The 72,089-nt window shown below is 39.9% G+C and overlaps 3 protein-coding genes across 3 annotated transcripts; all 3 read left to right on the top strand.

Moving 5' to 3' along the window:
- The first annotated feature begins 25,193 nt into the window (after window positions 1–25,193).
- On the top strand, window positions 25,194–26,126 carry LOC127670903 (olfactory receptor 8). The gene has a single exon (XM_052165489.1). It carries the CDS (start codon window positions 25,194–25,196, stop codon window positions 26,124–26,126), a length of 933 nt encoding a protein of 310 aa, XP_052021449.1.
- Window positions 26,127–50,288: 24,162 nt separating this feature from the next.
- On the top strand, window positions 50,289–51,218 carry LOC127670823 (olfactory receptor 1078). Its single transcript, XM_052165361.1, has one exon. The coding sequence runs from the start codon at window positions 50,289–50,291 to the stop codon at window positions 51,216–51,218; it is 930 nt and encodes a 309-aa protein (XP_052021321.1).
- A 12,416-nt stretch (window positions 51,219–63,634) lies between these two features.
- Window positions 63,635–64,564, top strand: LOC127670810 (olfactory receptor 1078-like). Its single transcript, XM_052165342.1, has one exon. The coding sequence runs from the start codon at window positions 63,635–63,637 to the stop codon at window positions 64,562–64,564; it is 930 nt and encodes a 309-aa protein (XP_052021302.1).
- Window positions 64,565–72,089: the final 7,525 nt, after the last annotated feature.

Below are 72,089 nucleotides of genomic sequence, written 5' to 3'. Positions count from 1 at the left end.
TAACCGCATAAACTCTTGACTTGACCAATACATGGAATGACTAAGTGTAACTTTTTTATTATGGGAGAGGAGGTGGAGGCAGCCTCTTCAGGTTTCATTCCCCCTGCTATGCATCGTAGCTATGTTGATTGTCATTGAGTCCTCGGAGCTTCCACTATCCTAGGTCTCTGGCATTTCCTAGATATTCCTACCTCTCCCAAGTCCTGGCAGCTGCAGATTTCCATTCATTTTCCTGGCTCTTTCAACACTTGAACCTGACAACCTTCTTCTCTTCATCCCTTCTCCCACCCAGTTCTCCTACTCTCTCTGTATTCTATGACTGTTTTATTCCCCCATTTAAAGGGAGATTAAAGCAACCTCACTTGGGCCTACCTTCTGGTTTAGCTTGTTTGGGTTTGTGGAATCTTTTACTTTATGTCTTATACCCACTTGTAAGTGAGTATATACCATGCATGTCCTTTTGGGTCTGGGTTACTTCACTTAGGATATTCTACCCATTTGTCTGCCAGATTCATGATTCTCTTGATTCTAATAGCTGAATAGTATGTTGTGTAATTCAACCACATTTTCTGTGTCAATTCTTTGGTTGCTCTGCCTTTCTGCTTCTTCAGTACTTTCCCTCCCTCAACCATAGGGGCCCTTGAGTTCAGTCAAATGGTTGGGTGTAAATATCTGCTTCTGTCTCAGTCAGCTGTTGGTAGGGCCTCTCAGAGGATAGGCATGCCAGACTCCTGTCTGTAAGCACATCATAGCATAGTAGTGTCAGGCCTTGGTGTGCTCCCCACCCCCATATGATGGATTCCACGTTGGGCCTGTCATTGGATCTCCTTTCCTTCAGTTTCTTCATTTTTTGGTCCCTGCAGTTCTTTTAGACAAGAACAATTGTGGGTCAGGAATATTGACTGTAGATTAATAACCCTATCTTTCACTTGAGGTCCTGTCTATCAATTGGAGATGGATACTTGAGTTCCCTTTCCCCAATGCTGGGCATTTTGGCTAAGGTCACCTACAATCAGTCCTGAGACAGTCTCCTCCTGGGACTCTGGTACTTTTTAGATGGTTTTCTCACATCCCACTCTCTGAGGCTGCTTATTTCCATTCATTTTCTTGGTCCTCCGTGCTTCTCTCTGTCCCCCCCCCCCATATTTGATCCTGTTACTTTTTCTCCTTCCCTGTCCCACTCAGATTCCTCCCTCTCTCTGCCTCCCATAGTAATTATTTCCTTCCCCTTCTAAGTGGTGTTGAAGCCTCCTCACTTGGACATTTCTTCTTGTTACACTTCTTAAGATCTGTAGGTTGTATCCTAGGTATTCTATACTTTTTGGCTAATATCAACTTATCAGAAAGTACATACTATGTGCTTCTCTTTGCATCTGAGTTACCTCACTCAGGATGATATTTTCTAGTTCCATTCATTTGCTTGCAAAATTCCTGATGTCCTCAATTTACTGGCTGAATTGTATTCCATTGTGTAAATGAACCACATTTTCTGTATTTATTCTTCAGTGAAGGGACATCTGAGTTGTTTTCAGCTTCTGGCTATCACAAATAAGGCTGCTATGAATATGGTAGGGCATGTGTCCTTGTGCTAGGGTGGGGCATCTTTTGGGTATAGACTCAAGAGTAGCATAGCTGGCTATCACTGGCTATCGCTGGCCAGCCAGGCTGCATGCAGTGGAGTTGCAGAGCTTTTTGCCATACTGAAGCCACATAAGACCTCTCCCTCCTGCCAGCCAGTCAGGAGAGGCACTCCACCATCTTGGCCCCTGGACGCCAGAGAGATCTAACAGACAGAGCTAGCTAGCAGACATAGCCCGAGGCTAACTTCCCCTTTGGTCTAAGCCTGTCAGGCTTTTGCCTACACCCAAGCCCTGGGCAGCTCGATGGGCCATCTGTACTCCAACCCAGCCAGGGGGTCATTTGCCCTGCAGACTGCCCTGCACTTGCAGGGGGGCGTCTTGCTATCTTGGCTCCTGGCCACCAGAGAGATCTAATGGATAGAGCCAGCTATGCAGACATAACCTGAGGCTAACATTGCTTGGGTCTAAGCCTGTCAGGCTTTTGCCTGCACCCAGTCCTGGGGCAGCTCGGTGGGTTGTCTGTGTTCCAACCCAGTTGCGGGGGGGGGGGTCATTTGCCCTGCAGACTGCCCAGCTCTTGCAGGGGCACACCTTGCATCCTGGCTGCCGGACACCAGAGAGATCTAACAGACAGAGCCAGCCAGCAGACATAGCCCGAGGTTAACATCACTTGGGCCTAAGCCTGTCAGGCTTTTACCTGGACTCAGGGCCTGGGCAGCTTGGCAGACCATTTATGCACCAACCTGGTTGGGGAATCTTTTGCCCTGCAGAGGGATCAGCACTTGGGAAAGGTCCCCGCAGCATCCACCATCTTTGCTCCCTTAAGGAGCAGGCAGACAGCACCAGGTTCACAGAGACAACACTGAGTATAGCATTGCTTGGGGCAGGACACACTAGGGGTCCAAAGGCACCCAAGAAGAGGGCAACACATCAGCAATCTGTGCCAGGGGAAACCCAGTCATCCAGAGGCGCTGAAATAGACTTACAGGCTCACAGAAGGTTCAAACACCAGCCAGTGAAAACAAGACAAACTAACACCAGAGATAACAAGATGGCAAAAGGCAAATGTAGGAACATTACTAACAAATCTAGGCAATATAGCAGCATCTGAACCCAATTCACCAATAACAGCAAGTCTTGGATACCCCAACACACCAGAAAAAGCAGATTTGGATTTAAAATCACTGGTCATGATGCTGCTAGAGGAACACAAAAAGGACATAAATAAATTTCTTAAAGAAATGCAGAGAAACATGAATAAGTTAGAAGCCCTTACAATGGAAACACAAAAATCACTTAAAGAAATTCAGGAGAATATGGGTCAACAGATAGAAGTCAATAAAGAGGAAATGCAAAAATCACTTAAAGAAATGCAGAAGAAATTGAGTCAACAGGCAGAAGTCATGAAAGAGGAAACACAAAAATCTCTTAAAGAATTACAGGAAAATATAAACAAACAAGTGAAGGAACTGGACAAAACCATCTAGGTTCTAAAAACAGAAGTAGAAACAACTAAGAATTCGCAAAGGGAGACAACTTTGGAGATAGAAAACCTTGGGAAGAAATGAGGGCCATAGATGCAAATATCAGCAACAGAATACAAGAACCTGAAGAATGAATCTCAGATGCCAAAGATACTATAGAAACCATTGACTCAACAGTCAAAGAAAATGCAAAGTTCAAAAAGCTTGTAACCCAAAACATCCAGGAAATCCACTACACAAAGAGAGGACCAAACCTAAGGATTATAGGTAGAGATGAGAGTGAAGATTTACAACTGAAGGGGCCAGCAAATACCTTCAATAAAATTATGGAAGGAAACTTCCCTAACCTAAAGAAAGAGATGGCCATGAATATACAAGAAGCCTACAGAACTCCAAACAGACTGGACCAGAACAGAAATACCTCCTGTCACATAATAATCAAAACCCCAAATGTACTAAACAAAGAAAGAATATTAAAGGCAGTAAGAGAAAAAGGCCAAGTAACATATAAAGGAAGACCTATCAGAATCACACCAGACTTCTCACTTGAGACCATGAAAGCTAGAAGATCCTGGGCAGATCTTATGCAGACTCTAAGAGAACACAAATATCAGCCAAGACTACTATACCCAGCAAAACTCTCAATCACCATAGATGGAGAAACCAAGATATTCCATGACAAAACCAAATTTACACAATATCTTTCCACAAACCCAGCCCTACAAAGGATAATAGGTGGAAAACGCCAATACAAGGAAGGAAACTACACCAGGGAAAAAGCAAGATAGTAACCTTCTTTCATCAAACCCAAAAGAAGATAACCACTCAAATATAAAAATAACGTCAAAAATTACAGGAAATAATAATCACTATTCCTTAATATCTCTTAACATCAACAGACTCAATTCCCCAGTAAAAAGACATAGACTAACAGACTGGATACGTAAACAGGACCCTACATTTTGCTGCATACAGGAAACACACCTCAGTTTCAAAGACAAAAACTACCTTAGAGTAAAAGGCTGGAAGACAATTTTACAAGCAAATGGTCTCAGGAAAAGAGCCAGAGTAGCCATTCTAATATCAGATAAAATTGTCTTTCAACCTAAAGTCATCAAAAGAGACACAGAAGGACACTTCTTGCTGGTCAAAGGAAAAATCCACCAAGAAGAACTCTCAATTCTGAACATCTATGTTTCTAATGTAAGGGCACACTCATTCATAAAAGAAACTTTACTAAAACTCAAAGCACACATTGCACCTAACACAATGATTGTGGGTGACTTCAACACTCCACTCTCCTCAATGGACCGATCAGGAAAACAGAAACTAAACAGGGACACAGTGAAACTAACTGAAGCTTTGGACCAATTGGATTTAACACACACACACACACACACACACACACACACACAAACATATATGTGTATATATATATATATATATATATATATATATATATATATATATATATATATATATATATATGAGATTGCATTCCATGTGTATTCTTTTGTGATTGGGTTACCTCACTTAGGATGATATTTTCCAGTTCCAACCATTTGCCTAAGAATTTCATAAATTCATTGTTTTTAATTGCTGAGTAGTATTCCATTGTGTAAATATACCACATTTTCTGTATCCATTCCTCCATTGAGGGACATCTGGGTTCTTTCCAGCTTCTGGCTATTATAAATAAGACTGCTATGAACATAGTAGAGCATGTGTCCATATATATATATATATATATATATATATATATATATATATATATAACATTTCATCCTTAAGCAAAAGAATATACCTTTTTCTCAGCACCATGTAATTGGTCGCAAGACAGATCTCAGCAAATATAAGAAGATCGAACTAATCCCAAGCCTCCGATCAGATCACTATGGAGTAAGAGTGGTCTTTTTTCTGACTGGTGTGAGGTGAAATCTCAGGGTTGTTTTGATTTGCATTTCTCTAATGATTAATGATGTTGAACATTTCTTAAGGTGTTTCTCAGCTCTCCGAAGTTCTTCATGTGAAAATTCTTTGTTTAGCTCCATACCCCACTTTTTAATGGGGTTATTTGGATCTCTGGGTTCTACCTTCTTGAGTTCTTTGTATATATTAGATATTAGCCCTCTGTCGGATTTAGGGTTGGTGAAGATTCTTTCCCAGTCTGTTGGTTGATGTTTTGTCCTTTTGACGGTATCCTTTGCCTTACAGAAACTTTGTAGTTTTATGAGGTCCCATTTGTCAATTCTTGATCTTAGAGCATAAGCTATTGGTGTTCTATTCAGGAACTTTTCCCCTGTGCCCATGTCCTCAAGGGTCTTCCCCAGTTTTTTTTTCAATTAGTTTCAGTGTGTCAGGTTTTATGTGGAGGTCCTTGATCCATTTGGAGTTGAGCTTGGTACAAGGAGATAAGAATGGATCGATGCGCATTCTTCTGCATGCTGACCTCCAATTGAACCAGCACCATTTGTCGAAAAGACTATCTTTTTTCCACTGGATGCTTTCAGCCCCTGTGTGGAAGACCAAGTGACCATAGGTGTGTTGGTTCATTTCTGGGTCTTCAATCCTATTCCATTGATCTGCTTGCCTGATATTGTACCAATACCATGCAGTTTTTATCACTATTGCTCTGCAGTAGAGTTTAAAGTCTGGGATATTGAATCCCCCTGAAGTTCTTTTACTGTTGAGAATAGTTTTAGCTATCCTGGGTTTTTTGTTATTCCAGATGAATTTGAGAATTGCTCTTTCTAGCTCTATGAAGAACTGGGTTGGGATTTTTATGGGAATAGCATTGAATCTGTAGATTGCCTTTGGCAAGATGGCCATTTTAACTATATTAATCCTGCCAATCCACGAGCATGGAAGGTTTTTTTTTTAAATTTATTGATATATTTATTTACATTTCAAATGATTGGGACTTTTGGGGAGTGGGGGTCCAGAAAAAAGAGTGGTCTTTTTAAAAAATTTTTCTTTATTCTTTGTTTACATTCTGAATGTTTTCCCCTTTCCTGGTTCCCCTCTCCCCATCGGTCTCATAAGCCCTCTTTCCTCTGCCCATTTCCCAAACACCCACCTCCCATTTCTCTGTCCTGGTATTCCCCTACAATGCTGCATCAACTCTTTTCAGAACCAGGGCCCTCTCTTTCCCTCTTCTTGGGTATCATTTGATATGCTGTAAAACTAATTGAAGCTTTGGACCAATTGGATTTGACTGATATTTATAGAACATTTCACCCTAAAGCAAAAGAATATACCTTTTTCTCAGAACCTCATGGTACCTTCTCCAAAATCGACCATATAATTGGACACAAGGCAGACCTCAACAAATATAAGATGATCGAACTAATCCCATGCCTCCTATCAGATCACTATGGTGTAAGAGTGATTTTCAATAGCAACAAAAACAACAGAAAGCCCACATACACATGGAGGCTGAATAATACTCTACTCAGTGACACCTTGACCAAAGAAGAAATAAAGAAAGAAATCAGAGACTTTTTAGAATTTAATGAAAATCAAGGCACAACCTACCCAAATCTTTGGGACACAATGAAAGCAGTGCTAAGAGGTAAACTCATAGCCCTGAGTGCCTCCAAAAAGAAAATGGAGAGAGCATACACTAGCAGCTTAATGACACACCTGAAAGTCCTGGAACAAAAAGAAGCCAATTCACCCAGGAGGAGTAGAAGGCAGGAAATCATCAAACTCAGGGCTGAAATCAATCAATTGGAAACAAAGCGAACCATACAAAGAATTAACGAATCCAGGAGCTGGTTCTTTGAGAAAATCAACAAGATAGATAAACCCTTAGCCAGACTGACCAAAGGGCACAGAGAAAGTATCCAAATTAACAAACTTAGAAATGAAAAGGGAGATATAACAACAGAAGCTGAGGAAATCCAAAGAATCATCAGATCCTACTACAAGAGCCTGTACTCAACACAACTGGAGAATCTGGAGGAAATGGACAATTTCCTTGACAGATACCAAATACCAAAATTAAATTGGGACCAAATAGATCATCTAAACAGTCCCATAACGCCTAAAGAAATAAAAGGAGTCAAAGAAAGTCTTCCAACCAAAAAAAGCACAGGACCAGATGGTTTCAATGCAGAATTCTATCAGACCTTCAAAGAAGAGTTAACACCAATACTCTTCAAACTATTCTGAACAGAACACCAATAGCGTATGCTCTAAGATCAAGAATTGACAAATGGGACCTCATAAAATTACAAAGTTTCTGTACGGCAAAGGACACCATCAAAAGGACAAATCGGCAACCAACAAATTGGGAAAAGATCACCAATCCTACATCAGATAGAGGGCTAATATCCAATATATATATATAAAGAACTTAAGAAGTTAGACTCCAGAAAACCAAACAACCCTATTAAAAATGAGGTACAGAGTTAAACAGGGAATTTCTCACCTGAAGAACTTCGGATGGCAGAGAAGCATCTTAAAAAATGCTCAACTTCATTAGTCATTAGGGAAATGCAAATCAAAACAACCCTGAGATTTCACCTTACACTAGTCAGAATGGCTAAGTTAAAAAATTCAGGAGACAGCAGGTGTTGGAGAGGATGTGGAGAAAGAGGAACACTCCTCCACTGCTGGTGGGGTTGCAAATTGGTACAACCACTCTGGAAATCAGTCTGGCGGTTCCTCCGAAAACTGGGCACCTCACTTCCAGAAGATCCTGCTATACCACTCCTGGGCATATACCCAGAGGATTCCCCACCATGTAATAAGGATACATGCTCTACTATGTTCATAGCAGCCCACTCAAAAGGTGACTCATGGTATGCACTCACTAATAAGTGGATATTAACCTAGAAAACTGGAATACCCCAAACATAATCCATACATCAAATGAGGTACAAGAAGAAAGGAGAAGTGGCCCCTTGTTCTAGAAAGACTCAGTGAAGAAGTATAGGGCAAAACCAGAACGGGAAAGTGGGAAGGGGTGGGTGGGAGGACAGGGGGAGAAAAGGGGGCTTATGGGACTTTCGGGGAGTGGGGGGCTAGAAAAGGGGAAATCATAAAAAATATATCGAATAAAAAAAGACAAAAAAAAGACAAAAAAAATAAATAAATCTTTAAAAATAAGTTGAGGTTTAAAAGGGTATGCAGTCAAAGTCCATACATACTTGACTTAAAAAAATTACCGGACGGTCATATGATGAAATTTTACAATAAATGCTTTTGAATTCTGAAAAAAAAAAAAAGAAGAAAGGAGGAGTGGCCCCTTGTTCTGGAAAGACTCAGTGAAGCATTATAGGGCAAAACCAGAACAGGGAAGTGGGAAGGGTTGGGTGGGAGAACAGGGGGAGGGATCGGGGCTGATGGGACTTTTGGGGAGTGGGGGTCTAGAAAAGGGGAAATCATTTGAAATGTAAATAAAAAATATATCGAATAAAAAAAAGGAAAAAAAAAAAGAAACGGGAGAGAGCATATACTAGCAGCTGAATGACACATCTGAAAGCTCTGAAAAAAAAGAAGCTAATTCACCCAGGAGGAGTAGAAGACAGGAAATCATCAAACTCAGGGCTGAAATCAATCAAGTGGAAACAAAGAGAACCATACAAAGAATCAACAAAACCAGGAGCTGGTTCTCTGAGAAAATCAACAAGATAGATAAACCCTTAGCCAGACTAAGCAAAGGGCACAGAGGCAGTATAAAAATTAACAAAATTAAAAATGAAAAGGGGGATATCACAACAGAAACACAAAATTCAAAAATATCATCAGATTGTACTACAAAAGCCTATACTCAACACAAGTGGAGAATCTGGAGGAAATGGACAATTTACTAGAGAGATAAGAAATACCAAAATTAAGTCAGGATCAAATAGATCATCGAAACAGTCACATAACCCCTAAAGAAATAGAAGGGGTCATAGAAAGTCTTCCAACCAAAAAAAAAGCACAGGACCAGATGGTTTTAGTGCAGAATTCTATTAGACCTTCAAAGAAGACCTAACACCAATACTCTTCAAACTATTCCACAAAATAGAAACAGAAGGAACACTGCCCAACTCGTTCTCTGAAGCCACAATTACGCTGATACCAAAACCACACAAAGATCCAACAAAGAAAGAGAACTTCAGGCCAATTTCCCTTATGAACATCGATGCAAAAATACTCAATAAAATTCTTGCCCACCGAATCGAAGAACATATCAAAATGATCATTCACCATGATCAAGTAGGCTTCATCCCAGGGATGCAGGGATGGTTCAATATACAGAAATCCATCAATGTAATCCACTACATAAACAAACTCAAAGAAAAAAACCACATGGTCTTTTCATTGGATGCTGAAAAATCTTTTGACAAATTTCAGCATCCTTTCATGCTAAAAGTCTTGGAAAGAACATGAATTCAACTCCCATACCTAAACATAGTAAAAGCAATATACGGCAAACCGGTAGCCAACATAAAACTAAATGGAGAGAATATTGAAGTAATCCCACTAAAATCATGGACTAGACAAGGCTGCCCCCTCTCTCCATATCTTTTTAATAGAGTACTTGAAGTACTAGCTAGAGCAATTAGACAACATAAGGAGGTCAAAGGGATACAAATTGGAAAGGAAGAAGTCAAACTATCACTATTGGCAGATGATATGATAGTATACTTAGGTGACCAAAAACAAAACAAAACAAAACAAAAAAACACCAGAGAACTCCTACAGCTGATAAACAACTTCAGCAAAATGGCTGGTTATAAAATCAACTCAAGCAAATCAGTAGCCTTCCTATACTCAAAGGATAAGCAGGCTGAGAAAGAAATTAGGGAAATGACACCATTCACAAAAGCCACAAAGAATATAATGTATCTTGGTGTGACTCTAACCAAACAAGTGAAAGATCTGTATGACAAGAACTTCAGGTCTCTGAAGAATGACATTATAAAAGACCTCAGAAAATGGAAAAATCTTCCATGCTTATGGATTGGCAGGATTAATATAGTTAAAATGACCATCTTGCCAAAAGCAATATACAGATTCAACACAATTACAACCAAAATCCAAACTCACTTCTTCATAGAGATAGAAAGAGCAATTCTCAAATTCATCTGGAATAACAAAAAACCCAGGATAGCTAAAACTATTCTCAACAGTAAAAGAACTTCTGAGGGAATCAGTATCCCAGACCTCAAGCAATACTACAGAGCAATAGTCTTAAAAACTGAATGGTGTTGGTACAGTAACAGTCAGGTGGATCAGTGGAATAGGATTGAAGACCCAGAAATGAACCCACACACTATGGTCACTTGATCTTCGACCAAGGAACTGAAAACACCCAGTGGAAAAAAGATAGCCTTTCAACAAATGGTGCTGGTTCAATTGGAGGTCAGTATGCAGAAGAATGCGAAGTGATCCATTCTTATCTCCTTGTACTAAGCTCAACTCCAAGTGGATCAAGGACCTCCACATAAATCCAGACACACTGAAACTAATAGAAAAGAAACTAGGGAAGACCCTTGACGACATCAGTACAGGGGAAAGTTCCTGAACTGAACACCAATAGCTTATGCTCTAAGATAAAGAATTGACAAATGGGGCCTCATAAAATTACAAAGTTTCTGTAAGGCAAAGGACACCATCAAAAGGACAAATCAGCAACCAACAAATTGGGAAAACATCACCAACCCTACATCTGACAGAGGGCCAATATCCAATATATACAAAGAACTCAAAAAATTAGACCCCAGAAAACCAAATAACCCTATTAAAAATGGGGTACAGAGCTAAACAAAAAAATTTCACTTGAAGAACTTTGGATGGCTGAGAACCGCCTTCAAAAATGTTCAACATCATTAGTCATTAGGGAAATGCAAATCAAAACAACCCTGAGATTTCACCTCACACCAGTCAGAATGACTAAGATTAAAAACTTAGGAGACAGCAGGGTGTTGGAGATGAAGTGGAGAAAGAGGATCACTCATCCACAGCTGGTGGGGTTGCAAGCTAGTACAACCACTCTGGAAATCAATCTGGCAGGTCCTCAGAAAACTGGGCACGATGCTTCTGGAGGACCCTGCTATACCACTCCTGGGTATATACCTAGAGGATTCTCCAGCATGTAATTTAGATACATACTCCACTATGTTCATAACAGCCCTATTTATAATAGCCAGAAGCTGGAAAGAACCCAGATGTCCCTCAATGGAGGAATGGATACAAATATGTGGTATATATACACAATGGGGTACTATTCAGCCATTAGAAACAATGAATTCATGAAATTCTTAGACAAATTGATGGGGCTGGAGAACATCATACTAAGTGAGGTAACCCAAGCCTCAAAAGATCACTCATGGAATGCACTCACTGATATGCAGATATTAGCGTAGAAACTTGAAATATCCAAGACATAATCCACACATCAAATGATGTCCAAGAAGAACGGAGGAGTGGCCCCTGGTTCTGGAAAGGCTCAGTGCAGCAGTGTAGGGCAATACTAGAAGTGGGAAGTGGGAAGTAAGAAGGGGTGGATGGGGGGACAGGGGGAGGGAAGAGGGCTTATGGGATTTTTGAGGAGTTGGGGATCCAGGAAAGGGCAAATCATTTGAAATGTAAATAAAAAAAATCGAATAAAAAAAAAGAGTAGCATATCTGGGTCTTCAGGAAGAACTATTTCCAATTTTCTGAGGAGCCCCCAAACTGATGTCCAGAGTGTTTGTACCAGCATGCAATCCCACCAGCAATGGAAGAGTGTTCCTCTTTATCCACATCCTGGCCACCACCTGCTGTCACCCGAGTTTTTGATTTTAGTCATTCTAACTGGTGTGAGGTAGACTCTCAGGGTTGTTTTGATTTGCATTTCTCTGATAAATAAGGATGTTGAACATTTTTTATGTGCTTTTCAGGAATTTGATATTCCTCACTTGAAATTTTTTTAATTTATTGATATATTTATTTACATTTCAAATGATTTCCAATTTTCTGGACCCCCACTCCCCGAAAGTCCCATCAGTCCCCTTCCCTCCCCCTGTTTTCCCACCCAATCCTTCCCACTTCCCTGTTCTGATTTTGTTTTATACTGCTTCACTGAGTCTTTCCAGAACAAGGCGCCACTCCTCCGTTCTTCTTGTACCTCATTTGATGTGTGGGTTATGTTTTGGGTATTCCAGTTTTCTAGGTTAATATCCACTTATTAGTGAGTGCATACCATGATTCATCTTTTGAGTCTGGGTTACCTCACTTAGTATGATGTTCTCCAGCTCCATCCATTTGCTTAAGAATTTCATGAATTCATTGTTCCTAATGGCTGAATAGTACTCCATTGTGTAGATATACCACATTTTTTGCATCCACTCTTCTGTATATACCTGGGTTCTTTCCAACTTCTGGCAATTATAAATAGGGCTGCTATGAACATAGTAGAACATGTATCCTTATTACATGCTCGGAATCTTTTGGGTATATGCCCAGGAGTGGTATAGCAGGATCTTCTGGAAGTGAGGTGCCCAGTTTTCAGAGGAACCACCAGACTGATTTCCAGAGTGGTTGTAACCCCAATTTGCAACCCCACCAGCAGTGGAGGAGTGTTCCTCTTTCTCCACATTCTCGCCAACACCTGCTGTCTCCTGAATTTTTTAACTTAGCCATTCTGACTGGTGTAAGGTGAAATCTCAGGGTTGTTTTGATTTGCATTTCCCTAATGACTAATGAAGTTGAGCATTTTTAAAGATGTTTCTCTGCCATCCGAAATTCTTCAGGTGAGAATTCTTTGTTTAAGTCTGTACCCCATTTTTTTAATAGGGTTGTTTGGTTTTCTGGAGTCTAACTTGTTGAGTTCTTTATATATATTGGATATTAGCCCTCTATCTGATGTAGGATTGGTGAAGATCTTTTCCCAATTTGTTGGTTGCCGATTTGTCCATTTGATGGTGTCCTTTGCCTTACAGAAACTTTGTAATTTTATGAAGTCCCATTTGTCAATTCTTGATCTTAGAGCATATGCTATTGGTGTTCTGTTCAGAAACTTTCTCCCTGTACCGATGTCCTCAAGGGCCTTTCCCAGTTTCTTTTCTATTAGCTTCAGAGTATCTGGCTTTATGTGGAGGTCCTTGATCCATTTGGATTTGAGCTTAGTACAAGGAGACAAGGATGGATCAATTCGCATTCTTCTGCATGCTGACTTCCAGTTGAACTAGCACCATTTGTTGAAAAGGCTATCTTTTTTCCATTGGATGTTTTCAGCCTCTTTGTCGAGGATCAAGTGGCCATAGGTGTGTGGGTTCATTTCTGGATCTTCAATCCTGTTCCATTGATCTGCCTGCCTGTCACTGTACCAATACCATGCAGTTTTTAATACTATTGCTCTGTAGTATTGCTTGAGGTCAGGGATACTGATTCCCCCAGAATTTCTTTTGTTGCTGAGAATAGTTTTAGCTATCCTGGGTTTTTTGTTATTCCAGATGAATTTGATAATTGCTCTAACTCTGTGAAGAATTGAGTTGGGATTTTGATGGGTATTGCATTGAATCTGTATATTGCTTTTGGCAAAATGGCCATTTTAACTATATTGATCCTGCCGATCCATGAGCATGGGAGGTTTTCCCATTTTTTGAGGTCTTCTTCCATTTCCTTCTTCAGGGTCTTGAAGTTCTTGTCATACAGATCTTTCACATGTTTGGTAAGAGTCACCCCAAGATACTTTATACTGTTTGTGGCTATTGTGAAGGGGGTCATTTCCCTAATTTCTTTCTCAGCCTGCTTATCCTTTGAGTATAGGAAAGCCACTGATTTGCTTGAGTTGATTTTATAACCTGCCACTTTGCTGAAGTTGTTTATCAGCTGTAGGAGTTCTCTAGTGGAGTTTTTTGGGTCACTTAGGTAGACTATCATGTCATCTGCAAATAATGATAGTTTGACTTCTTCCTTTCCAATTTGTATCCCTTTGACCTCCTTATGTTATCGAATTGCCCGAGCTAGTACCTCAAGTACAATATTGAAAAGATAAGGAGAAAGGGGGCAGGCCTGTCTAGTCCCTGATTTTAGTGGGGTTGCTTCAAGTTTCTCTCCATTTAGTTTGATGCTGGCTACTGGCTTGCTGTGTATTGCTTTAACGATGTTTAGGTATGGGCCTTGAATTCCTGTTCTTTCCAAGACTTTAAGCATGAAAGGATGCTGAGTTTTGTCAAATGCTTTTTCAGCATCCAATGAAATGACCATGTGTTTTTTTTGCTTTGAGTTTGTTTATGTAGTGGATTGCATTGATGGATTTCCATATATTGAACCAACCCTGCATCCCTGGGATAAAGCCTACTTGATCATGGTGGATGATTGTTTTGATGTGTTCTTGGATTTGATCTTCCTGCCTCTCTGTACACCAATACCATATATCTTTATCACTATTGCTCTGCAGTATACCTTGAGGTCTGAGATGGCGATTTTGTCAGAATTTTTTTTTACTGTTGAGAATAGCTTTTGCTATCCTGTGTTTTTTGTTATTTCAAATGAATTTGCAAATTTCTCTTTCTCTCTCTCTCTCTTTTTTTTGTAGTTCTGGGTGTGGGGCCTGTTGGTATTCCTTTTTTTTTATTTGATGTATTCTTTATTTACATTTCAAATGATTTCCCCTTTTCTCGGTCCCCACTCTCCACAAGTCCCATAAGCCCTCTTCCCTTCCCCTGTTCCTCTATCTACCCCTTCCCACTTCCCTGTTCTGGTATTCCCCTATACTGTTGCACTGAGTCTTTACAGAACCAGGAGCCACTCCTCCATTCTTTTTGGACATCATTTAATATGTGGATTATGTCTTGGGTATTCCAAGTTTCTAGGCTAATATCCACTTATCAGTGAGTGCATACCATGATTGATCTTTTGAGACTGGGTTACCTCACTTAGTATGATGTTCTCTAGCTCCATCCCTTTGTCTAAGAATTTTATGAATTCATTGTTTTTAATAGCTGAATAGTACTCCATTGTGTAAATATACCACATTATTTGTATCCATTCCTCCGTTGAGGGACACCTGGGTTCTTTCCAGCTCTGGCTACTACAAATAGGGCTGCTATGAACATAGTGGAGCATGTGTCCTTATTGCATGTCGGGGAATCCTCTGGGTATATTCCCAAGAATGGTATAGCAGGGTCCTCCAGAAGTGTCATGCCCAGTTTTTTGAGGAGGGCTGAGAAACATCTTATGGCAAATTTCTCTTTCTAACTGTATGAAGAATTAATTTGGAATTTTGATGGAGATTGCATTGAATCTGTAGATTGCGTTTAGCAAGATGGCTGTTTTTACTACATTGATTCTGCCATTCCATGAGCATGGGAGATCTTTCCATCTTCTGAGTTCTTTTTTGATTTCTTTCTTCAGAGACTTGAAATTCTTGTCATACAATCTTTTACTTGCTTGGTTAGAGTTACACCAAGGTATGTAATATTATTTGTGACTATTGTGAAGGGTGTTGTTTCCTTAATTTCTTTCTCAGCCTGTTTATCCTCAGAGTAGATGAAGTCTACTGATTTCTTTGAGTTAATTTTATATATAGACACTGTGCTGAACTTTTTTTTATCATCTGTAGGAGTTCTTTGGTGGAGTTTTTGGAGTCATGTAAGTATATGATCATATCATCTGCAAATAGTGACATTTTGACTTCTTCCTTTCCAATTTTTATCCATTTGACCTCCTTTTTTGTCTAATTGCTCTTGCTTGAACTTTGAGTACTATATTGAACAGGTAGGGAGAGAGTGGACAGCCTTATCTAGTCCCTGATTTTAGTGGAATTGCTTCAACTTCCTTCAACTCTTCTAGTCCTCCATCCAACTCCTCCTTTGGGGACCGCACTCTAAGTCCAACAGTTGGATGCTAGCTTCTGCCTCTCTATCTGTAAGGCTCTGGCAGGGCCCCTCTGGAGACAACCATAACAGGTTCCTTTCGACATGCACTTCTTGAGGATGATATTTTCTAGTTCCATCCACTTGCCTGCAAATTTCATGAAGTCCTTGTTTTTAATAGCCAAGTAGTACTCCATTGTGTAAATGTACCACATTCTCTGTATCTATTCTTCTGTCGAGGGACAACTGAGTCTTTGGCAAAGAAGTCAAAACCATCCAGTGGAAAAAAAGACAACATTTTCAAGAAATGGTGCTGGTTCAACTGGCGGTCTGCATGTAGAAGAATACAAATTCACTCAGTCTTATCTCCTCATACAAAGTTCAAGTCCAAGTGGATCAAGGACCTCCATATAATACTAGATAGGGTGAATCTAATAGAAGAGAAAGTGGATAAGAGCCTTGAACGCAGGGGAAAATTTCCTGAACAGAACACTTAGAGCGTATGCTCTAAGATCGAGAATTGTCAAATGGGACCTCATAAAATTACAACGTTTCTGGAAGGCAAAGGACACTGTAAACAGGATAAAATAGAAACTAAGAAATTGCGAAAATATCTTTACCAACCCTACATCCGACAGAGGGCTAATAAACAATATATACAAAGAACTCAAAGAGTTAGACTCCAGAGAAGCAAATAACTCTATTAAAAATGGAGTATAGAGCAAAACAGAGAATTCTCAGCTGAGGAATCTCAATGGCTGAGAAGCACTTAAAGGAATGTTCAACATCATTAGCCTTCAGGAAAATGCAAATCAAAACAATCCTGAGATTCCCCCTCACACCAATCAGAATGCAGGTCACAGCAGATGCTGGTAAGGATGTGGAGAAAGAGGAACACTCCTTTATTGCTGGTGGGATTGCAAGCGAGTAAAACCACTTTGGAAACCAATCTGGTGGTTTCTGAGAAAATTGCAAATAGTTCTACCTGAAGACCCAGCTATGCCACTACTGGCCATATACCCAAAAGTTGCTTTAACTTGTAACAAGGACACATGCTCCATTATGTTTATAACAACCTTGTTCATAATAGTCAGAAGCTAGAAACAACCCTCAATATTTTTATCCTCGCAATCATCTCTTTATTTTACTGGGTTCTACAGGATATGTACTTTCATATGAAAATTTGGAGCTAGGAGCCTTTGATGAGAGATAATATGGAAGAATTTGTGGAAATTCAGGATACTGAGTAGGGTTTTTAGGAGAAGCACCATATTTAGCCTTTGAAAAATTCATAAATTTCTGTCTTTTGTTTCTGACCTTTGAAATAAATTAATATTATTTACATTATGTAGGTAAAGGATTATTTGCAATATAATGAGTTACTGACCAAGTTATATACCACCACAGTAAAATGTCTCTTTATTCCCAGCAACTATCAATTTAGAGTAATTCCCAATCTATGGTTGGCCTTTATATTCTCTCCCTCATCCATCATGACATATTGATGGTCTGCATACCTTGTGTAGATATTTACAGGTACTGTTATTTGTGCATTCTTGAGAGTAATAGGATCTTGCAGCACTTTTTCATTCTTCCTCTATTTTGTTCTACCAGCTTTTTCTTCTGTGGTATTGCCTAATCCTAGGGGAGATGATATCATTGTATCCCCTATGGTCAAACACTCAAGACTTGGGTCAAAGCTATACAAGTCACAGATATACAGAAACTGTGTTGAAAAAAAATGGATGTATGAAAGACAGAGAAATAAAAGAAAAATAAGGAAGGAACAAAGAAAAGAGAAATATTGGTTACTATGCTTTAAGAAAGGTTACATGCAGCCCAGGATCTTCTCAGTCTCCTTATATAGCTGAAGACAACGTTGAAGTTCTCATAGCCCTGCCCTAATATTCACAATCATCATTCCTTGTCAATATGGTGGTGTTGGTTAAACATGTGACTTTGTGCATTGTATTACTGTCAGGTCCAAAGGAAACTCTACTTCTAATATTCTGGTGGTTAGAAAAAAAGCCAGTATTCCTTAGGAACTTGTGAAGTCAGTTACTCTCTATGAAAAGAAGCCATCTCCCTTATCACAGCCAGGAGGGTCAAGTGGATATCCAATGTACAGACTTCCTCAGTATCACAAGTACCCTTTGCATACTTTAGAGTTGATTCTAGCATCTTAGTTCTTCTCAGCTTCTCCACCACCTTTCCTACACTGTAGCTCATGATCTTTCCTCCCCTCAGCTACTCATTCTCTATACTCATGCCCTATAACCCTGGAATTTTGGCTCTGCTCCCTTTTTTTGCTCTCTGTCTCTTTCTCTGTCTCTGTCTCTCCGTCTCTCTAACTGGACCTTTATATCAACCCCATATTCCTAACTTATTTTATATAGTAGAAATCTTATATAGGCCCACACACAGAGACGCACATGCAAGGTAGTTACCTCTGAGCATGACAAAGACACTACAGCCATGACATCACAGCAATTGAATTAGGGAAATGGTGCCCTGTTTTTCCTGATGAACTATTGGCTATTGAAAATTCTTGTTGTGGGACAATCATTTCTCTTTAGTTTTGTGACCACCGAAGACTCAAACAGGCTTCAGTGCATAGATCTACACTCATGGCCAAAAAGATAATACTTTTTAGTCTCAGAGTATAAAAACATAACAATATAATTCATAGAGTTAAGGCAGACAAAGAATAACAGTAGGAGGGAATTAGGACTGATTTGTGGTAATCAGAATGCTTTCAATATTTGTATGAAATTTCCGTTTTTGTTTTTCAAGACAGGGTTTCTCTGTGTAGCCCTGGCTGTCCTGGAACTCACTCTGTAGACCAGGCTGGCCTTGAACTCAGAAATCTGCCTGCCTCTGCCTCCCAAGTGCTGGGACTACAGGCGTGCGCCACCACTGCCCGGCTTGAAATTTTCATAGAATATGCCCATTAAGAGTTAAAGAAGATAGGATAAATTTGGGGTTGAAAGTTTTGTGGGTTTGAATAGTGCTCCACTGGGGTTCCTGTCTGACTACAGGAGGTAGCATCTTCAAGTTCCATATCCTCAATGTTGTGAGTCACAGCTAAGATCACCCGCGTTGATTCTTGGGTGCCTCCCTTATACCAAGTCTTTGTCTCATCCTGGAGGTTCTCTCTACCTCCCCACTTCCATCAGTTACAGATTGCAATCCACTCCATGGCCATCTAGCCACCTCTCCTGTCCTTCCTTACACCTGATACTGAATCCCCCATTTCCCATGCCCAAATCCTTTCCCTCCCAGTTACCGCCCTCCATCTGCCTCTTATGACTATTTTGTTCCCCCATCTAAGTGAGATTCAAGCTTCCTCACTGGGACCTTCCTTCCAGTTTAGCTTCTTTGTGTTTGTGGAGTATAGCATGGTACCTATATGTTATGTTATTATTAACTTATGAGTATATACAATGCATGTCCTTTTGGGTCTGGGTTACTTCACTCAGGATGATATTCTCAAGTTCCATTGATATACCTGCAAAATTCATGATGTCTTGGTTTTTAATAGCTGATTTGTATTCCATTGTGTAGATGAACCACACTTTATTTTCTTATTTTATTTTTCATGGGTTATCTTATTTATTGACATTTCAAATGTTATCCCCCCTTCCCAGTTTCCCCTCCACAAACCCCCATCCACTCATGTTCCCTGCCTCTATGAGGGTACTCCCCCACCTGCCCACCAACTCCTGCCTCAGTGCCCTAACTTTCCCCTACCCTGGGTCAGTGAGTCACCACAAGACCATTTTCTATATCCATTCTTCAACAGAGGGACATTTGTATTGTTTCTAGTTTGTGGCTATTATGAATAAAGTTGCTATGATCATGGTTAAGCAAGTGTCTTTGTTGGAGGGTGGAGCATCTTTTGGGTATATAACTATGAGTAGTATAGCTGGGTCTTGAGGTAGAACTATTCTCAATTTTCTGAGAAACCACCAAAGTCATTTCCAAAGTGGTTGTACAAGTTTGCACTCGTACCAGCAGTGGAGGAGTGTTGCTCTTGATCCACATCTTTGCCAGCATGTGCTATCTCTTGAGTTTTTGATCTTAGCCATTCTGGCGTTTGTAAGATGAAACCTCATATTTGTTTTGCTTTGAATTTCTCTGATGACTAAAGACTTTGAACATGTCTTTAAGTGTTTCTGGGTCATTAGAGATACTTCTGTAGAGAATTCTCTGTTAGTTCTGTACCTCACTTCTAAATTGGGTTATTTGGGTTGTTGGTATCTAACTTTTTGTGTTCTTTGTAAATTTTGGATATTAACCCTCTGTCAGATGTAGGCTTGGTGAAAATCCTTTCCCAGTCTGTGGGCTGCCAACTTGTGATATTGAGTGTCTTTTGCCCTACAAAAGTTTTGAAGTTTCATGAGGTCCCATTTATTAATTGTTGATTTTAGAGCCTGAGCCATTTGCGTTCTGTTCAGGAAATTGTTTCCTGTACTAATGCATTCGAGGGTATTTTCTGCCTTATTTTGCATGAGATTTATTGTATTCGGTTTTATGTTGAGGTCCTTGATTCAATTGCACTTTAGTTTTCAGTAGGGTGTTAAGTAAGAGTCTCCTTCTTCTGCATGGAGACATCCAGTTATTCCATCATCATTTGACGATGTTTTCCTTTTTCCATTGTATGGTTTCAACTTCTTTATTAGAAAACAAGTTTGTGGGAAGGAGCAGAGACTGAGGGAAGGAATGGCCAGCCAATAACTAGCCCAAATTGAGGCCCATCCCATGGGCAAGCCCCAATCCCTAACACTATTAATGATTCTTTGTTATGCTTGCAGACAGGAGCATGTTGTCCTCTGAGAGGCTCCACCCAGACAGATACAGACACACCTACCCAAACAGTGGTTGGAGCTTGGGAACTCTTATGAAAGAATAGGAGGAAGGATCGTGGCCCTCAAAGGAGTAGCAACTCCATCAGAAGATCAACAGAGTCAACTAACCTGGACCCTTTGGGCTTTCCGAGTACCAACAAAGTACATACAGAGTCTAGACCCTGTCCTTCCCAGTCATATGCAGCTGATATGCAGTGTGGCCTTCATGTGTGTCCTGAACAACTGGATTGGGGGTTATTCTAAAAGCTATTGTCTGTACCTGGGATATGTTCTACTAGCTGGGCTGTTTTCTCTGGCCTTGGAGAGGAAGCATTTAGCCTCCCAGAGACTTGAAGTGCTGGGAGGGGGAGAGAAACCCAGGGTGCCTCCACATGCTCTGAGAAGAATGGGAGTGAGGATAAGGAAAGGATTATGGGAGGGTGTGACCTTGAAGGGGGAAGTGTGTGGAATGCAAATTGAATAAGTAAAAGAAAATAAATTAAATAAAAAATAAGTTAAAGGAGAGGCTGGCCAGATGGAGCAGTAGTTAGCAGATATGCTACCATGCAGACAATCCAGATTTAGTTTCTGGAACACACATGATAGCCTACAACCATATCTAACTCCAGTTCTATAGGATCTAATTCCATCTTCTGGCACAGTGAGGCACATATACTATACTTATATATATGCAGGCAAAACAACAATAATATTTTTGATAGCAGATATGGTGAAGAGTTTTCTGAAGTTTCAGGGATTTTTGTACGATCCATTGACTAATATTTTAAAGATTCATAAGACTGACTTAAGAGAGGCCATTTGTGTTAGGTTTTAGGAAAATGTCAGTGGAATAATGGTGCTAGGAGACAAGATCTCTAGAGAGCAGTTAAGTTCATGGAGAAGGGCAACCAACAGTCATTGATCCCTGGGAATTGGAAAAATTAAATTCTTGGCTTTCCAAACCAGGTGTCCCAGTGGGTAATCAGCTACTTAAAGGATAATGATTTAAAAATTAGGGAAATGTGTCAATGAGGAAATCTAGGACACTTCAACTTTATTTTATCTTCTGCTGACTTTCAGAGTATGTAGTCTTGGACAGAAGCTGGAGAGTAGTACTCATTTCTTCTGGATTCTTAAGTATTTTCAGTTCTTTGTGCTGTGTGGACTGGTTCAGAGCTGCAGTCTCTACCATTTGCTGAGAATTTTGAGCTGCCACTCAGGTAACTCCTTCAAAGAGAGTGTTCAGGGGCATTTCAGAACTTTGTAGAAACTGCAAAAGAGTGTCAAAGAAACTTGGTCCTAGGTTCGTTCTTCTGAAGTCACTGGAGAGCCAGTTCTTGTTAGTGTAGTGGGATTAATCTGAGTGCTTACCTCGACATTCCATCACATTTTGTTCAGAATATTATATTGAGAAATGAATATTAAATAAATTAACTCCAAGTTTCATTAATGAAAATGGCAGAAACAGAATCCTGAATGGAAGACGGCACTTGGGAAGATATAAAAGTTTATTTCAGTGTAAGAAATAAATTACCCAAGAGTCATTACAGTTATAGTTGTAGGAGAATGCAGAACTGGGGTGCAGAGAAATAGAGGCACTCTTGTATTAAATGATATTTATTGGCCTGTTTTTATGATGATTAGATAGGTCAGTGGAAGGCAATCTTACAAGTTGATGGGAAATGGTAATTAAATATCAACTCTTACTGTGAATGTACACACTCACGCGCACGTGCATACACACACACACACACACACACACACACACACACACACACACACACACAGAAATTGTCCCAACCTCTGAGAGGCTCAATGTTTCTATGAGGTTATTGTTCATTTCCTTTCACTACTGAAAATTCGTATGAAGTCTTTTCTTGCATTCTGTTGTGGGAACATTGATATTCCTGGTGTCAAATGTACTCTTTCACTGTATGTAGGTATTCACAGAGTTCCTTTATTTTCTTTTTTTCACAAATTGCCTGCTTTCTACTTATTTCTTTATTATTCCTAAAGGTGAGTTTATGATAATATTTGGAAGTTTGTTTTGTGTTCATTAATTTATTATAATCAGTCATACTTGTATTCAACTGGCTTCTAGTTCTTCAGAAAGACTTCACCAATGTGTCATTTATTTTTGCCCTTTTTTCCATTAGGTCATTTTTACATGCTTCCAATATTTCTTCATCTCTATTATTCTTTATTGCATGTCTGTAATGAGATACAACCCTGAAGGAGGAGGGTACCACCACATTTATTCATTACTTGCATGGTTCTCATTATTTTCATTATTTAAGAAACATCCATGCATTTGATTGGAGCATACTCGAACATGCAGCTCTGTGAGACACATTAAGTTTTGATAAAGCTGCCTCCACATACTTAGAGGTGTTTAAAATCATATTTGTTTACTTTCAAGTCCTCAAAAGTTTGACTTTAAGTTACTTAATCTTTGTGATATCATCAAAAATTGTCCTTTTAAATATTTGTTTCATATTGAAACACACTAAACAAAAATTAAAATGAATGTTATAAAAAGTAGAGGGTGTCACTGAAGTCTGGGAAAGAAAAAATGAAAGAAAATGAGGTTTGAACAGCTTACAGGATGCTTCATGAGTGCTGAAGACCTTATGATCTGCAGTATGGTAAGGTGATCACAGTGTGGAACTTATTACATATACTTCCACGTCTAATATTTATTTCATAGAAATAACTAAAACATTACTTTAAAAACTATACACTTGTGATTTATTATATAATTTTTAAACAGAAAGTTATAAGAAAGTAATGGGAATTCTTACAACATAAATAGGTAATAAGTGTTGAACCAAATGGCAACACTAAGTCCCTTGTCATGATCACCACATGCTGTGTACTTGTGTGGAATTATCCCTCTGTATCCTATGCATATTAGAAGTAACTAGGGATAAATTAAAAGCCAAAATCATTGCCAATATAATAGTAACAATGCCTGGTATCATAATTAAATGAAAGGAACCCTTCCTTTCACTTCCCTGTGCTTCCCTACTCTTAATGGCACTAAAGAAAACATGTCATACTAAGACTTTGTAGGATTGTAAACATGGAAATGCAAGTGAGTAAGAGAGGACACATGAGAAAATGTAGTAGAGGAGGGAAATGTGATTGAGATCCTCTGTATAAATGTGTAGACACGTTTGACCCACAGCACTTTGAATAAGTAAAAAACAGTGATGATGCTAGATAAAACTAAAATGACAAACTCCACAATCTCAAGGTACTAATGGAAAAAACTAACTAATTAGCTAATTAACACTGCCCTTTTCTGTTTCAGAATTTCTTAGTGCATCTTAAAGTATCTCTTTACTTATTACGTCTGCACACTTGCTCATACATTGTTTATGAATTGCTCCAGTAGGATTCTAGGTGTGTCATATGCATTATTTATCTACTCCGATTTCCTCTTCTATTTCTCAGCCTATCTACTCACTAAATAACAGCCAGAAAATGAATGTTCATTGTACAGATTAGCTGTTTCACACCATGTAAAGTACTGTATAATTGAGTCTGAGGATCCATTGGGATGTTATTTCATGTTCTTTTTCATGTATTTCTAACTATGGCCATGCTGAACTAACAATTTTGCTTTTAGGTCAGTCTGTAATTCTCAGTGTGAGAATTCTCAATTCTACTCTTCTGTGTCTAGTACTGCTTATCTTTCATATGGGGAGGCTTCATTAGAGACTGGGTTGCTTCTAAACATGCTGTGAGGCATAGAACATCTCACTACATAGAATTATCTGATCAGAATGTCACCTGGGTACTATGCAGAAAGTCCTGGGTGTGATTCACTCCAAAAGCATAAATCAGAAATATACATTCACATGTGTGGCAGACACATAATGGCAGCTTCTATCTTTCCTTCCAGTTATACCTGCTTTAATATTCTTCACTGCATCACCACTCTGTCTCCTGTTATGAGGTAATTGCTTTAAAATAGTTTTGCTATTCTCTCTCTCTCTCTCTCTCTCTCTCTCTCTCTCTCTCTCTCTCTCTCTCTCTCTCTCTCTCCTGTGTGTTCACATTTATTAAAAGAGTGAATTCTGCTGAATCTGTACATAGACAAATATATGTCATACCATCATCCTAAAAGGCAGTAAGCATGGTTTCTTTATTTTTGTTTACTCTTTCCATTCATTTACAAGAAGTTCCTTTTTTAAAATCAACATCTATAAATTCTCTAAACACTGCCTGAACCACATTCAGCAGTAATATTATACATTCACAATAATTGCTCATTAAGATTGTAGAATAGATGACTTTAAAAGGAAAGGTTCAGAGAGTGAAAGGAATATCACGATTAGCATGAGGGACTCATTAAGAGGAACAATTCCATGGAAACAATTCAGAAACACAAAATGTAGCATGTCATCTCTATCAGTAATGTGAGAAGAAGAGTTGTGTTAGCTTGCCTTTATTTTGTCTCATAGACTCATGTGACTGATGGAATCAGGGAACAGCACAAGAAGAATTTCAAGTTTTTTTCTTCTTGGATTTTCAGAAAACCCTCACCTTCAATTCCTCATTTTTGCACTGTTCCTGTCTATGTACCTGGTAACAGTGCTTGGAAACCTGCTCATCATCATGGCCTTCATCACACAGTCTCCCCTGCACACACCCATGTACTTCTTCCTCAGTAACCTGTCCTTTGTGGACATCTGTTTCACCTCCACCACCGTCCCAAAGATGCTGGTAAACATACACACACAGAGCAAGAGCATCACCTATGCAGACTGCATTAGCCAGATGTGTGTCTTCTTGGTTTTTGGAGAACTGGACAACTTTCTCCTGGCTGTGATGGCCTACGACCGATATGTGGCTATCTGCCAACCACTGTATTACACAGTCATTGTAAACCAACGGCTTTGTATACTGCTGGTCCTGCTGTCCTGGATTGTTAGCGTCCTACATGCCTTCTTACAGAGCTCAGTTGTGCTACAGTTGACCTTCTGCAAAGATGTGAAAATCCCACACTTCTTCTGTGAGCTTAATCAGCTGTCTCAACTCACATGTTCAGACAACTTCTCAAGCCACCTCATAATGCATCTTGTACCTGTTGTATTGGCAGCTGTTTCCCTCAGTGGTATTCTTTACTCTTATTTCAAGATAGTGTCCTCCATACGTTCTATCTCCTCAGTTCAAGGGAAGTACAAGGCATTTTCTTCTTGTGCCTCTCATCTTTCCACAGTCTCCTTGTTTTATAGTACAGGTCTTGGAGTGTATGTCAGTTCTGCTGTGGTCCAAAGCTCACATTCTGCTGCAAGAGCCTCTGTGATGTATACTGTGGTCACCCCCATGCTGAACCCCTTCATTTATAGTCTACGGAATAAAGATGTGAAGAGAGCTCTGGAAAGACTCTTAGGAGGAAAACTGTAAAATGTATCATTGGACTGGCTAAAGTTTCCATGATTACAGATTGTGAAGCTACAGAGCCAGCGATTGGGGCTCTGTCTTCAGATCATAAAGGGATAAGGTACATCTGACTATTTTGTGGAGGGTCTGGATAGATTGTTCAAAGGTAGATGAGTAAATGCTGTGTGGAAAGGCTACCAGTAATGGAGGACAAGGCTAAATAAATATAGTTTAGAAACATTAGTGAAGGAAAAGTAACTCTACAATCACAGTTCCCAAGAACTGTTATACATAATCAAGAGCCAAAGTCTGATAATTATTGGGAGAGAATATGGATCAGGCAAAAGCAGAAAATCAATGGGGAAGGTGTTTGATAAAATCAAAGTAAAACGTTTTTCAAGTTTAGAGAGACAGCAGACATGCAAGTAAATGCCATTGGGAACTTTAAACACACATGATCAGAAATGGATATCTCCACAACTATGACTTTTGACATAAGGTCTGGACAATATTAACAACACTCCAGTTTAGAGAGGGAAAAAACTTATGAGACCAAAGCCCTAGCTGAGGAGCCACTGAACACTGGGAAGGAAAGGTTGGTTTTCTTCAGTGGGATGGCCTAAGGTAGGTGCTCTACACCTCAGCTGATAGTGGCCTATGCCCATACACTTTATAGAGAAAGCAGAAAGAGATACAGGCAGAGAGCATAAACATGGGGAAGATGCAATGTTATAACAGTGTATTTATGTATGAAAATAGCAAATATTAGGCTTTTAAAAGCTGTAGGGGAAAATGCCTTCTCTCTTGTAAAGGCAGAAAAGTCAGAATATCTTTTGAGAATGCTAAAATACAGAAATGAATAAATGATGTATTTCAAGTCTTGATCATAGACAACTAAGAGTACCACATCAAACAAAGTTAAATTTAAAAATTTTTGAGATACAAAAACATTTTAAGCACAAGATAAGAGAGTTTATGACCGCCAATACTAAATGCAGAAAATGCTAAATGAAAAAGTATGTGCAGTGGTGAAAGAAAGACATATAAAGCACAAGAACAGAGTGAAAATAAATTTCTCAAGAAAAACACATAAATGGGGAAGTGGGAGAGAATCCAGTATGTATGACATAGTAAACCAGAAAAATCTGATACTGATACTGTTTTTTGAAAGAGAAGACCAAACACACAAATCAAGATCTGACAAAATAACCAGATTTAGTAAGCATCTCCTAATAACCTTAAATGTAAGTAGCCTAAACTCAGTGATCAAGAGACTCAGACTAGCTAACCAGTTTAGGCAAGATCCAGGCCAGAAATGTGAAAGTAACTGCTGCTAAGCCTGATGAACTTAGTTTGATCCCAGGGACCCAGGTAGTATAAGAAGACAACTGAATCCAAAAATTGTCCTCTGGCTTCAAAATAAGGTCCTAGCATGAGCTACCCACCCACACTCACAAATGCACAAAATAAACAAAGAACATATAACATGAAACTAAACCCTAGATCCTAGTACACTTTTCAAAAATAGCACACACATACAGATAGATTCCTACAGGCTGAGAAAGGGTGGAAGTCATTCTATCAAACAATGGATGATAGACTAATTCAAGTTAGCCTAGAAATTCTAATGTCTGATAAAGTAGACGTTTTTCTCATTTTTTTATTTTGTACTTATGAGTATCTGCCTGTATGCATTTCTGTGCTGGGTGCTCACAAAGGACAGACGAGGGCATCAGATCCTCTGGGACTGAAGTCTTGAATTGTGAAACACCTTGTGAGTGTTAGAAATTAAATATGGACCCTCTGCTAGCTCACTAATTGCTGTTAACCATTGAACCATCTCTAGACTCTAACAAAGTAGACTTTAAAGCAAAAGTACATAGATGATATAAATAATGTTATTACTAGGATTGGAAGGAAAGTTCAGAAGTTAAGGACACTTGCTACTCTTGCTGAGGACCAGAATTTCACTCTCAGCATCTATGACACAGGACTCAATAACAATGTATAATTGGTTCAAATGGGATTGACACCTCCTTCAGCACTCTGCAGTCATTGGCACAGATGTACACATACCCCTTGCCAAATACCCACATAAAGAAATAAAAACAAATAATAACAAATGAGGTCTGTACATATTAATAAAGAGTGCAATGCTTAAGATTTAATAGCCTCTCCTCATCATTTTATTTCAGACCCCAGCTCACGCTAATTCCCCTATTGGACCAGAGGCCACACTGGCCAGAAATCTAGATAGTCTGCCTACCCAAAGAACTTCTTCACTCCCTTGTTAGCCCTCAACACTATCTCTAATTCCTCTTCTCCTCCTCCTTACTGAGTCCTATCAGAGGGTCCCAGGCAGAGACCCCAATTTGATTATAGGACCTGCTAGTTCCCAGAAGTCCAGGTAGGCCACCAGCATGTTAACTTCCCCCACTCTCTTGGTGCCCCCTCTCCTATCTCTAATTTCCCCTCTACTTCTTGTCATGATGTCTTAGTCCTCAAGTGGGGGAGAAATCTTCTCTGACCAGAGGACTTATTGGTCACCAGAAGTCCACATAGTCGGCTCATCTACAGACCACCCTACTCTCAGTAATCCCATCTCTAATCTCTCACCCCTCCTTGTTGCCATATCCCAATCACCATGCCAGGTGGAGATCCTGTGCTCAACCAGAGGTGACACTGGCTATCAGAATCTAGATATTATACATTTAGATTAACCAAGGGAAAAATAACCTATCCAACAAAGACACAGAACTTACAATATAGTTCTATAATAAGTATAAGCTGAGAAGCCTAGACAATAGTGTAAGAACACAATCAACAACTGTCAAGGTGATACATTACCAACAAAGCCCAGCTATCTTACTATAGCAGGCCCTGAGCATTCCAACAGAGCTGAAGCAAAGAAAAGAAATCATTAACCAACTTTAAGAAGATGATACAGGTCCTTAAAGAGGAAGTGAATAAAGAAATCAAGGGAAACTACATACATAAATTTGGAGGAAATGAATAAATGTCTCAAAGAAAGCCAAGGAGACCAATCCATCAACTGAACAAACAAACAAACAAACATTTGAAAGAAACAAAAATGTTTAAGACCTGAAAATGCAAGTAGTAAGGAGAATAAAAAAAATGATGGAATTCTGGAAGTGAAACACGTAAGTAAGCTAAGAGGAACTACAGACACATGCTGCACCAACAGAATACAAGCAATGGAAGACAAAATCTGAAGCACTGTAGATATGATAGTAGACTTAGATATACTGGTCAAAGAAAATCTTAAGTCTAAAAAAGTCTTGACACAAAGCATTTAGGAAATCTAGGACACTATGAAAAGACCAAACCTAGAAGTAGTAGTAGTAGTAGTAGTAGTAGAAGAAGAAGAAGAAGAAGAAGAAGAAGAAGTAGAAGAAGAAGAAGTAGAAGAAGAAGAAGTAGAAGAAGAAGAATTATTTTAGGTCTAAGGGCCAGAAAATATTTTCAACAAAATCATTGAAGAAAATTTCTTAACCTAAAGGAGATGCCTATAAAGGTACAAAAGCACACAGAACGACAAATAAGTTGGACCAAAAAAGAAAGTCCTTTCACCACATAATAATTAAAACATGAAACATACAGAATGAAGACTATTAAAAGCTTCAAGGGGAACAGGTCAAGTAACATATAAAGATAGACCTATTAGAATTGCCCCCTATTTTTCAATGGAAACTTGCAAAGTTAGAAGGCCCTGGGCAAACATCTCACAGACACTAAGTGACCACAGAGTCCAGACCAGTCTACTATACACAGCAAAACATTTGATAAACATAGATGGGAAAAAACAAGGCATTCCATGATAAAGTCATATTTAAACAGTATCTATCTTGTTGGCTTGGTATTTTTGTGGGATTGCTGACATTGGATGTGGACTTGTCTCTGACTCTTTTTGTGTGTTCTTGGGTGCTCTTCTCTTCTACTGGTTTCTCTCACCCAGACTTAATATGAGGCTTTGTGCCTGGTCTTATTATATCTTATTGTGCTGTGTTTGAGTGATGGCCCTAGGAGGCCAGTTCTTTTTTTTGGAGAATGTTGGTGGTTGGATCCGAGCAATAAAAACTAGGTGGAAAGGACGGAGGGGACACTGCTGTTAGAATGCATTGTATTCCTGGGATTAGTTCAATCTTCTTGTATCGGTCAAGGGGTATTTTTTGGACCAATTATATAGTCAATTTTGTTGCAAACTGGTACAACCACTCAGGAAATCAATCTGGAGGTTCATCAGAAAATTGGAAATAGATCTACCTGAAAACCCAGGTATACCATTCTTTGGAATATACCAAAAAGATGTCCCACCATGCCACAGGGGCACATGTTCCACTATGTTTATTGTGGTCTTATTTGTGATAGCCAGATGCTGGAAACAACCCAGATGTCCCACTACAGAAGAATGGATACAGAAAATGTGGTTCATTTACACAATGGAATACTACTCAGCTATTAAGAATGAGGACATCCTGAGTGGAGGCGGCGGCAGTGCAGCAGTGGCTGGTCCAGCTGAAGGGCCATCAGCAGTGGAACCAAGGCGACACAGGGTCCAGTTAGGCCCTGCTCCCACGACCACTGACCTTCGCTGACCAGCCGGGCAGCAAGCAGCTGAGGTTGTGCGGCGCCTTTCGCTGCACGGAAGCCACTTCAGAACTCGGCCTCCCGCCAGTCAGGAGAGGCTCATCTCCATCTAGGTTTTGGACTCCAGGGATCGGACAGACTGAGGTACACAAACATAATCCGAGGCCAACACCGCGGGGGTCTGAGCCCGACGGGCGTTGGCCTGCACCCAGGCCCTGGGCTGTTCGGGGGGCCATCGGGTGCCAACCCAGTCAGGAGGTTTTTTGCCCGGGCCTGCGCGCGAGCCGCCATTTTGCCTGCAGGACGACAGAGAGCTCTGGCGGGCAGAGCTGTAACAGGCATAGCCTGAGGCTAACAAAACAGGGGTCTAGGCCCCAAAAGGCACAGGACTGACCCCAAGAACTGGGCGGCTTGGTGGGCCATCTGTGAGTCAACCCACCCAGGAGGTTGTTAGCACAGCAGACTCTCCCGGTGCTTTCAGGGAGCTCGGGCGCGCACGCCCACCATCCGGGACACCTGGCGGACCTAATTAACAGTCATAGCCCTAGGGGAACTTTGCTTGGACCTTGACCTCCCAGGCTTTTGCCTGGACTCAGGGCCTGGGCGGCCAGGCTAACCTTGTGTGTGCCCGCCCGGTTGGGGGATCGACTGCCCAGCGGAGTGAGCAGAACACAGGGGAGGTTACAGCAGCATACACCGTCAGCGCTCCCTGGGGGTGCACACGGGCTCCATCTGGTCCACAGACACAATCTGGGGCAAGGCCTCAGGCAGAAGCCCTCAGCTCAACTCTCTCTGCTTCTGGATCCAGATCAGCCTGGGCAGCCGCACTACATCTCCAGGTCCTGCAAGAGGCTAGCAGGGCTTCCGGGGGGCCAGCTGGGAGAAGTCGGTGTGCTCCGGTGAATCCAGCGGACCCCAGCGGGAGCCTTCGGGTGCCTGCTTCGGGATCTGATCAGCCTGGGCAGCAGCACCCTGTCTACAGGCAGTGCAGGGGGTAAGCTGTGCACCAGAGGCCAATGGGGAAGGGGCAGCTTGCACTGGTGAGTCCAGCACTGACAAGACAAACTAACACCAGTGAGAACTAGATGGCAAAAGGCAAACGCAGGAACGTCACTAACAGAAATCAAGGCAATAAGGCAACATCTGAACCCAATTCTCCTCTACCAGCATGTCCTGAATACCCCATCACACCAGTAAAACAAGATTTGGATTTAAAATCACTGGTCATGATGCTGGTACAGGAACACATGAAGGACATACTTAAAGAAATTCAGGAGAAAATGGATCAAAAGTTAGAAACCCTTGCAAGGGAAACACAAAAATCATTGAAAGAAATCCAGGATAATACAAAAGCCAACAAGGAGGAAATGCAAAAAACACTTAAAGAAATACAGGAGAACTTTGGTCAACAGGCTGAGGTCATGAAAGAGGAAACACAAAAATCTCTTAAAGAATTACAGGAAAGCACAAACAAGCAAGTGAAGGAGCTAAGCAAAACCATCCAGGATCTAAAATCAGAAGTAGAAACAACTAAGAAAACTCAAAGGGAGACAACTTTGGAGATAGAAAGCCTTGGGAAGAAATCAGGGGCAGAGATGCAAATATCAACAACAGAATACAAGAGATAGAAGAAAGAATCTCAGATGCTGAAGATTCCATAGAAACCATGAACTCAACAGTTAAAGAAAATGCAAAATGCAAAAAGCTTGTAACCCAAAATATCCAGGAAATCCAGGACACAATGAGAAGACCAAACCTAAGGATTATAGGCATAGATGAGAGTGAAGATTTAAAACTTAAAGGGCCAGCAAATATCTTCAATAAAATTATGGAAGAAAACTTCCCTAACCTAAAGAGAGAGATGCCCATGAATATACAAGAAGCCTACAGAACTCCAAACAGACTGGACCAGAACAGAAATACTTCCCATCACATAATAATCAAAACACCAAATGTTCTAAACAAAGAAAGAATATTAAAGGCAGTAAGAGAAAAAGGCCAAGTAACATATAAAGGAAGACCTATCAGAATCACAGCAGACTTTTCACCTGAGACTATGAAGGCTAGAAGGTCCTGGGCAGATCTCATGCAGACTCTAAGAGAACACAAATGCCAACCAAAACTACTATATCCAGCAAAACTCTCAATCACCATAGATGGAGAAACTAAGATATTTCATGACAAAACCAAGTTTACCCAATATCTATCCACAAACCCGGCCCTAAAAAGGATAATAGGAGGACATCACCAATACAAGGAGGGAAACTTCACCCTGGAAAAAGCAAGATAGTAACCTTTCATCAAACCCAAAAGAAGTTAAGCATTCAAATTTAAAAAATAACGTCAAAAATGATAGGAAGTAACAATCACTATTCCTTAATATCTCTTAACATCAATGGACTTAATGCCCCAATAAAAAGACACAGACTAACTGACTGGATACGTAAACAGGACCCTACATTTTGCTGCTTACAGGAAACACACCTCAGGGTCAAAGACAAACTCTACCTCAGAGTAAAAGGCTGGAAGACAATTTTACAAGCAAATGGTCTCAGGAAACAAGCTGGAGTAGCCATTTTAATATCAGATAAAATTGACTTTCAACCCAAAGTCATCAAAAGGGACCCTGAGGGACACTTCTTGCTGGTCAAAGGAAAAATACAAAAAGAAGAACTGTCAATCCTGAACATCTATGCTCCAAATGCAAGGGCACCCTCTTTCGTAAAAGAAACTTTATTTAAACTAAAAGCACACATTGCACCTAACACAATAATTGTGGGTGACTTCAACACTGCACTATCCTCAATGGACCGATCAGGAAAACAGATACTAAACAGGGACACAATGAAACTAATTGAAGCTTTGGACCAATTAGATTTAACAGATATATATAGAACATTCTATCCTAAAACAAAAGAATATACCTTTTTCTCAGCGCCTCACGGTACCTTCTCCAAAATCGACCATATAATTGGTCACAAGACAGACCTCAACAAATATAAGAAGATAGAACTAATCCCATGCCTCCTATCTGATCACTATGGAGTAAAAGTGGTCTTCAATAGCAACAGAAACAACAGAAAACCCACATACACGTGGAAACTTAACAATACTCTACTCAATGATACCTTGGTCAAGGAAGAAATAAAGAAAGAAATTAAAGACTTTTTAGAACATAATGAAAATGAAAACACAACATACCCAAACCTATGGGACACAATGAAAGCAGTGCTAAGAGGAAAACTCATAGCCCTGAGTGCCTCCAAAAAGAAAATGGAGAGAGCATACATTACCAGCTTAATGACACACCTGAAAGCCCTAGAACAAAAAGAAGCTATTTCGCCCAGGAGGAGTAGAAGGCAGGAAATCATCAACTTCAGGGCCGAAATCAATCAAGTAGAAACAAAGAGAACCATACAAAAAATCAACAAAACCAGGAGCTGGTTCTTTGAGAAAATCAACAAGATAGATACACCCTTAGCCAGACTGACCAAAGGGCACAGAGAAAGTATCCAAATTAACAAACTTAGAAATGAAAAGGGAGATATAACAACGGAAACTGAGGAAATCCAAAAAATCATCAGATCCTACTACAAGAGCCTGTACTCAACACAACTGGAGAATCTGGAGGAAATGGACAATTTCCTTGACAGATACCAAATACCAAAATTAAATCAGGACCAACTAGACCATCTAAACAGTCCCATAATGCCTAAAGAAATAGAAGGAGTCATAGAAAGTCTTCCAACCAAAAAAAGCACAGGACCAGATGGCTTCAGTGCAGAATTCTACCAGACCTTCAAAGAAGAGTTAACACCAATACTCTTCAAACTATTCCACAAAATAGAAACAGAAGGAACACTACCCAATTCCTTCTACGAAGCCACAATTACGCTGATACCAAAGCCACAAAAAGATCCAACAAAGAAAGAGAACTTCAGACCAATTTCCCTTATGAACATAGATGCAAAACTACTCAATAAAATTCTTGCCAACCGAATCCAAGAACACGTCAAAACGATCATCCACCATGATCAAGTAGGTTTTATCCCGGGAATGCAGGGTTCGTTCAATATACGGAAATCCATCAATACAATCCACTACATAAACAAACTCAAAGAACAAAACCACATGGTCATTTCATTGGATGCTGAAAAAGCATTTGACAAAATTCAGCATCCCTTCATGCTTAAAGTCTTGGAGAGAACAGGAATTCAAGGCCCATACCTAAACATAGTAAAAGCAATATACAGCAAACCGGTAACCAGCATCAAACTAAATGGAGAGAAACTTGAAGCAATCCCACTGAAATCAGGGACCAGACAAGGCTGCCCCGTTTCTCCTTATCTTTTCAATATTGTACTTGAGGTACTAGCTCGGGCAATTCGACAACATAAGGAGGTCAAAGGGATACAAATTGGAAAGGAAGAAGTCAAACTATCATTATATGCAGACGACATGATCGTCTACCTAAGTGACCCAAAGAACTCCACTAGAGAGCTCCTACAGCTGATAAACAACTTCAGCAAAGTGGCAGGTTATAAAATCAACTCCAGCAAATCAGTAGCCTTCCTATACTCAAAGGATAAGCAGGCTGATAAAGAAATTAGGGAAATGACCCCCTTCACAATAGCCACAAACAGTATAAAGTATCTTGGGGTGACTCTTACCAAACATGTGAAAGATCTCTTTGACAAGAACTTCAAGACTCTGAAGAAGGAAATGGAAGAAGACCTCAAAAAATGGGAAAACCTCCCATGCTCATGGATCGGTAGAATCAATATAGTTAAAATGGCCATTTTGCCTAAAGCACTATACAGATTCAATGCAATACCCATCAAAATCCCAACTCAATTCTTCACAGAGTTAGAAAGAGCAATTATCAAATTCATCTGGAACAACAAAAAACCCAGGATAGCTAAAACCATTCTCAGCAACAAAAGAAAATCTGGGGGAATCAGTATCCCTGACTTCAAGCAATACTACAGAGCAATAGTGTTAAAAACTGCATGGTATTGGTACAGTGACAGGCAGGAGGATCAATGGAACAGGATTGAAGATCCAGAAATGAACCCACACACCTATGGCCACTTGATCCTCGACAAAGAGGCTGAAAACATCCAATGGAAAAAAGATAGCCTTTTCAACAAATGGTGCTGGTTCAACTGGAGGTCAGCATGCAGAAGAATGGGAATTGATCCATCCTTGTCTCCTTGTACTAAGCTCAAATCCAAATGGATCAAGGACCTCCACATAAAGCCAGACACTCTGAAGCTAATAGAAAAGAAACTGGGGAAGACCCTTGAGGACATCGGTACAGGGAGAAAGTTTCTGAACAGAACACCAATAGCGTATGCTCTAAGATCAAGAATTGACAAATGGGACCTCATAAGGTTACAGAGTTTCTGTAAGGCAAAGGACACCATCAAGAGGACAGATCGACAACCAACAAATTGGGAAAAGATCTTCACCAATCCTACATCAGATAGAGGGCTAATATCCAATATATATAAAGAACTCAAGAAGTTAGACTCCAGAAAACCGAACAACCCTATTAAAAAATGGGGGTACAGAGTTAAACAAAGAATTCTCACCTGAAGAACTTCGGATGGCAGAGAAGCATCTTAAAAAATGCTCAACTTCATTAGTCATTAGGGAAATGCAAATCAAAACAACCCTAAGATTTCATCTTACACCAGTCAGAATGGCTAAGATTAAAAATTCAGGAGACAGCAGGTGTTGGAGAGGGTGTGGAGAAAGAGGAACACTCCTCCACTGCTGGTGGGGTTGCAAATTGGTACAACCACTCTGGAAATCAGTCTGGCGGTTCCTCCGAAAACTGGGCACCTCACTTCCAGAAGATCCTGCTATACCACTCCTGGGCATATATCCAGAGGATTCCCCACCATGTAATAAAGATACATGCTCTACTATGTTCATAGCAGCCCTATATATAATTGCCAGATGCTGGAAAGAACCCAGGTATCCCTCAACAGAAGAGTGGATGCAAAAAATGTGGTATATCTACACAATGGAGTACTATTCAGCCATTAGAAACAATGAATTCATGAAATTCTTAGGCAAATGGATGGAGCTAGAGAACATCATACTAAGTGAGGTAACCCAGACTCAAAAGGTGAATCATGGTATGCACTCACTAATAAGTGGTTATTAACCTAGAAAACTGGAATACCCAAAACTTAATCCACACATCAAATGAGATACAAGAAGAAAGGAGGAGTGGCCCCTGGTTCTGGAAAGACTCAGTGAAACAGTATTCGGCAAAACCAGAATGGGGAAGTGGGAAGGGGTGGGAGGGAGGACAGGGGAAGAGAAGGGACTATCGGGGAGTGGGGGGGCTAGAAAAGGGGAAATCATTTGAAATGTAAATAAATTATATCGAATAAAAAAAGTTAAAAAAAAAATAAATGTTATTAAAGCTCAAAGCACACATTGCACATAACACAATAATTGTGGGTGACTTCAACACTGCACTTTCCTCAATGGACTGATCAGGAAAACAGAAACTAAACAGGGACACAATGAAACTAATTGAAGCTTTAGACCAATTAGATTTAACAGATATATATAGAACATTCTATCCTAAAACAAAAGAATATACCTTTTTCTCAGCACCTCATGGTACCTTCTCCAAAATCGACCATATAATTGGTCACAAGACAGACCTCAACAAATATAAGAAGATAGAACTAATCCCATGCTTCCTATCTGATCACTATGGAGTAAAAGTGGTCTTCAATAGCAACAGAAACAACAGAAAACCCACATACACGTGGAAACTGAACAATACTCTACTCAATGATACCTTGGTCAAGGAAGAAATAAAGAAAGAAATTAAAGACTTTTTAGAACACAATGAAAATGAAAACACAACATACCCAAATCTATGGGACACAATGAAAGCAGTGCTAAGAGGAAAACTCATAGCCCTGAGTGCCTCCAAAAGGAAAATGGAGAGAGCATACATTACCAGCTTAATGACACACCTGAAAGCCCTAGAACAAAAAGAAGCTATTTCACCCAGGAGGAGTAGAAGGCAGGAAATCATCAAACTCAGGGCCGAAATCAATCAAGTAGAAACAAAGAGAACCATACAAAAAATCAACAAAACCAGGAGCTGGTTCTTTGAGAAAATCAACAAGATAGATACACCCTTAGCCAGACTGACCAAAGGGCACAGAGAAAGTATCCAAATTAACAAACTTAGAAATGAAAAGGGAGATATAACAACGGAAACTGAGGAAATCCAAAACATCATCAGATCCTACTACAAGAGCCTGTACTCAACACAACTGGAGAATCTGGAGGAAATGGACAATTTCCTTGACAGATACCAAATACCAAAATTAAATCAGGACCAAATAGACCATCTGAACAGTCCCATAATGCCTAAAGAAATAGAAGGAGTCATAGAAAGTCTTCCAACCAAAAAAAGCACACGACCAGATGGTTTCAGTGCAGAATTCTACCAGACCTTCAAAGAAGAGTTAACACCAATCCTCTTCAAACTATTCCACAAAATAGAAACAGAAGGAACACTACCCAATTCCTTTTACGAAGCCACAATTATGCTGATACCAAAACCACACAAAGATCCAACAAAGAAAGAGAACTTCAGACCAATTTCCCTTATGAACATAGATGCAAAAATACTCAATAAATTCTTGCCAACCGAATCCAAGAACACATCAAAACGATCATCCACCATGATCAAGTAGGCTTTATCCCGGGAATGCAGGGTTGGTTCAATATACGGAAATCCATCAATACAATCCACTACATAAACAAACTCAAAGAACAAAACCACATGGTCATTTCACTGGATGCTGAAAAAGCATTTGACAAAATTCAGCATCCTTTCATGCTTAAAGTCTTGGAGAGAACAGGAATTCAAGGCCCATACCTAAACATAGTAAAAGCAATATACAGCAAACCGGTAGCCAGCATCAAACTAAATGGAGAGAAACTTGAAGCAATCCCACTGAAATCAGGGACCAGACAAGGCTGCCCCGTTTCTCCTTATCTTTTCAATATTGTACTTGAGGTACTAGCTCGGGCAATTCGACAACATAAGGAGGTCAAAGGGATACAGATTGGAAAGGAAGAAGTCAAACTATCATTATTTGCAGACGAAATGATAGTCTACCTAAGTGACCCAAAAAACTCCACTAGAGAACTCCTATAGCTGATAAACAACTTCAGCAAAGTGGCAGGTTGTAAAATCAACTCAAGCAAATCAGTGGCCTGCCCATACTCAAAGGATAAGCAGGCTAAGAAAGAAATTAGGGAAATGACCCCCTTCACAATAGCCACAAACAGTATAAAGTATCTTGGGGTGACTCTTACCAAACATGTGAAAGATCTGTATGACAAGAACTTCAAGACTCTGAAGAAGGAAATGGAAGAAGACCTCAAAATATGGAAAAACCTCCCATGCTCATGGATTGGTAGAATCAATATAGTTAAAATGGCCATTTTGCCAAAAGCAATATACAGATTCAATGCAATACCCATCAAAATCCCAACTCAATTCTTCACAGAGTTAGAAAGAGCAATTATCAAATTCATCTGGAACAACAAAAAACCCAGGATAGCTAAAACTATTCTCAGCAACAAAAGAAAATCTGGGGGAATCAGTATCCCTGACCTCAAGCAACACTACAGAGCAATAGTGTTAAAAACTGCATGGTATTGGTACAGTGACAGGCAGGCAGAACAATGGAACAGGATTGAAGATCCAGAAATGAACATACACACCTATGGCCACTTGATCCTCGACAAAGAGGCTGAAAACATCTAATGGAAAAAAGATAGCCTTTTCAACAAATGGTGCTGGTTCAACTGGAGGTCAGCATGCAGAAGAATGCGAATTGATCCATCCTTGTCTCCTTGTACTAAGCTCAAATCCAAATGGATCAAGGACCTCCACATAAAGCCAGACACTCTGAAGCTAACAGAAAAGAAACTGGGGAAGACCCTTGAGGATACTGGTACAGGGAGAAAGTTTCTGAACAGAACACCAATAGCATATGCTCTAAGATCAAGAATTGACAAATGGGACCTCATAAAATTACAAAGTTTCTGTAAGGCAAAGGACACCATCAAGAGGACAAATCGGCAACCAACAAATTGGGAAAAGATCTTCACCAATCCTACATCAGATAGAGGGCTAATATCTAATATATATAAAGAACTCAAGACGTTAGACTCCAGAAAACTGAACAACCCTATTAAAAAATGGGGTACAGAGTTAAACAAAGAATTCTCACCTGAAGAACTTCGGATGGCGGAGAAGCATCTTAAAAAATGCTCAACTTCTTTAGTCATTAGGGAAATGCAAATCAAAACAACCCTAAGATTTCATCTTACACCAGTCAGAATGGCTAAGATTAAAAATTCAGGAGACAGCAGGTGTTGGAGAGGGTGTGGAGAAAGAGGAACACTCCTCCACTGCTGGTGGGGTTGCAAATTGGTACAACCACTCTGGAAATCAGTCTGGCGGTTCCTCCCAAAACTGGGCACCTCACTTCCAGAAGATCCTGCTATACCACTCCTGGGCATATACCCAGAGGATTCCCCACCATGTAATAAGGGTACATGCTCTTCTATGTTCATAGCAGCCCTATTTATAATTGCCAGATGCTGGAAAGAAGCCAGGTATCCCTCAACAGAAGAGTGGATGCAAAAAATGTGGTATATCTACACAATGGAGTACTATTTAGCCATTAGAAACAATGAATTCATGAAATTCTTAGGCAAATGGATGGAGCTAGAGAACATCATACTAAGTGAGGTAACCCAGACTCAAAAGGTGAATCATGGTATGCACTCACTAATAAGTGGTTATTAACCTAGAAAACTGGAATACCCAAAACATAATCCGCACATCAAATGAGGTACAAGAAGAAAGGAGGAGTGGCCCCTGGTTCTGGAAAGACTCAGTGAAACAGTATTCGGCAAAACCAGAACGGGGAAGTGGGAAGGGGTGGGTGGGAGGACAGGGGAAGGGAAGGGGACTTACGGGACTTTCGGGGAGTGGGGGGGCTAGAAAAGGGGAAATCATTTGAAATGTAAATAAATTATATCGAATAAAAAAATAAAAAAAAAAGAATGAGGTCATCCTGCATTTTTGCAGACAAATGGATGGAACTAGAAAATATCATCCTGAGTGAGGTAGCTCAGACCCCAAAGTGCATGTATGTCATGTTAAAAAGTTGGAGTACCCACGATATAATCCACAGAACTCAAAGAGGTCAACAAGCTGAAGAGTCTGTGTGATGAGGCCTCAGTCCCACTTGGGAGGTAGAACAAAGCAATCACAAATGGGGAGGGAAGGAGGGAGGGATCTGGGAGGGAAAGTGGACAGGGGGGAAAGTGTACAGGGGGGGAGGAAGGGGGAGAGGGGAACCTGATCTGACATTGGGGGAGGGAAAAGGACTGAAGCCCTGAGTGCCAGCAGAAATAATGGAAACAGGCATCTTCGGGAGATAGGAGGGACCTTCCAGAATGTACCAGAGACCTGGGAGGTGAGAGACTCTCAGGACTCAAAGGGAGGGAATCTTAGATGAAATGACTGGCAGTAGGGGAACTCATGGAGCCCACCTGCAGCAGAAAGGCAGGGCATCAAGTGAGGGTCAGGGGCACATCCCACACTCACAATTCTGACCCATAATTGTTCCTCTATGAATGAATTACAGGGATGAAAATGGAGAGGAACCTGAGGAAAAGAGGGTCCAGCGACAGACCCATGTTGGGATCCAGCTCAAGGGGAGGTCCCAAGGCCTGACACTATTACTGAGGCTCTGGAGCACTCACAAAAAGGGACCTAGCACGACCGCACTCCAGTCGACCCAACAAGCCGCTGACAGAGTCAGATGCAGATATTTGCACCCAACCAATGGACAGAAGCAGCTGACCCCTGTTGTTGAATTAGGGAAGGCTGAAAGAAGCTGAGGAAAATCAGCTGAAAAAGCTGTAGGAGTATCAGCAGTCTCACTTAATCAGGACCCCTGAGATCTCTCAAACATTGGACTACCAAACAGGCAACATACAGCTGGTGCTGATATGAGGCCCCCCCAACACAGTACAGTCGAGTGACTGCTGGGTCTGTTTTCATTCAGAGATGATGTACCTAACCCTCAAGAGACTGGAGGCCCCAGGGTGTTTAGAGGTCAGGTGCGGTGATGGGTGGGGACATCCACATGGAGACAGGAGGGGGAGGAGGAGGTATGGGATGTAGAACAGTCAGAGGATGAATGGGGGAATGGGGCAATAAAATATGGAATGTAAAAAAATAATAAATTAATTAATTAATAAAAGAATGAGTAAGTGTATTAGAAACAAATATTAAAAACAAGATTTAACACTTGCATGTTGAATGTTGACTCTCCTAATTTCATTAAACAAAGAAGGGTCAGAGGGGTCATAATACAATATGGGAGAAAATATGCTAGAAGATCAGATGTTTATGGAGAAGGATGCATAAAAAAAATCACTTTAATGGATTATAAACTGCTCTATTGGGAACAGAATAACTGCATAAAACTCTTCTCTTCCAAGGCCAGTGCCCCACTGGGAAATCAGGTAGAAAGAGGTTGATTTAAGCAGAGGAGACTGTGGCTAATGATCAGATACAGTGAGCTGCAACTGTGCCCTCTAATGACCCTTTGGCTGAGCGTGCTTGAGCTGGACAGCACAGAAAGTCTCTTTTGAGGTCTTAAGTATCTATAGGGGACACACACTTGACTACTTCTTGTTGTCCTGTATAAGATAGCACTTTAGTCTCCATCCTCTGGCATCAGGAAAAACGTTGACCTTCGATAGAGAGCGCTTCCTCCCGAGGCTAGCATCCAGGTGAGTCTGAGAACACAGGAGATACTTCAGGGGAGGAGAAGAGAACAGAACCTGAGAACTGAGAACTGAATAAAATCTGAGGTTAACTGAGAGCCAGACCCCTAGCCCAGAGTGGGTTTGCTGGGCTGGCCTGCTTTGTGATTCATTGTTTATTTATAATACTTCATTTACTCATTATTCTTTTTTATTAATCATTTTATTTGTTTACATTTCAAATTATATCCCCCTTCCCAGTTATCCCTCCACAAACCTTCCCAACCTATTTTCCCCTACTCCCTCTCCTGTGACTCTATGAGGGTGCTCCTCCACATACTCCCTCCCTCCCTTCTCGCTGCTCTAGTATCCCCATACACTAGGACATCAAGCCTCCCTCCACAAGGCTACCGACCTCCCCTCCCACTGATGCCAGATAAGGCCATCCTCTGCTACATATGCAGCTGGAGCCATGAGTCCCTCCATGTGTACTCTTTGATTTGTGGTTTAGTCCCTGGGACCTCTGGGCGGTCCAGTTAGTTGATATTGTTCTTCCTATGGGGTTGCAATCCTCTTAAGCTCCTTCAGTCCTTTCCCTAGCTCTTCCATTGGAGTTCCTGGGCTCAGACTGATGGCTGGCTGTGAGTATCTATATTTGTATTGGTCAGGTGCTAGTAGAACCTCTCAGGGAACAGCCATACCAGGCTCCTGGCAAATACTTCTTGGCATCAGCAGTAGTGTGGGGGTTTGGTGTCTGCAGATAGGATGGATCTCTAGGTGGGGTGGTCTCTGGATGGCCTTTCATTCAGTCTCTGTTCCATTTTTTGTCCCCATCTTTCCTTTGGACAGGAACATTTCTGGGTTAAAAAGTTTGAGATGGGTGGGTAGCTTCATCCCTCAACTTGGGACTGTGCCTATCTATTGGAGGTGATCTCTACAGATTCTCTCTTCCCTTTGTTGGGTTTTTCAGCTAAAGTCATCCCCAATGGGTCTGGTGTCTGCAAGTTCCTAGTGGCTGCTCCCAGTTCCCTACTCCTACTGCTACATGTTTCCACTCATTCCGGGACCTCTGTACTTTTCTCCTGTGCTTCCCAATACCTGATCCTGCCCCCTCTTTTTTTCCCTCCCCTCCTTTCTCCCTCCCAGGTCTGCCCTTCCTTTATCTCCTGTGATTGTTTTGTTCCCCATTCTATGTAGGATCGAAGCATCTACACATTGGTCTTCCTTTTTCTTAAGCTCCATATGGTTTGTGGGCTGTATTGTGGGTATTCTGAGCTTGTGCTAGCATAAGATATGAGCACTGAACTGATTGATGCAGAATTCATTGCTGACAATGAAATAACGATAACAGAAGCCCAAATAGAAAAAAAACCCAGGTACTAGGGAGATAGCTCAGTGTTTAACGTGCTTGCACAGAGGCATGCAAATCAGAGTTTGGGTTTTCAGAGCTTAAGAAAATTACAGAAGACAGAGGTGTCAGTTCACTGAGCAATTGGCTGGCCAGACCAGTCATGTCAGTGAGCTCTGGGTTTGATGGAGATACCCTACTTCAAGAATTGATATGAAGAGGGGTATCGAATGGTTCCAGACATGTTTCTTAGGCCTGCATCTGCACATATAAACATATGCACTCATAGATGCAAAGATGAACACACATACACACACACACACTCAACATGCACACATGCATGGACATACATAGAGGGGGTGGGTGGGTAAGAGGAACAGACACATGTATTGCTTCAGTAACGGAACACAAGCAACTCCAGGGTAAGTAGTATGTTCTTTATGGAGGGAAATTCAGCAAAATGAGACAACTTTTGTGTTTTAGGTCAGACTTAAACTGTGCTTCTGTGTTGATGAGAAAGACCAGTCACAGTTTTCTTCAAATCTTACGATGTAATTTCTTAAGATCGACTTTTTAAAGTAATGTCTTTAACTCTAGCTAGAGTTCTTCACAGAGAAGAGAATTAGATGTATCAATGCAGGTCCCAAGGACTTATGTTGCAGTTGATCACTATCTGTGAGGTTGAACACATTGGAGAGTTAGTCCTTTCCTTTCTTCTCTCCTCAGGACCTGTGCAAGCTCGTTCTTTTCACATCCAGTTGTGTATCATATTCCCACTCTCCAATGCAATATTTCCAATAAAGTGTTGGGTTTACTTTTATATAAACCTTCTTCTTTCATTTAGTTATTTCATACTCACAGAAATCTAAAGGAATGTGTAAAGTACAGAACCGACTCCTGAAAGTTGTTCTCTGACTACACAAAACATAAAGAGCCATTGCATTGAATGGAGGTGAATTTTTTTAAAGTTAAAAGTGATACTCTAATAGTTCTGACAAAAATGTGGCTTGATGTATGTTTATAAAATTAAATACTGTGCATTAGCCACTTTTGAAAACTGAAATGTTGTCACTGGAGCCAACATAAGTGAAAATGAGCATAATTGTGTTAAATAAAATTATCCATGCTCAGAAAAGTAAATACTGGATTATCTCACTCATGATTAGAATATTTCTTTTTCTTTTTTAAAATTTTCTATATTCTTTGTTTACATTCCAAATGCTTTCCCCTTTCCCGGTCCCCCCCCCCATATGTCCCATAAGCCCTCTTCTCTCCACCCATTCCCTGATCACCCCCTCCCATTTCTCTGTCCTGGTACTCCCCTACAATGTTGGATCAAGCATTTCCAGGACCAGGGCCCTCTCCTTCCTTCTTCTTGGGAATCATTTGATATGCTAATTGTGTCTTGAGTATTCAGAGCTTCTGGGCTAATTAATATCCACTTATCAGTGATTGCATTGGGAGAGGTATTGAGGACCCAAAAAGGACAGATACTTCCTGGGAAGACCAACAGAGTCCACTAACTTGGATTGGATCCTTGGGACTCCCAGAAGATGAATCACTAACCAAAGAGTGAGCACAAGCTGGACCTAGGTTCCTGCACATATGTAGCAGTTTGGTTTTCATGTGTGTCTCCCAAAAACTGGAGCAGAGGCTGTCCCTGAACCTGTTGCCTGCCTGCTTCTGGATCCCACACCCCTAAATGGATCGCTTTGTCTGGCCTCAGTGGGAGAGGATGTGCCTGGACCTGGAGGGACTTGTTGTGCCGGGTGGCCAGGGGGAGGTTAGTGTGGTGGAGTAGCACCTTGAGGGTGGCTTCCCTGGGAGGAGCGGAAAGGCTGATTTGGGGTTGTAAAACGAATAATTAAAAAATAAGAAAGTAAAAATAAAAAGAAAACAATCCATCAGTTGATGAGAACTTAGGCTGCTTCCATTTCTTGATTTTGATGAAAATGCTAAATAAACACTCAGGAGCAGAAAAAAACTGTGGCTTGATGACAGGCAATAGGGAGACAATCAACAAGTACTGTGAATAACAAAAGCACAGCCATTCTGTAAAACAAGCCAGATCATTCTTTTTTATTGGTTATTTTATTCATTTACATTTCAGATATTATCCTCCTCCCCAGTTTCCCCTCCTCACCCCCACAACCCACCCCTTCCCCTGCTTCTATGGGGGTGCTCCCCCACCCACCCACTTATTTCTGCCTCACTGCTCTAGCACTCCTCTATGCTGGGGCATTGAGCCTCCACAGGACCAAGGGCCTTACCCCCCTCCCCCCACTGATGCCAGATAAGGCCATCCTTTGCGACATAAGCAGCTGAAGCCATGGGTCCCTTCCATGTGTACTCTGTGGCTGGTGGTTTAGTCCTTGGGAGCTCTGGGGGAGTCTGGTTGGTTGATATTGTTGTTCTTCCTATGGAGTTGCAAACCCCTTCAGCTCCTTCAGTCCTTCCCCTAACTCCTCCATTTGGGTCCTGGTACCTAATCTGATAGTTGACTGCAAGCATTCGCACCTGTATAGGCCAGGCTCTGGCAGAGCCTCTCAGGAGACAGCTGTACCATGCTCCTGTCAGCAAGCTCTTCTTGGTATCAGCAATAGTGTCTGGGTTTGGTGTTTTTCTATGGGATAAGCCAAAATATTCTTGATGCGAGGCTCTCCTCTCCTGCACATCCATATGACATTTGGCATCTCACTCTCCTGTATGGAAGACAAAGATGTCTTAAGATAAGGCTCAATGCCCTTTGGGAAACCAAATCACTCCTGGTTGAGAACTAAGAAAGTATTTTCTAGTGGTATAATAGAAAATTAAAAAGAAAGAATGTGAAAGATCATCTAAAACATGGCACATATCTATTACAAAATTTCAAGCATACCTTAAAATAAATTAGCTACTTTATGTTTTATTTCCAGGCCTCTGGAGATATTTTTGTGTAAGGAGAGAAAGAAAACCACAAAACACACACTGCCATACAGAAAAAAGGTATTTGCCATGGACTTAGCACAAAAATAAATATAGTTTATTAATGCAGCTGTATGAAAGATGTGAAACATAATAATGGATATAACATATTTTTTATGGAATGTAAGAACATATCCTGCAGGTACCACCAGCATTCGTATAAATGAAACTACTATTATTAATGTAGATTTTCTTTGTTTTTTAATAGATTTTCAAATTTTAACTTTTCTGGTTCATTAAGGCATTATCATGTTAATTTTTTTAAAAAATTGACATTTGCTTTCATTTCTATGATGATCTTTATAGTTTATAGTCACCCATTCTACTACTTCTTCTACTTCGCAAGTTACACAGATACATATGGGGTGAGTCTCTTGTGTATTGAATTTGGGGTACAAAAACATGAAAATAAAAGGGAGGCAATTAGTGTTGTTTTAAAATTTATCTCTGTACTCATAGTGATCTTTAGTATGATGTCTAGCTGCCATGACTCTACTGCAGGACTGTGTGGGATACAGTGTGAGAGTTTGGCACATATGTTTAGTGTGTGATAATAAAATCTAGTCAATCTGCATTATGGCTCAAGAAATGTTCATTACATTGTGTTAGGATTCTTTAAATTCCTCTATTCTAATTTTCATTAGCTTAAAATTAAACATTTATAAACATATTATCGGAAAATATATGCTGTATTAGAGAAGTTACCTTACTACTCTCCATACTCTGAGAACATGAAAACAGAATAATGTCTACTTAAAGCTTCTGTTTTTGAAGCACACACACAATTTTTATTAGTTATATTTCTGATTTTTCTTATCACATAAGTATTTTCCATACTGCTGTCCTACTTTCATTTTATTTATGAAAGCACAAACCCTGGGTTTGATCCTCAGACAGACACATTTGTGAGCATTCGCACACAGACATAGACATCTGCAAACACACACATGGAGAGACACAGATATATACATAGACACACAGACACACAGAGACAAAGAAACAGACACAGACAAATACAAACACACACATGGAGAGACACAGATATATACACAGACACACAGACACACAGAGACAAAGATACAGACATAGACATCTACAAACACACACATGGAGAGACACAGATATATACACAGACACACAGAGACAAAGATACAGACATAGACAAATACAAACATACACATGGAGACACACAGACACACAGAGACAAAGATACAGACATAGACAAATACAAAGTCATGCACGCAAGACAGACAAACAGAGAAGCACACACACACAGACACACAGAGACAAAGATACAGACATAGACATCTACAAACATACACATGGAGAGACACAGATATATACACAGACACACAGACACACAGAGACAAAGATACAAACATAGACAAATACAAAGTCATGCACGCAAGACAGACAAACAGAGAAGCACACACACACAGACACACAGAGACAAAGATACACACATAGACAAATACAAACATACACATGGAGAGACACAGATATATACACAGACACACAGACACACAGAGACAAAGATACAGACATAGACAAATACAAAGTCATGCACACAAGACAGACAAACAGAGAAGCACACACACACAGACACACAGAGACAAAGATACACACATAGACAAATACAAACATACACATGGAGAGACACAGATATATACACAGACACACAGACACACAGAGACAAAGATACAGACATAGACAAATACAAAGTCATGCACGCAAGACAGACAAACAGAGAAGCACACACACACAGACACACAGAGACAAAGATACACACATAGACAAATACAAACATACACATGGAGAGACACAGATATATACACAGACACACAGACACACAGAGACAAAGATACAGACATAGACAAATACAAAGTCATGCACGCAAGACAGACAAACAGAGAAGCACACACACACAGACACACAGAGACAAAGACACACATAGACAAATACAAACATACACATGGAGAGACACAGATATATACACAGACACACAGACACACAGAGACAAAGATACAGACATAGACAAATACAAAGTCATGCACACAAGACAGACAAACAGAGAAGCACACACACAGAGACACACAGAGACAAAGATACACACATAGAGAAATACAAACGTAGCCACACAAGGACATGCAGTCCCACAGACACACTTCATTGGGATCTCAAAAATCTTCATTGGGATTTTTTTCTTTTTTAAAATAATATTTTATATTTATTCTTTGAAAACGCCATACATATATGCAATATAGGTTAATCATATCACTAACATTTCGTATACCTTCTGCTCCTGGAGCAAACACCTCTTTATCCCAGCATTTATATCCTTTCTTTTTTTAATATCCCATTAAAACCAATTGGAGTTTCCCATATGTGTGAGGATGTAGGACAATCCTCTGAGAGGTGAGAGACACAGCAGTGGTTCCAACTTCAAAGAAAAGTGATTATCTCCCCTACCAGCAGCCATCAAGTGCTAATAATTCCTTTGTTGGGAGTTAGTTCCTCCCATAACCATGCTGTTTTTTTTTTAAGGCTGGCTTAATCTCAGGATCTCATCTAGGTAACTGCAAGTGCTATGGAATCACGTGCGCAACAATTGTGTCCGGCCCAGAGGCCACCTTTCCTAGCTCTTCTCACCGTCTGGTTCTTATGTTTTCCTTTTCTGTTCTCTTGGTTCTATTACCATTGATGTGTGCTGAGCCTTGGATGCATGGAGGTTGGTACAAATCTGATCTTCATCTCACAGTCACTTATTCTCAGCATTTCCACCAGTTTATAAAGCTGTTTATTCACGACTACCCTCACCAAAAGGAATCCACTCTGATCCAGGTTAAGAGCAGCACAAACATATGGATATAAATGTATGTATGTAGAAAGCAGTTTCACAAAACAATCACTAAAAAAATAACAGTGGTAAAGATCTGTAACTCCTGTAGGCAGTTTTGTACATTTGTTTTATAGTGTTTACCTTGATTTCCTTTCTGTGGCACAGGCCTCGAATCCTAGTTTTTATCAGCGAGTCTCACACAGTTGTAGCCTGTGTTGATAATGAACTCATAGCAATCCTTTTGCTTTAGCCTCCAGTGTGTCTGGAATGTAGGTATAAGCATTAGCCTTTAATTATTGCTTGGCACCTGCAATATGGTCCCTTCCTATATATTACTAAGTGTTGAAATGAAAATTTTTATTGAATCTATAATGTACATGATTTCTCAGGGAAAAGGGTCCGTAGAGGTACAGGAATTCCTCCTAAGTCATAGCACAGAATGTCCTACAAGTATTAGATCCATGACAAACTGCAAAATTAAGTTATTAGCTAAAATACCATTTTTATCTATGTGAAAAATATCTTTTTGTGTGGAGAATAGCTGCTGTGTTTTCTCTTTATTTCTAGAAAGATTCAACACATGGGCTCAAGTAACAGGACAAGAGTTTCAGAATTTCTTCTTCTGGGATTTTTAGAAAACAAAGACCTGCAACCCCTTATTTATGGTCTTTTCCTCTCTATGTACGTGGTTACTGTTGTTGGGAACATGTTCATCATCCTGGCTATCATATCAGGCCCCCGACTACATACCCCCATGTATTTCTTCCTGTCTAACCTGTCCTTTGTGGACATCTGCTTCATCTCAACTACGGTTCCAAAGATGTTAGTGAACATCCAGACCCAAAACAAGATCATCACTTATGCAGGGTGTATTACCCAGATATATTTCTTCTTGCTTTTTGTAGAACTGGACAACTTTTTGCTGACTATCATGGCCTATGACCGTTATGTGGCCATCTGTCACCCTATGCACTACACAGTTATCATGAACTACCAGCTCTGTGGATTTCTGGTTCTGGTGTCTTGGATTATAAGTGTTCTGCATGCCTTGTTTCAAAGCTTAATGATGTTGGAGCTTCCCTTCTGCACAGAGCTGGAAATCCCACACTTCTTCTGTGAACCTAATCAGGTGATTCAGCTCACTTGTTCTGATGCATTTCTTACTGATCTGGTGATATATTTTACACTTGTGCTGCTGGCTGCTGTTCCTCTTGCTGGTATCTTCTATTCTTACTTCAAGATAGTGTCCTCCATACGTACAATGTCCTCAGTTCATGGGAAGTACAAAGCGTTCTCCACCTGTGCATCTCATCTACTAGTTGTCTCATTATTTTATTGCACAGGCCTAGGAGTGTACCTCAGTTCTGCTGCAAACCACAGCTCACAAGTAAGTGCAACGGCCTCAGTCATGTACACTGTGTTTACCCCTATGATGAACCCTTTCATCTATAGTCTTAGGAATAAAGATGTTAAGAGTGCTCTAAAAAGACTCTTTGTGAGGAAATTATAAGGAGTCCTCCCTTCCCCACTTCATGTTCCTCCTAGCTTTATGTCATCACCTTTGTTTTATTTTTTGTTATTAATAACCTTGTGAGGACAATGTATGGTGCCTATATGTATGTGGCCTTCCACTGGAGCATGAGCAAACTGCTAGTTACCATGTCTCCAAGGGAGAGAGACTCCTGGAGCCTGGAACTCTAGTCAGGTGGTGGACAAACTTCATTCTGTTTACTTTCTGTAGTTCTTAACATTTGATTTCAACTGTATCTGGCAAGCAACTCATTTGATTAAGATTTATGCTCCCACACTCTCAGAGACTCAGTCACCAACCAAAGAGCATACACGGGCTGGACCAAGGCCCTTGACACATATATAGTAGATGCGCAGCTCAGTCTCCATGTGGATCCCCCACCAGTTGGAGAAGGGGTTGTCATTAAAGCTGTTGCCTCTCTGTGGAATCCATTTCCCAACTGGGCTGCCATATCTCACCTCAGTAGGAGAAGATGCACCTGCAGAGATTTAATGTGCCAGAGTGGGGGCTATATCCTGGAGGCTCACCCTCTCTGAGGAGAAGAGGATGTGGGATGGTGACTCTGTAGGGGTGAATAAAGATAGGGGCAGCAATTGGTTTATATAATGAATAAGTCAATAAATTAATGGAAAAATTTCTGCTCTCTGTTGCTGAAACCATTTTCCTAGTGCCCGTCCCCAAAGTTATTCCAAAATGACACAAGAACCATATAGAAATACACATTTATATAAAGGACAAATATACTTTAAAAACCCATAATTTCTTCTCACAACTCATATATCTTTATTGAGGAACAATTCTTTGTTTCACTATAAGTTCAATCATGAGATTAATTATACATATAAAAATTGCTAAAAATGTAAATCATGTAATTATGACTATATGAAAATTTGCAGTTGGTCTCTTTTGTATATTGTATTCTTTACCATACCTTTTTAACTCTTCCATTTCCATTTTCCAACTTTCTCTCTCTCTCTCTCTTTCTGTCTCTGTGTATGTGTGTGTGTTTCTGTATGCATTTGGGCTCACATATGTCTAGGTACATGAGTATATGTGCATGTAGATGCCTAAAAGATGTAGTGTAGTAATCAGGCTCTTATTTTCTTTTAGCTTGTTCACTGTCAGTCAAACTCAGAGCTCTGTAGCCCCAGAACTGCTGCTGGGAGCATGCCTGGGGACCCCATCTTCTACTTCTGAGAATAAAATTAGAAGCAAGTCACAACACCCACATGACATGACACTGTTTGGGTTCTGGTAATCCAATTGAGTTCTTATACTTGCAGGAAAGGCATTTAACTATATTTTCAGGCATTTAACTCATCTTAACAACAAGGAATTTAATTTTCAAATTAATTAATTTTATAATATGTATTCTATTTACATAATTTATACTCATTCTTTCTACAAATCCTACTGTGCATGCCACTCCTCAAATTCATGGTTCTCATTCTTGAACTATTATTGTCACATAGTATATATGCACACATAAGAGTATATACTGATCTGCACTAGTGAGTTGACCCTATGCCACAGCCCTCCACACCCCAATCCTGTTTGGAAATAGCTTGCCTCTGAGGAGTACTGATATACATAAAATCATGAGAGTTCTGACACAACCAGTCTCATAGGTTTAAAGGAGGGACAAACCCCAGTCAGAGACAGAAAGACCAGCTAACACCAGAGATAACTAGATGGCGAGAGGCAAGTGCAAGAACATAAGCAACAGAACCAAGTCTTCCCACCAAAGTAAACCCTGGATGCCCCAAAATACATGAAAGGAAGATTCTGATTTAAATCATATCTCATGATCATTATAGAGGACTTTAAGAAGGAGAAAAATAACTCCCTTTGAAAAAACACAGGAGTGGTTTGCAACCTCATAGAAAGAACAATATCAACCAATCAGAACCCCCAGAGCTCCTAGGCACTCAACCACCCACTAAGGAGTAAACATGGTTCTGGCTACATATGTAGCAGAGGACAGCTTTGTCAGGTATCAATGGGAGGAGAGGTCCTTGCCCTATGAAGGTTTGATGGATGCCCCAATGTAGGGTAGTTAATGGTGGGGAGGTGGGAGTGGATGGATGGGTGGGTGGAGGAACACCCTCATAGAACAAGGGGGAGGGGGATTTGAGGGGGTTCCTGGGAGAGGGGGAAACTAGATAAGGGGATAACATTTGAAATGTAGTCCTGGTCTTTCCTGCTGGGGCACTCTTGGCTGGTCTGCTCCAATGAAGATAACATATCCAGATCCATCTTAGAGACCCATCTGTACTCAGAGCAGTTGGTAAGAACCTCCCCCTCTGGAGTCCCAGAGTTGCTGTTGGGAGCCTAGTGGACTCGCGACCAATCACCCACCAAAAGCTCTGCCCTCCCAAATACCACCCCTTTCTGTACCTTCCTTCCCTTCCACCATCTGGTCCTTTCTGCTGGGGCAGGCTCTTGGCTGGTTTGCTCCTGGAAAGACAACATATCCTGATCCATCCTAGAGAACCCTCTGCAGTCATAGCAGTTGAACCCACTGCACTCAGAGCAGTTGGAAACCTGCTGCACTCAAAGCAGTTGAGGATCCACTGCACTCAGAGTAATCGAGGATCAGCTGCATGAAGAGCAGTTGGAGAACACCTTGACTGGTCCACTGAGGACCCAACAGTCTGAAGACCTCCCAGGAGATCTACTGTAGCCAGCGCAACAGATCAGCATCCCTGCACCTTTGAAGAGCCCCCAGTTAGAAGGCCCCACAGGTGTTCTGCTACAGGTAGAGTTTCGGGCCTACCAGGAAACCTGAAGCAACCCAGGGACAAAAAGGGACAAAAGAGGCAGACTTCAAACAGTCACCCAGATCAATAGACACCAGTATATCCGGATGGCAAAAGGCAAGCACAAGACCATAAGCAACAGAAGCCAATACACTTGAGCATCATCAGAACCCAGTTCTCCCACCACATCCACAATGATACAGTTGGCTTCATTCCAGGGATGCAGGGATGGTATAGAAATCAATCAAAATAATCCACTATATAAATAAACTTACAGAAATAAAATCACATGATCATCACATTAGATGCTGAGAAAGCATTTGTCAAAATTCAACACACCTTCATGTTAATAGTCTGGGAAAGATCAGGAATTCAAGGCCCATGCTTAAACAAGATAAAGCAATATACAGAAAGCCAGTAGCCAACATCAAACTAAATGGAGAGAAACTTGAAGCAATACAACTAAAATCAGAGACCAGACAAGGCTGTCCACTCTCTCCCTATCTATTCAATATAGTACTTGAGGTTTTAGCAAGAACAATTAGACAACAAAATGAGGTCAAAGGGATACAAATTGGAAAGGAAGAAGTCAAAATATCACTATTTTCAGATGATATGATAGTATACTTAAGCGACCCCAAAAAATCCACCAGAGAACTCCTACAGCTGATAAACAACTTCAGCAAAGTGTCTGGATATAAAATTAACTCAAACAAATCAGTACCCTTCTATTCAAAGGATACGTGGTCTGAGAAAGAACTTGTGGAAATGACATCCTTTAAAATAGTCAGAAATAATATGATATGATATAATGTAATATAATATAATATCTTAGTGTGACTATTATCAAGCAAATGAAAGATCTGTCTGACAAGAACTTCAAGTGTCTGAAGAAAGAAACTGAAGACCTTAGAAGATGGAAAGGTCTCCCATGCTGGTGGATGGGCAGGATTAACATAATAAAAATCGCAATCTTAGTAAAAGCAATCTACAGATTCAATGCAATCTCTATCAAAATTCCAACACAATGTTTCACAGAGATAGAAGAATTCAGAGATAGAAGAGCAATAATGATAAAAATTGCATGGAATTGGTACAGAGACAGGAAGGTATATAAATTGAGTAGAATTGAAGACCCAGAATTAAACCCCCACACCTATCACTTGATCTTTGACAAAGAAGCTAAAAACATACAGGAGAAAAAGGCAACATATTCAATAAATGGTACTGGCTCAAGTGGCAATAGGCATGTAGAAGAATGAAAATTGATCCATTCTTATCTCCTGGTACATAGGTAAAGTTCAAGTGGATCAAGAACCTCCACATAAAACCACTGAAACTAATAGATGAGAAAGTGGGAAACAGCCATGAACACATTGGCACCAGGGAAATTTCCTGAAGAGAACATCAATGGCCCGGGCTCTAAGATCAACTATAGAGAAATGGGATCTCATAAAAAATGAAAAATTTCAGTATGGCAAAAGACACTGTCATCAGGAAAAATGGCAGCCTACAGATTGGGAAAAGATCTTTACCAGTCCTATATCCGATAGAGGGCTAATATCCAAAATATACAAAGAATTCAAGATGTTAGACTTCGAGACCCAAATAACCTTATTAAAAATGGGGAATAGAGCTAAACAAAGAATTCTCAACTGAAGAATCTCAAATGGCTGAGAAGCACCTAAGGAAATTTTTAATATCCTTAGTCATCTAGGAAATGTAAATCAAAATGCCCTTGAGATTCCACTTCACAGCAATCAGAATGGCTAAGATAAAAAATTCAGGTGACAGCAGATGTTGGTGAGGATGTGGAGAAAGAGGAACACTCCTCCATTGCTTGTGGGATTGCAGGCTGGTACAGACACTCTGGAAATCAGTCTGGTGGTTTCTCAAAAAACTGGACTTGGTACTACCTAAGGACCCAGCTATACTACTTCTGGGCATATGCCCAAAAGATGCTCCAACATATAAGGACACATACTCCACTAAGTTCATAGTAGCCTTATTTATAATAGACAGAATCTGAAAACAACCCAGATGTCCCTCAATTGAGGATAAGACATTTACCCAGTTGGAAACATTTACCCAATGAGTACTACTCAGCTATTTTTTTTTAAATTTATCGATATATTTATTTACATTTCAAAATGATTTCCCCTTTTCTGAACCCCCACTCCTCGAAAGTCCCATCAGTCCCCTTCCCTCCCACCCAACCCTTCCCACTTCCCTGTTCTGATTTTGCTCTATACTGCTTCATTGAGTCTTTTCAGAACAAGGGGCCACTCCTCCGTTCTTGTACCTCATTTGATGTGTAAATTATGTTTTGGGTATTCCAGTTTTCTAGGTTAATATCCACTTATTAGTGAGTGCATACCATGATTCACCTTTTGAGTCTGGGTTACCTCACTTAGTATGATGTTCTCTAGCTCCATCCATTTGCCTAAGAATTTCATGAATTCATTGCTTCTAATGGCTGAATAGTACTCCATTGTGTAGATATACCACATTTTATGCATCCACTGTTCTGTTGAGGGATACCTGGGTTCTTTCCAGCATCTGGCAAGTATAAATATGGCTGCTATGAACATAGTAGAGCATGTATCCTTATTACATGCTGGGGAATCCTCTGGGTATATGCCCAGGAGTGGTATAGCAGGATCTTCTGGAAGTGAAGTGCCCAGTTTTCGGAGGAACCGCCAGACTGCTTTCCAGAGTGGTTGTACCAATTTGCAACCCCACCAGCAGTGGAGGAGTGTTCCTCTTTCTCCACATCCTCGCCAACACCTGCTGTCTCCTGAATTTTTAATCTTAGCCATTCTGACTGGTGTAAGGTGAAATCTCAGGGTTGTTTTGATTTGCATTTCCCTAATGACTAATGAAGTTGAGCATTTTTTAAGGTGTTTCTCTGCCATACGAAGTTCTTCAGGTGAGAATTCTTTGTTTAACTCTGTACCCCCATTTTTTAATAGGGTTGTTTGGTTTTTTGGAGTCTAACTTCTTGAGTTCTTTATATATATTGGATATTAGCTCTCTATCTAATGTAGGATTGGTGAAGATCTTTTCCCAATTTGTTGGTTGCCGATTTGTCCTTTTGATGGTGTCCTTTGCCATACAGAAACTGTAATTTTATGAGGTCCCATTTGTCAATTCTTGATCTTAGAGCGTATGCTATTGGTGTTCTGTTCAGGAACTTTCTCCCTGTACCGATGTCCTCAAGGGTCTTCCCCAGTTTCTTTTCTATTAGCTTCAGAGTGTCTGGCTTTATGTGGAGGTCCTTGATCCATTTGGATTTGAGCTTAGTACAAGGAGACAAGGATGGATCAATTCGCATTCTTCTGCATGCTGACCTCCAGTTGAACCAGCACCATTTGTTGAAAAGGCTATCTTTTTTCCATTGGATGTTTTCAGCCCCTTTGTCGAGGATCAAGTGGCCATAGGTGTGTGGGTTCATTTCTGGATCTTCAATCCTGTTCCATTGATCTGCCTGCCTGTCACTGTACCAATACCATGCAGTTTTTAACACTATTGCTCTGTAGTATTGTTTGAGGTCAGGGATACTGATTCCCCCAGAGATTCTTTTGTTGCTGAGAATAGTTTTAGCTATCCTGGGTTTTTTGTTATTCCAGATGAATTTGAGAATTGCTCTTTCTAACTCTAAGCAATGACTTCATTAATTTTGCAAACAAATGGATGGAACTAGAAAATATCATTCCGAGTGAGTTATCCCACTCACAAAAGAACACACATGGTATTTACTCACTCATTATTGAGTACTACTAAAAAAATTCTTTGAATACTCATGATAAAACCATATGAAGCTCAAGAAGGAAGACTAAAGTGTGCATATTTCAGTCCTATTTAGAAGGGGAAGCAAAACAATCATGGGAGGTAGAGGGATGGAAGAACTTGGGAAGGAAAGAGGAGGGGGAAAGGAGGTATGATCAGGTGTGGTAGGATATTGGGGAGATGTACAGGGGGTCAGGAAATTGAACTGAGATGTGTAGTGGTGGGGCATGGGGAACCAGGGATAGCCATCAGGAAGTCCCAGATGCCAGGAAAGCAAGAGACTCTCAGAACCCAATGGCATGACTTTTGCTGAAATACCCTACAAAGTGTAGAGAGAACCTGTAAAGACCATATTTAATGGTTAGGCAAGGCCCCCATTTGAGGAATAGGGCCACCCACCCATCTCAAAAACTTTATCCCAGAATTGCTGCTGGTTAAAGAAAATACAGGGACAAAGAGTGGAGCAGAGACTTGAGGAAAGGCCATCCAGAGACTGCTGGACCTAGGGATCCATCTCATATGCAGTCACCAAACCTAGACACTATTGCTGATGCTAAGTGGTTGCTGACAGGAGCATGATATAGCTGTCTTCTGAGAGACTCTGCCAGAGTCTGACCAATACAGATGCAGATACTTGTAGTCAACCACAGGACTGAGTACAGAGACCCCAATGGAGGAGTTAGGAGAAGAACTGAAGAGGCTGAAGGGGTTTGCGACCCCATAGGAAGAACAACAATATCAACCAACCAGACCCTCCCTACCCCAGAGCTCCCAAGGTCCAAACCAACAACCAGTGTCCACATGGAGGGACCCCTGGCTTCAGTTGCTTATGTAGCAGAAGACTTATCTAGCATCAATGGGAGGGGAGGTTCTTGATCCTGTGAAGGCTTGATGTTCCAGTGTAGGGGAATGCTACAGTCGTGAGTTGAGAGTGGGTGGGTGCGGGAACACCCTCATAGAAGCAGGGAGAGGGGGGATGGGATAACGGTTTTCAGAGGGGAAATCAAGAATGGGGATAACATTTGAAATGTAAATAAATGCAACAGCTAACAGAAAAATAAAAGTAAAAAATTTAAGAGTGTATACCACTTGTGGAGTACATTTAATGTTGCTCATATGTATGTGTGTTTATGGCTGAACAATTAGGATTGGAAAACGTATTGTTTGACTTGTCCTTTGAGAAGAATGAAAAGGTAGATCTCTCTCTCTCTCTCTCTCTCTCTCTCTCTCTCTCTCTCTCTATATATATATATATATATATATATATATATATATATATATCAACCAACCAGACCCCCCCCACCCCAGAGCTCCCAAGGTCCAAACCACCAACCAGTGTCCACATGGAGGGACCCATGGTTTCAGCTGCTTATGTAGCAGAGGACTTGATGTTCCAGTGTAGGGGAATGCTACAGCTATACTACTCCTGGACATATGCCCAAAAGATGCTCCAACATATAAGGACACATACTCCGCTAAGTTCATAGTAGCCTTATTTATAATAGCCAGAATCTGAAAACAACCCAGATGTCCCTCAATTGAGGATAAGACATTTACCCAGTTGGGAACATTTACCCAATGAGTACTACTCAGCTATTAAAAGCAATGACTTCATTAAGTTTGCAAACAAATGGATGGAACTAGAAAATATCATCCTGAGTGAGTTATCCCACTCACAAAAGAACACACATGGTATTTACTCACTCATTATTGAGTACTACTAAAAAATTCTTTGAATACTCATGATAAAACCATATGAAGCTCAAGAAGGAAGACTAAAGTGTGCATACTTCAGTCCTATTTAGAAGGGGAAACAAAACAATCATGGGAGGTAGAATATATATATTCGTGGGTAGTTGCCTAGTTTAAAGCACCAGATGTGAATTCTTTCCTATTGAACGAGACTTAAACTAAGTAACTATTGTTCACCTCCAGTATATAAGTGCTACTGTTACATCATTTGGGATATATTGTCATTCTGGTCATTGTTGTGGTTCATAGACTTTACAAGTAAGTAGTACTATTGACTGATATTCTCCCTGTACCTTTGATACAACTACAAAACACTTCTGTATCTAAGGCTCAGAGAACATTGCGGAAATGTGACAAAAAGATTGTCAGAGCCAGATTATCAAGGACTTTGCTGTGAGATTTACGTCTCCTAGTAATACCAGAAGCTACAACATAAAATATCAGTAACATGGCTTCTCAAATGTGAACTGAACATGAGTGACATCAATAACTATACCACATTGGATGTATAAAAATCCAAGATGCTCCCATTCTACACAAGGAACTATAGGCAACTAAGGAAAATTGGGAATAAAGTAACCTTCCCCATGGAAAAGCAAAATAATTAGATATCTGGTGTCAAATATTTAGCCCTGAAAACCTATCTACAGGTAGCATTAAGTGGACCAGACAGGTTATAGTTAAGAGCATATATGTATATACATATGCTTATATGTAATATAACATAATATAACAAATGCAATAACAGCCCCTTTGACAAAAGGCCATGAATTGGAGTATGAGCAGTGAGGCAGTCAGGTCTCTGGACAGTATGTAAGTTTATGAAAAGGAAGAAGGAAAAAAACAGATTTACTGGATTGTAAACTAGACCTCAAGGGAAAGTGAATCAGGAGAATCCAGGCCAGTGTCCCACAGGGAAACTGTGGAGTTAGAGAATAATGAAAGCAGAGAAGGCTGTGTCTAGTGAGCAGATATAGAGACCAGAAACTGTCTCCTGTGGTGACTCTTATACTCAACAGCAGTAGGCTAGATAACATATGGGGCATCTTTTGATGCCTTAAGTCTCAATAGAGGACAACCCTTATCCTTTCCTGCTTTCTTGTGGAGGCAGAGCTTCAGTCTCCACCCTCACCCATCAAAGGAAGACCTTGATTTTCACAGGGATACGTTCTTCCATAGCCTGTGTCCAGGTGTGTCTGAGAGCTCAGTAAATACAGCATGGGGGGAGGGGAACTAATGGACTGTGTGAACGCTTACTCAAGATCAGCAAGAGCCAGGCCCCTAGCCCACAGTGGGCTTGCTGGGCTTGTCTGCATTGTGATTCATCATTTATTTAAATATGCGATGTATTTGTTATTAATTTGCTCATTATTTGTATGGGTTCATAATATTAACCTGAGAGATAAATGTTGAACTGATTAACGCCAGGTTCATGTCTGGCAATGAATAGATAGACGCCTTATACAATGCTTCTAGTAAAATAATTTAATCTGGAGAATTTTTGAAATTACAAGAAGTGGCTAAACACGAAATAAGTTATGGAATGGATTTTTTTTTTCAGATGAGACACACTCAACTATGTTTATACTGAGAGGAATGCAGAGAAAGGAATTCTTGAAAAATAACTAGAAATACTTAGCAATAGAAAAGTTCTTGGTGTGCTTTTCTATGTGTATTAACCTTTCCTCTGAGTCTCCACGTGGAGACTGGTATGTGGAGCACACGTATGCTTATCAGCATTAGTTCATAATTATTTCTTCTTCGTGTTGTAGTTTTTCTTTTTATTGGTCATTTTATTTACATTTCAAATGTTATGTCCCTTCCCAGTTTCCCTCCATAACCTCCCTCTCCTCTCCCCCTCCCAATTGTTATTTCAATATCTCAAGACTGTGTGAGTTTAGGTTTGTTAGTTATTATGTTTATTAGTTTATTAATAGTTATTTCAATATCTCAAGACTGTGTGAGTTTAGGTTTGTTAGTCATTTTCTTTCTGCAGTGCAGGGATTTGATAAAGTCTTTCTCTTGTATACCGAGGCTGGACACTTTTAATTCTGTTTCTTTTTTTTTTTGCATTTTTTTATTTGATATAATTTATTTACATTTCAAATGATTTCCCCTTTTCTAGCCCCCGACTCCCCGAAAGTCCCTTAAGTCCCCTTCTCTTCCCCTGTCCTCCCACCCACCCCTTCCCACTTCCCCGTTCTGGTTTTGCTGAATACTGTTTCACTGAGTCTTTCCAGAACCAGGGGCCACTCCTCCTTTCTTCTTGTACCTCATTTGATGTGTGGATTATTCTAATGCTTTCTGTCAAAGGAAGTATTACTGCCTTTTGCCTTCATAAACTACCCTTTTGCTCTATAGCACTTTAACATATTTATTTTGCCGTATGTCTCATTCTATCCCTATTCATTACTCTTTTCATATACTTGTATGTATGTTTACATAAATGAGTTAAGGAAGTGAGTAAAATTTAACCCTGTGCACATTTGTTCGAGAGAAGCTTTAAAAAATGAAAACTCTAGAGTACTACAGGAGGGAAAATGGCATGTCCTGTGACTGATTAGTGTGAGTAGGATCATGAGAAGCCTGTCTCTAGTAACAAAGGCTCAGGTGCTATGGTGGAGGGAGTTTGTACATGCGTAGTTCTCAGAGCTGGGATTTCCTGGACCCATATATTCAATATGACTCTTACAATACAAAGTGATAACTAATTTAATTTAATCATAGTAGTCAAGGAATCCACTTCTTTCAGTGAATGTCTTTATACCAAAATTAATAACAAGTAATAAGCATGCATTGTGAATGAGGTTCACCCTCACATTTCTGTCCCAGCTGGGAAACTCCCACATTTCTCAGCCTCCTGCGATGTCAGCTGTTATTTCTTCCCTTTCTCATTGACCTCATACTGGCTCCCGAACGGTGATGAATATCTGAAAAATATCCCCTCCTTTGGGGTCTTTCTTCTCTGGTTACTATTTCTGACATGTGAAAATTTCTGAGAAAATTTCCTGACTCTTACATGTCCTCCTCTTCCTCCTCCTCTTCATCTCCCTCAACATAATCCTATCCTCCGTCTCTTCCTTCTTCAATCATAGTTATCATCCCCGTCATAGTTACTTCCTCCTCCTGATAATTTCTATCTGCATATTGTATAATATGGTGGGTTTGATTATGATTTATTTGTATATCATATACTTTATGTATATCATCCTAACAGTTTTTTATTTTGTATTTGGAGGGATGGAGATACGGCTCAGCTAATAAAGACTAGGATCACAACCAAAAACATTTGTACAGTTCACAGGGAACAAAAGGCAACTTGAGGGGCGCTCTTTTCCGTCAGTCATGTTGGCTGAGCTCTTGCTGTTAGCCTTGATTGTCAGGCTCTGTGGTCTCTGCTTAGGTCATCGTCTCTGCCAGCAATGTCTGGTCGTCAACAAAAATTAGCGGTTTTGAGTGCTGATGATATGGATTACTGAGAGTGTGCTCTGTGTATCCACGCCTTTATTCCCCAACGCCTCGCGTATACTTGTATGTGCTCACTCCATTATACTTACTTTGATTTATTAAGTCTCCACCATTTTTGTCATATTATTACTTATTTTAAAAGAATTTTACTGGTGTATAATTACTTTCTATACAGACCAGAAATATTTAATGCATATAATATAATTAGTTGGCTTACATCAAATATTTTATACAGAAAAATAATATACAGCTAATGTCATTGATGTGTGGAGATTTTTGTTTCCCAACAGTCTCTGATCACGGTGGAGAATCACATGAAACAGGGTTAGCAGTCAATACATATTTCTCAACATCAAAAAATAATTTGTAATAAAATCTATTGCATATATATATATATATATATATATATATTTATATATATTCTTGGGGGAAAAACTCAGTGTAAGACAAGGATTCCTAATTAGTAATAGCAAGTAAGAGATGCCCTCTTGTGGTAGTAAACCCATGTATAAAATTAGGAAATTTTTGCTGTAGAATACAAATTATATTGTTGATTGCTTTTAGCAATGTCAATTTTCATGACTGTTTCTCATGTTATTTTCTGTCATAGCGATATAAATAAAGCCCATGGAGCCAAGAAATAATACTCACATCTTAGAATTTTTTCTCTTGGGGTTTTCACAGGACCCCAGCCTGCAGCCTGTTGTATGTGGCGTTTTCCTCTCCATGTACTTGATCACCGTAGTTGGGAACTTGCTCATTCTTCTTGCCATCGTCTTTGACGCCAACTTACACACGCCCATGTACTTTTTCCTCTCTAATTTGTCATTTGTGGATATCTGCTTTACTACCACCACTGTCCCGAAGATGCTTGTGAATATTCAAACAGAGAGAAAATCCATTAGCTATGCAGATTGCATCACCCAGATGTTCTTTTTCCTGATTTTTGTGGAACTGGACAACTTCCTCCTGGCTGTCATGGCCTATGATCGCTACGTGGCCATCTGTCATCCACTGCATTACACTGGCATCATGAACCGCAGACTCTGTGGCTCTTTGGTTTTTCTATGCTGGATGGTGAGTGTTCTGCACGCCTTGTTACAAAGCATGATGGTGTTGCGGCTGTCCTTCTGCGCAGACTTGGAGATCCCACACTTCTTCTGTGAACTGAATCAGGTGGCACAGTTAACGTGCTCTGACACTTTCCTCAACGATGTGGTCATGTATTTTGCACTTGTGCTGTTGGCTGTTGTTCCTCTGTCTGGCATCCTTTATTCTTACTCTAAGATAGTGTCCTCCATACGCGCAATCTCTACAGTTCAGGGGAGGTACAAGGCATTCTCCACCTGTGCATCTCACCTCTCCGTTGTCTCCTTATTTTACTGCACTGGTCTAGGCGTCTACCTCAGTTCTGCAGTAAGCCACAGCTCACAATCAAGTGCCACAGCCTCTGTGATGTACACAGTGGTGACTCCCATGCTGAACCCCTTCATCTACAGCCTGAGGAATAAAGATGTAAAAGGAGCTCTGAAGAGGCTCTTAGGGGTGAAACCATGAGTGATATCTTTACCCTGGTTAAACTACTTTTGTTACAGTCATCAAAGTTTCAAAGGCAGGAGCTTAGATTCTGGGATTAGATGGTAGAAGCTGAATGTGTTTTATTTATTTCCTTGAGTGTGCATTACTTTAGCCCAACCTTAGTACTCTATACAAACCTTTATTAAGGGTTCTACTCTGTCAGGATTTGTTCCATCCATTGTCACAACTTCCCAGTTATTCCAAATACCAGACCAGAACTATTTGGAAATGCATTTACCTCATTTGAAACTTGCATTTTAAGATATAAGCCAAATATATCTTAAAGGTACTTTGTTCTAACGTGACATATATTTTAAGTTCACAAATATTTATTTTGTTTTACAGAAAGATACTCATGAGTTTTACTGTATAATAACAATAAATGTGCATTTAGTATTTAATGCAATTCATAAGCTTTTTTTGTAGAGGAAATTCTGAGAACATAGCTCTCTTCTGCATGCCAAATTTTGTACATAACTACATCGATTGCTTTTTTAAATATGGGCTTTAATATATCAGTGTGTTTTATAATTGAAGATTGCAGCCTTTAACAGCTCATTCACTTATTTACTCATAGTATTTGCATCTATTTGTGGGCTATAATGTGGTGTTTTAATTCATGTATACAGTGAGTAGTGGTCAAATCAAGGTAGCTAGCATATCCATCACATTAAATATTAATCTAATTTGGAGAGTGTGTATATTCAAAAGCCCTTTGTTCTCAGAATTTTGACACATACCATGCATCTTTGTTAACCATGTTCATCTTACTGTGCACTGAGTGTCAGATTTTTTTCTACATAACAGTAATCTTGTTAGGATCTGTTTTTCACCTTTTTGCCCAATTCCAGAACCAAAAGAGGCTATGGAGCTGTCCACTCTACCATTAATTTCATGGCAGACTTTCTTTTTTACAAAAATAAAAACATTAAGACCTTTAAAACCCACATATAATTTCTTTTGCCTGAGAAAGTTTCCTGTGATTAAACATACCGAGTTATACAATGTAGAAATACAAGTAAAAAATTGAGTGAAAATGAATCATAAAGCAATTTATTTTAAAACAATTCTCGGAGAAAGTATAACTTGATCAGGTATCGAAGATGAAAACACTCCACATTAAGGAAATAGATGTGCTTGTTTGTCTGATACATCTAATTGAAAGACAAGCCAACTTGGTATTTATACTGTGAAGAGTGGAGGTAGGCATGTACAAAGTGTTTATTTTTATAAGTAAAACATGACTTCCTATAAAATTAAAAATATTATCTGTAAAGTAAAATCTCTGCTGTCCATAACATACATTGGTCTATCATCTGGGAAAATGGTTTCATAAAGTACTTTTGCAGAGTTTGTGGTATGGCACCATGCATGACACAAAATGTCTGCATGCAATGTCAGGACCAAGGGCGCAGTGAAGTTACAAATTGTGTCATAGCCATTTACTGCAGTAATCATTTCAGATTCATTCCATGTTTGATGTTTAATTATTTTGTGGTAATTACGTATTCAGAAACATTGTTGCAATTTTTTTAAGCCAAGCAGGATTTTTCTTAATTCGTAGAACATAGTTTGAGATAAGCTTTCTCCTCTCCCACTTCCTCCCATACCCCTTTACTCTTCTTTATCCATTTCTCTGTCTTAAAAATCCAACACTAACACAAAGTCAAAACAAAAAATCACAGACACACACTCAGAAAGGACCATTTTGTAGTGGCTAGCTACTCCTGAGCATACCCTGGAATATGGAATATATATCGATTATTGATTTTTTTCCAGCTCCCAGCAGCTATCAATTACAAATAACTTGGCTGGGAAAAGGACTCTGTATCTAATTGCCTTTATCTGTGCTGGAACTTTGTACGACTTGAGCCTGTTTAGGTCTTACACATGTTGTCATCATCTCTGTGTATTCATATGTGTACCAGACCTCTTGTGTCTGAAAAATACTATTTCTGTTAAGTTGTCTACCACTTCTGGCTCTTTCAATCATTCTGTTTCTTCTTCAGCATAGACAATTAGCCTTGAGAATGAGGTGATAATAAAGACATACTGTTTTTTTGGACTAAATTCATGAAAGTCATTCTTGGCTCATTGTTAAGTTGTGAGTATCTGTGTTTGCTAAGCTACCCTGATAAAGTTCGAGAAATGTAAGTATATACATTTTATAAATATTTCATTAAGAGTTGTTTTATTGAAAAGTTCCTTTAATAGAATAATAGTAGTAGGTTTTCCCTTAGTACTTATAGTATCAAATACAGAAAAAGCAAGCTGCTGCTCAAGCATATACTTCATCCCTAGTGACAATCACTCACAAACACTAGAAAGCACTTTACACAGTAATGAAAGAGAAAAAGAAATCAGTCTTATCTAGCTATGAATCCTGCAAGCTGAAATTTGGGCCTGAAAGACGTACACAGTGGAGCAACAGTGAAACAGTGTTATAAGAGTAACCATAACATAAAAAATTGTATTTAAAGCCCACTCTATGAGATAGAACCTACACATGACACTTTTAATATGCCAAGAACTCCAGTCTACATATATACGGGCACTGGTGGGGGGGTTCTAATGATAGGAATAAAACAGCAGGTAAATATATTAAATGTTCTAATGGCTATGGACTGGGAAAGTAATAAAAATTATTACAGCATTAAAAGAGCAATACCAGGGGCCTTGTTTTGACCTCACTTTTCTTACATTAACTATTACCTATATAAATACCTCAAGCATGATTCTGTACTATAATTTCATTAGCTGTAAGCACTGAGATGGAGATGGCTCAGTGGTTAAATCCAGTTTTAATTCCTAGCACCCATGTTGTGGCTCTCAATCATCTACAATTCTATGGTGAGGGGACCTGATACCTTCTTCTGAACTTTGAAAACACATGCTACAAAGACATATGTACAGGCAAAATTTTATCCACACAAAATAAAATTTGAAATGAGATGTTACCATTGTAGAAAGTGTTCATGGATATCCTCTCTCTCTCTCTCTCTCTCTCTCTCTCTCTCTCTCTCTCTGTCTCTCTACTTCTCCTTTTAGTTCTCCTTCTCTCTGCCCCTTATCTCTCATTCTCTCTACTATTCTATATGCTTTATTACTTTACTTCAAAAGGATCATATTATATAGCCCAAATTATACTGAAGCTTATAATCCTCTTGCCTTAACCTTCCAAGTTCCACAGTGTGTTCAGCTCTTTGCCAGGCTGTGTTATTTCTTACACATCCATACTAATCTATGATTACTCTTAAGTAAGAGGTTATTTAAAATTAAATTAAGAAGCTAAAGGTACACAATTTTTTTCTTTAAGATTTGATCTTTTTATCTAGAAAATATGGTGTATGTACACAGGGAGGTTCATTCAGTAGCAAATTAAATAAGTTTGCTTATCTCAATTGGTTAAGGAAAATGTGTGAAATTTATAGAGATGACTACATGTTTCCTATGATATATGGAATTTAGAAAAAATCATATGAAAACAAAAACATATAAGTGCTTTATGTTTCTGTTGCTGTGATGATAAAATATCATAAGAAGAAACTTATAGAAAAACAATTTATCTTGGATTATATTTCCAGAGGAAGAGCACATAACAATACAGAAAAATGTGGAAACTAGAGACCTGAGCAGGAATCTGAAATACATCTTAAACACACACAGGAAGCAGAGAGATAAAAGAAAGGGGGATAAATCTGTGAACTTTCTAAGCCATTCTGAATGCTATTTTTTCTACACATCCTCTCCAGCATCTGCTGTCTTCTGAGCTTTTGATCTTAGCCATTCTGACTGGTGTGATGTGAAGTCTCAGGGTTGTTTTGATTTGCATTTCCCAGATGACTAGGGATGTTGTACATTTCTTTAGATGCTTCTCAGCTATCTGCTATTCCTCAGTTGAGAATTCTTTGTTTAGCTTTGTACCCCATTTTAAATAGGGTTATTTAGTTCTCTGGAGTCTAACTTCTTGAGTTCTTTGTATATATTGGAAATTATCCCTCTATCGGATGTAGGATTGGTAAAGATCTTTTCCCAATCTGCTGGTTGCTGTTTTGTCCTATTGACATTGTCCTTTGCCTTACAGAAGCTTTGCAATTTTATGAGGTTTCATTTGTCAATTCTTGATCTTAGAGCATAGGCTATTTGTGTTCTATTCAGGAAATCTTCCCTGTGCCCATGTGCTCCAGGTTCTTCCCCAATTTCTCTTCTATTAGATTCAGTGTATCTGGTTTTATGTGAAGGTCCTTGATCCACTTGGACTTGAACTTCGTACAGGGAGATAAGTATGGATTAACTTGCACCATTCTACATGTTGACTGTCAGTTGACCCCACACCATTTGTTGAAAATGCTGTCTTTTTTCCACTGGATGTTTTTAGATCCTTTGTCAAAGATCAAGCAACCATAGGTATGAGGGTTCATTTCTGGGTCTTCAGTTCTATTCCATTGATCTACCTGCCTGTCCATGTACCAATACCATGCAGTTTTTTTATCCCTATTGCTCTGTAGTAAAGCTTGAGGTCAGGGATAGTGATTCTGTCAGAAGTTTTGCTTTGTTTTATTTTGTTTTGTTTTGTTTTTATCGTTGTAACTAGTTTTCGCTATCCTGGGTTTTTTGTTATTCCAGATAAATTTGGAAATTGTTCTTTTTAACTCTATGAAGAATTGAGTTGGAATTTTGATGAGGATTGCATTGAATCTGTAGATTGCTTTAGGCAAGATGACCATTTTTACTATATTAACCCTGTCAATCCATGAGCATGGGAGATCATTCCATCTTCTGAGATTTTCTTCAATTTCTTTCTTCAGAGACTTGACGTTCTTGACACAGATCTTTCACTTGCTTGGTTAGAGTCACACCAAGGTATTTTATATTATTTGTGGCTATTGTGAAGAGTGTTGTTTCCCTAATTTCTTTCTCATCCTGTTTATCCTTTGAATATAGGAAGGCTACTGATTTGTTTGCGTGATTTTTTTTCTTTTTTTTTTTATTCGATATAATTTATTTACATTTCAAATGATTTCCCCTTTTCTAGCCCCCCCACTCCCCGAAAGTCCCGCAAACCCCCTTCTCTTCCCCTGTCCTCCCACCCACCCCTTCCCACTTCCCCGTTCTGGTTTTGCTGAATACTGTTTCACTGACTCTTTCCAGAACCAGGGGCCACTCCTCCTTTCTTCTTGTACCTCATTTGATGTGTGGATTATGTTTTGGGTATTCCAGTTTTCTAGGTTAATATCCACTTATTAGTGAGTGCATACCATGATTCACCTTTTGAGTCTGGGTTATCTCACTTAGTATGATATTCTCTAGCTCCATCCATTTGCCTAAGAATTTCATAAATTCATTGTTTCTAATGGCTGAATAGTACTCCATTGTGTAGATATACCACATTTTTTGCATCCACTCTTCTGTTGAGGGATACCTGGGTTCTTTCCAGCATCTGGCAATTACAAATAGGGCTGCTATGAACATAGTAGAACATGTATCCTTATTACATGGTGGGGAGTCTTCTGGGTATATGCCCAGGAGTGGTATAGCAGGATCTTCTGGAAGTAAGGTGCCCAGTTTTCGGAGGAAGCCAGACTGATTTCCAGAGTGGTTGTACCAATTTGCAACCCCACCAGCAGTGGAGGAGTGTTCCTCTTTCTCCACACCCTCTCCAACACCTGCTGTCTCCTGAATTTTTAATCTTAGCCATTCTGACTGGTGTAAGATGAAATCTTAGGGTTGTTTTGATTTGCATTTCCCTAATGACTAATGAAGTTGAGCATTTTTTAAGATGTTTCTCCGCCATCTGAAGTTCTTCAGGTGAGAATTCTTTGTTTAACTCTGTACCCCATTTTTTAATAGGGTTGTTTGGTTTTCTGGAGTCTAACTTCTTGAGTTCTTTATATATATTGGATATTAGCCCTCTATCTGATGTAGGATTGGTGAAGATCTTTTCCCAATTTGTTGGTTGCCGATTTGTCCTCTTGATGGTGTCCTTTGCCTTACAGAAACTTTGTAATTTTATGAGGTCCCATTTGTCAATTCTTGCTCTTAGAGCATACGCTATTGGTGTTCTGTTCAGAAACTTTCTCCCTGTACCGATGTCCTCAAGGGTCTTCCCCAATTTCTTTTCTATTAGCTTCAGAGTGTCTGGCTTTATGTGGAGGTCCTTGATCCATTTGGATTTGAGCTTAGTACAAGGAGACAAGGATGGATCAATTCGCATTCTTCTGCATGCTGACCTCCAGTTGAACCAGCACCATTTGTTGAAAAGGCTATCTTTTTTTCCATTGGATGTTTTCAGCCTCTTTGTCGAGGATCAAGTGGCCATAGGTGTGTGGGTTCATTTCTGGATCTTCAATCCTGTTCCATTGATCCTCCTGCCTGTCACTGTACCAATACCATGCAGTTTTTAACACTATTGCTCTGTAGTATTGCTTGAGGTCAGGGATACTGATTCCCCCAGATTTTCTTTTGTTGCTGAGAATAGTTTTAGCTATCCTGGGTTTTTTGTTGTTCCAGATGAATTTGATAATTGCTCTTTCTAACTCTGTGAAGAATTGAGTTGGGATTTTGATGGGTATTGCATTTAATCTGTATAGTGCTTTAGGCAAAATGGCCATTTTAACTATATTGATTCTACCGATCCATGAGCATGGGAGGTTTTCCCATTTTTTGAGGTCTTCTTCCATTTCCTTCTTCAGGGTCTTGAAGTTCTTGTCATACAGATCTTTCACATGTTTGGTAAGAGTCACCCCAAGATACTTTATACTGTTTGTGGCTATTGTGAAGGGGGTCATTTCCCTAATTTCTTTCTCAGCCTGCTTATCCTTTGAGTATAGGAAGGCCACTGATTTGCTTGAGTTGATTTTATAACCTGTTTGCGTGATTTTATATCCAGCCACTTTCCTGAAGTTGTTTATCAGGTGTAGAAGTTCTCTGGTGGAATTTTTGGGGTCACTTAAGTATACTATCATATGCAAATAGTGACACTTTTACTTCTTCCTTTCCAATCTGAATTCTTTTGATCTTATTTTGTTTTCTAATTGCTTTGGTTAGGACTTCAAGAACTATATTGAATAGGTAGGGGAGAATAGACACCCTTGTCTAGTTCCTGATTTTAGTGGTATTGCTTCAAGTTTCTCTATTTAGTTTGATGTTGGCTACTGGTATGCTGTATATTGCTTTTACTATGTTTAGGTATGGGCCCTGAATTCCTGATCTTTCTAAGACTTTTATCATGAGGAGATATTGGATTTTGTCAAATGCTTTCTCAGCATCTAATGAAGTGATCACATGATTTTTTCTCTGAGTTTGTTCAGGTAGTGAATTTCATTGATGGATTTCTATATATTGAATCACCTCTGCATCCCTGGGATGAAGCCTACTTGATCATGGTGAATGATTGATTTGATGTGTTCTTGGATTCAGTTGGCAAGAATTTTATTGAGTATTTTTGAATTGATATTCATAAGGGAAATTGGTCTAAATTTCTCTTTGTTGGGGCTTGTATGTT

Source organism: Apodemus sylvaticus, chromosome 20, assembly GCF_947179515.1.
Source record: "Apodemus sylvaticus chromosome 20, mApoSyl1.1, whole genome shotgun sequence".
NCBI classification, from domain to species: domain Eukaryota; kingdom Metazoa; phylum Chordata; class Mammalia; order Rodentia; family Muridae; genus Apodemus; species Apodemus sylvaticus.
The sequence above is the reverse complement of the archived record's forward strand: the minus strand, read 5'-3'. Positions and strand labels throughout refer to the sequence as shown.

What these genes read in the sequence shown, in the direction of transcription:
- LOC127670903 (XM_052165489.1), top strand. Translation starts at nt 25,194, where the DNA reads ATGGAATCAGGGAACAGCACAAGAAGAATTTCAAGTTTTTTTCTTCTT.
- LOC127670823 (XM_052165361.1), top strand. Translation starts at nt 50,289, where the DNA reads ATGGGCTCAAGTAACAGGACAAGAGTTTCAGAATTTCTTCTTCTGGGA.
- LOC127670810 (XM_052165342.1), top strand. Translation starts at nt 63,635, where the DNA reads ATGGAGCCAAGAAATAATACTCACATCTTAGAATTTTTTCTCTTGGGG.